The sequence below is a fragment of the Salvelinus fontinalis genome, chromosome 18 (assembly GCF_029448725.1).
Source record: "Salvelinus fontinalis isolate EN_2023a chromosome 18, ASM2944872v1, whole genome shotgun sequence".
NCBI lineage: Eukaryota > Metazoa > Chordata > Actinopteri > Salmoniformes > Salmonidae > Salvelinus > Salvelinus fontinalis.
In genome coordinates this window covers 31,649,993-31,722,081 of record NC_074682.1, presented here as the reverse complement: position 1 = coordinate 31,722,081, position 72,089 = coordinate 31,649,993, and the positions used below count along the sequence as shown (strand labels likewise).

Genomic DNA, 72,089 nt, shown 5'->3' with positions numbered 1-72,089 from the left:
ACTCCCTCAAATGGTTTGGGGAAAAATATCCTTTCTATTTTATTCAGCTCAATTGTATTGTTCTTACTATAAAATAATGCCACCGGAATTATAAGCAAATCTTGCTTGCTAAATAAACTAGTGTAGCCCACAGCCATATGGCATAGCCAGATCAGGGCCTAACAAAAGGATAACTCAGAATATGCTATTCTGTTCATCTGAAATAGGCTACATTTTCTTCATATCATGTTTCTTTAGACCTGCCTAAAATAAGTAATGGATTTATTGTGATGGTGCAGGCTATATTACATTTATTTATTACACTACATTTATTACACAAATGTAGATGTTCCAAAGTTTCACATCATCGGCTTGTAGGCTATGTATGGGAGCCTGAGATGCTAAACGTGTTTACGCTAATTAATGGTTAATTACCATGAAACGAGCAGTTATTTCAAATCAAAGTTTATTTGTCACGTGCGCAGAATACAACAGGTGTAGTAGACCTTACAGTGAAATGCTTACTTACAGGCTCTAACCAATAGTGCAAAAAAGGTATTAGGTGAACAATGGGTAGGTAAAGAAATAAAACAACAGTAAAAAGTCAGGCTATAAAAGTAGCAAGGCTACATACAGACACCGGTTAGTCAGGCTGATTGAGGTAGTATGTACATGTAGATATGGTTAAAGTGACTATGCATATATGATAAACAGAGTAGCAGCAGTGTAAAAAGAGGGGTTGGGGGGGCACACAATGCAAATAGTCCGGGTAGCTATTTGATTATCAATTCAGGAGTCTTATGGCGTGGGGGTAAAAACTGTTGAGAAGCCTTTTTGTCCTAGACTTGGCACTCCGGTACCGCTTGCCATGTGGTAGTAGAGAGAACAGTCTATGACTGGGTTGGCTGGGGTCTTTGACAATTTTTAGGGCCTTCCTTTTAGGGCCTGCCTGGTGGAGAGGTCCTGGATGGCAGGCAGGTTAGCCCCAGTGATGTACTGGGCCGTACGCAATACCCTCTGTAGTGCTTTGCGGTCAGAGGCCGAGCAATTGCCGTACCAGGTAGTGATGCAACCAGTCAGGATGCTCTCGATGTTGCAGCTATAGAACCTTTTGAGGATCTCAGGACCCATGCCAAATCTTTTTAGTTTCCTGAGGGGGAATAGGCATTGTCGTGCCCTCTTCACGACTGTCTTGGTGTGTTTGGACCATTCTAGTTTGTTGTTGATGTGGACACCGAGGAACTTGAAGCTCTCAACCTGCTCCACTACAGCCCAGTCGATGAGAATGGGGGCGTGCTTGGTCCTCCTTTTGCTGTAGTCCACAATCATCTCCTTAGTCTTGGTTACGTTGAGGGATAGGTTGTTATTCTGGCACCACACGGCCAGGTCTCTGACCTCCTCCCTATAGGCTGTCTCATCATTATCGGTGATCAGGCCTACCACTGTTGTGTTGTCTGCAAACTTAATGATGGTGTTGGAGTCGTGCCTGGCCATGCAGTCGTGGAGCTCCATTCTTGAGGATCAGCATGGCAAACGTGTTGCTGCCTACCCTCACCACCTGGGGGCGGCCCGTCAGGAAGTCCAGGATCCAGTTGCAGAGGGAGGTGTTTAGTCCCAGGATCCTTAGCTTTGAGGGTACTATGGTGTTGAACGCTGAGCTGTAGTCAATGAATAGCATTCTCACAAGTGTTCCTTTTGTCCAGGTGGGAAAGGGCAGTGTGGAGTGCAATAGATTGCATCATCTGTGGATCTGTTTGGGCGGTATGCAAATTGGAGTGGGTTTAGGGTTTCTGGGATAATGGTGTTGATGTGATGTGAGCCATTACCAACCTTTCAAAGCAGTTCATGGCTACGGACGTGAGTGCTACGGGTCTGTAGTCATTTAGGCAGGTTGCCTTTGTGTTCTTGGGCACAGGGACTATGGTGGTCTGCTTGAAACATGTTGGTATTACAGACTCAATCACGGACATGTTGAAAATGTCAGTGAAGACCCCTGCCAGTTGGTCAGCACATGCCCGGAGCACACGTCCTGGTATTCCGTCTGGCCCCGCAGCCTTGTGTATGTTGACCTGTTTAAAGGTCTTATACACGTCGGCTACGGAGAGCGTGATCACACAGTCGACCGGAACAGCTGATGCTCTCATGCATGCCTCAATGTTGCTTGCCTCGAAGTGAGCATAGAAGTGATTTAGCTCGTCTGGTATGCTTGTGACACTGGGCACCTATCGGCTGTGCTTCCCTTTGTAGTATGTAAAAGTTTGCAATCCCTGCCACATAAGACGAGCGTCGGAGCCGGTGTAGTATGATTCAATCTTAGCCCTGTATTGACGCTTTGCCTGTTTGATGGTTTGTCGCAGGGCATAGCAGGATTTCATGTAAGCTTCCGGGTTAGAGTTCCGCACCTTGAAAGCGGCAGCTCTACCCTTTAGCTCAGTGCGAATGTTGCCTGTAATCCATGGCTTCTGGTTGGGGTATGTACGTACAGCCACTGTGGGGACGACGTCCTCGATACACTTTTTGATAAAGCCAGTGACTGATGTGGTGTACTCCTCAATGCCATCGGAAGAATCCCGGAACATGTTCCAGTCTGTGATAGCAAAACAGTCCTGTATTTTAGCATCTGCTTCATCTGACCACTTTTTTATAGACCGAGTCACTGGTGCTTCCTGATTTAAATTTTTGCTTGTAATCAGGAATCAGCAGGATAGAGTTGTGGTTGGATTTACCAAATGGAGGGCGATGGAGAGCTTTGTACGCATCTCTGTGTGGAGTACAGGTGATCTAGAATTTTTTCCCCCTCTGGTTGCACATTTAACATTTAAATTTGGTAGAACTGATTTAAGTTTCCCTGCATTAAAGTCTCCGGCCACTAGGAGCACCGCCTCTGGGTGAGTGGTTTCCTGTTTGCTTATTTCCTTATACAGCTGACTGAGTGCAGTCTTAGTGCCAGCATCTGTCTCTGGTGGTAAATAAACAGCCACGAAAAGTATAGCTGAAAACTCTAGTAGTGTGGCCTGCAATTTATCACAACATACTCTACTTCTGGTGAGCAAAATCTAGAGACTTCCTTAGATTTCGTGCACCAGCTGCTTACAAATATGCACAGATCTCCCCCCCTCATCGGAGTGTGCTGTTCCATCTTGCTGGTGCAGTGTAATATCCCGCTAGCTGATTATCCATGTCGTCATTCAGCCACGATTCCGTGAAACATAGGATATTACAGTTTTTGATGTCCCGTTGGTAGGATATTCGTGATCGTACCTCGTCTAGTTTATTGTTCAATGATTGCACGTTGGCGAGTAGCACTGACGGTAATGGCAGCTTTCCCACCCGCCTTTTCCGGGTTCTGACCAGGCATCCGGCTCTTTGTCCTCTGTACCTGCGTTGCTTCCTCTTGCAAATAACGGGGATGTTGGCCCTGTCGGATGTTTGGAGAATATCTTGTGCGTTGAAGAAAAAAATATTTGTCTAATCCGAGGTGAGTGATCACTGTTCTGATATCCAGAAGCTATTTTTTTCCGTAAGATACGGTTGCAGAAACATTACGTACAAAATAATTTACAAATAACGTGAAAAAACACAATAGCACAATTGGTTGGGCGCCAGTAAAACTGCGGCCATTTCTTCCGGCGCCATTTTGTTTAATTTGAGTGACAATCACCATCTGCCAATGACACCCACAGCCCTAGCAACAATCAGATAAATACATAGCAAGATTCACTCTCCATTATCCCATACTGCCAGTGCCAGCACATAGCCAAATGTTTAGCTAGCTAGCAAGCTAATGTTAACATATTTGCTAGTTAGCACAACACAGCTAGCTAGTTAAGGACACTGCACTAACCAGGTTAACGTAAACTTACTCACTTTTGTACATCGCCTTGGTCCGTACAATTGACCTTATTTTAGCGCCCCAAAAACGTAATCCTTCCAGATCAACTGTAATGTCAATATCATTGTAAGCACAATTTCTCCCCTTTCCAACAGAATCAATTACATGACCCCCACGCTGCCTAATTCTGCATGATTCAAGAAGGCAATGAGCCCCGTCTGCTCTTTTTAAAAATGGCGGGTGGGGAAGCGAAACGAATGCATGATAGTGAGAAGGAGATTGGGAAAATTGCTTTTTTCTCACTCGATCTGTCCAACTTATCACCTTATCTCCTCTAAAATGTAAATAAAACACTATAAAGAGTTTATATAATGTGTGATTACATACCTATTTGAATCGGGTTTTTAGGGTGGTGCTAAAGTGATCTTAGAAGTAAACAGCGGCTTTGAGAATGATGATGGCATGCAGTGATGACGCAAAAAATGACTAGGTATCCCCCCTTACCCCCGTCACTGTCCATTTCTTGTTTTCAAATGATGAGGGAAGTGCTACAGCTGGTGGAGAGAGATTGTAAGACAGAAATAGTTGCTTTATGCGTGTTGTACGTTACGGTATGACACGTCATGATGTAATGGTTTTTTTCAACTTTTCTCCAATACTATAGAGCCATTACCATGTCGATCAACGCTTGAATAGAAACGTAGTTCACACCCCTAATTTTGAAGTCAACACAGTCGCTACAGTCTCATTTGTTTTCTTTGTAGCTTCGTTTGAATGTTGCGGTTGCACACATTTGTACGGAATGTGGTGATTTTACATTAGCTGTTTCATGGAAACTGATCCATTGTGATTTAATTATAGTGTCAATACTAGCTACAGTGGTTAGCTAGCTTGGAGGAAGTAGCCTAGTGTTGTGTGAATTGCATCTGTGCACTACCATCCCATAGCTTACATTCCATATGAAGTGTGACTGGCTCATGACATTTAACATAGATTTACTGGGAGAATGCCCTCTTTTTCCTTTTTGTTGTCACTCCTGTTGGCTCCCCCAAGTAGAGGCTCGTGCTCTCTGATTGGCTCAAAGTCAAGTTGTTGGCCACTGAGGAGCATTGCCATTCTACAAGTAGAAAGATCAGGTTCGTCGCTACCGGGTCGGCATGCAGCAGGTACTGCTTTTGTTCTAGCAAAAGAAGGAACGGTCTGCCACTATGATAAGTACCTATCGGCAGTGAGATTCTCGGTGTGTTTCATGCTAAGACTCCATAATGTAGGTGTTATTGAGCCGTAGTTGGTGTCATATTGTAACGGTGGTCCTCCTCCTCTTCAACCGAAAAGGAGGAGTAGTGATGGAACCAAGGCGCAGCGGGTTGTGAACACATAATTTATTTAAAGAAAACACGAAAACACGAACTTGACTATAAACTAACAAAACAACAAACGGTGTAGACAGACCTGGACGACGAACTCACATAAACACGAAGAACGCACGAACAGGGAAAAATAGACTACACAAAATGATGATGTACAAAACAAACCGAACAGTTCAGTATGGTGCGACAAACACTGACACAGGAGACAACCACCCACAACAAACACTGTGAAACAACCTACCTAAATATGACTCTCAATTAGAGGAACGCCAAACACCTGCCTCTAATTAAGAGCCATACCAGGCAACCCTAAACCAACATAGAAACAGAAAACATAGAATGCCCACCCAAACTCACGTCCTGACCAACTAACACATACAACAAACTAACAGAAATAGGTCAGGAACGTGACACATATGAAGCTTTACTTGCTCTGTAATATGAGTAGTATTTTGATTTCAATAGCCTAACACATTTCTTACAAACATTTATTAATATAAAAAAAACATGTTATTGAAATCAAAATACTACTCATATTTCAGAGAAAGCGGTAAAGCTTCATATGACACCAACTTTTGCTTTGTAGCACGTACAAATTAATTAATTACGTTGTCTTAAAGGAGGCCTGGGTAAGGCCAAAATGTCACAAATACTCTAACTTCAATGAATGATTTCTCAATTATACTTTAAGCTAAACATTTTAAATATATGTTGAAAATTATTTTTCCAAAAGACCTTTCTATGGATGAAATTTAGTGAAAATCCCCAAATTGTATTTTTTTAATCTAGTTTCGTGAGGAATCATCTGATACAATATAGGTATTAAACCAATTATTTAGAGTAGAGTAGCACTCTATAGCTGCTTTCAGTGAACACTAAAGTGATGACAACTTCAAATGGATTAAACAATGTGTCACTCTGAGGATTAAAACATATAAGAAATACATGATCAAATAAGAGTTTATCTAAACCTTGTAAGATGGCTTTGTCCCATCACAGTACACAGTGTTGGTTACATCCCAGTGGGTTTGGTGTGCCGAGTCATTTCCACCTGTCTATGTCACTGTTATAATTAACAACAACATAATGTTCCATCCAATAACTTGTGACTCTCTGCCAGACCAGGATTTGTTTACAGACAGCTTTCGTCAGTGGTGTAGTAGTGCCTGGAGAAGTGGATATACTCAAATTTTTCCAACAAATTTACAAACGCACCACCCAGCGAACGAAAGGTGCCCTGTGTGAAAAATGATATGACAGTCACATACACTCTGAATGACCAAAAATGATAAATCCCATATTGGTCTTTCACAGGCAGGCCAACCCAAGCTGTACTGTGGAAGTAGACTAATAGTAGGCCTACAGTTGAAACAGATAAACGTAAAAGAAATCACAGGTTTCACTTTTCCTCATTCTTCAGGAATTTATCCTCAAAGTCACACTTTATTAACAGAAAAACAACAAAAGTGTATGTTTTAAGTCCATAACAATGCTTAAACCACATCAGGAGACAACTTTTGAGGTCTGAGAAATATCTAAGACATTGTGATTTTTGAGTGTATTTACCTTTGATTTTAAGTGTGCAGGCATCTTTTTAGTTACAGTGGCTTGCGAAAGTATTCTCCCCCTTGGCATTTTTCCTATTTTGTTGCCTTACAACCTGGAATTAAAATAGATTTTTCGGGGGGGTTGTATCATTTGATTTACACAACATGCCGACCACTTTGAAGATGCAACATTTTTTATTGTGAAACAAACATGAAATTAGTCAAATTGAAAACTTGTGCTTTCATAACTATTCACCCCCCCCCCCCCCCCAAAGTCAATACTTGTAGAGCCACCTTTTGCAGCAATTACAGCTGCAAGTATCTTGGGGTATGTCTCTATAAGCTTGGCACATCTAGCCACTGGGATTTTTGCTCATTCTTCAAGGCAAAACTGCTCCAGCTCCTTCAAGTTGGATGGGTTCCGCTGGTGTACAGAAATATTTAAGTCCTACCACAGATTCTCAATTGGATTGAGGTCTGGGCTTTGACTAGGCCATTCCAAGACATTTAAATGTTTCCCTTAAACCACTCAAGTTTTGCTCTTAGCAGTATGCTTATGGTCATTGTCCTGCTGGAAGGTGAACCTCCGTCCCAGTCTCAAATCTCTGGAAGACTGAAACAGGTTTCTCACAAGAATTTCCCTGTATTTAGCGCCATCCATCATTCCTTCAATTCTGACCAGTTTCCCAGTCCCTGCCAATGAAAAACATCCCCACGGCATGATGCTGCCACCACCATGCTTCATTGTGGGGATGGTGTCCACGGGGTAATGAGAGTTGTTGGGTGTGCGCCAGACATAGCGTTTTCCTTGATGGCCAAAAAGCTCAAATTTATACTCATCTGACCAGAGTACCTTCTTCCATATGTTTGGGGAGTCTACCACATGCCAAACATGTTTGCTTATTTCTTTCTTTAAGCAATGGCTTTTTTTCTGCTCACTCTTCTATAATGCCCAGCTCTGTGGAGTGTATGGCTTAAAGTCGTCTATGAACAGATACTTCAGTCTCCACTGTGGAGCTTTGCAGCTCCTTCAGGGTTATCTTTGGTCTCTTTGTTGCCTCTCTAGTTAATGCCCTCCTTGCCTGGTCCATGAGTTTTGGTGGGCGGCCCTCTCTTGGCAGGTTTGTTGTGGTGCCATATTTTTTCCATTTTGTAATAATGGATTTAGTGGTGCTCCGTGGGATGTTCAAAGTTTCTGATATTTTTTTTTATATGTACTTCTCCACAACTTTGTCCCTGACCTGTTTGGAGAGCTCCTTGGTCTTCATGGTGCTGCTTGCTTGGTGGTGCCCCTTGCTTAGTGGTGTTACAGACTCTGGGGCCTTTCAGAACAGGTGTATATAAACTCAGCAAAAAAATAAACATCAATTTTTCAGGACCCTGTCTTTCAAAGATAATTCGTAAAATCCAAATAACTTCACAGATCTTCATTGTAAAGGGTTTAAACACTGTTTCCCATGCTTGTTCAATGAACCATAAACAATTAATGAACATGCACCTGTGGAACAGTCGTTAAGACATTAACAGCTTACAGACGGTAGGCAATTAAGGTCAGTTATGAAAACTTAGGACACTAAACAGGCCTTTCTCCTGACTCTGAAAAACACCAAAAGAAAGATGCCCTGGGTACCTGCTCATCTGCGTGAAAGTGCATGCTAAGGCATGCTGCAAGGAGGCATGAGGACTGCAGATGTGGCCAGGGCAATAAATTGCAATGTCCGTACTGTGAGACACCTAAGACAGCTCTACAGGGAGACAGGACGGACAGCTGATCGTCCTCACAGTGGACACTGGACTGAGGGCATGTAGGCCTGTTGTAAGGCAGGTCCTCACTAGACAGCACCGGCAACAACGTCGCCTATGGGCACAAACCCACCGTCGCTGGACCAGACAGGACTGGCAAAAAGTGCTCTTCACTGACGACTCGCGGTTTTGTCTCACCAGGTGTGATCGTCGGATTTGCGTTTATCGTCGAAGGAATGAGTGTTACACCGAGGCCTGTACTCTGGAGCGGGATCGATTTGGAGGTGGAGGGTCCGTCATGGTCTGGGGCGGTGTGCCACAGCATCATCGGACTGAGCTTGTTGTCATTGCAGGCAATCTCAATGCTGTGAGTTACAGGGAAGACATCCTCCTCCGACTTCATCTGTATATATTGAGATCATGTGACAGATCATGTGACCACTTAGATTGCACACAGGTGGACTTTATTTAACTAATTATGTGACTTCTGAAGGTAATTGGTTGCACCAGATCTTATTTAGTGGCTTCATAGCAAAGGGGGTGAATACACATGCACGCACCACTTTATTTTTTTGAATTTTTTGAAAGAAGTAGTTTTTTTCTTTTCACTTCACCAATTTGAACTATTTTGTGTCTGTCCATTACATGAAAACCAAATTAAAAATGATTTAAATTACAGGTTGTAATGCAACAAAATAGGAAAAACGCCAAGGGGGGTGAATACTTTTGCAAGGCACTGTAGCTTATATATTTTACATATATTTAGCCTTTATATTTCATCCATACTGAGGCTTAGGTCTATAAGGCCTAGGACATAGCCTAAAAGTATGTTATGTCCTAACCTCCAGTAGCCTTGTAAACATTTGCCAAATGTTGCCCAAATGATGAAGACCATTTCTATGTAGGGTTTTTTAACTAATGTTCAACATGGTATTGTTTTCTTATATCGTTATTGCATTGTTTGTCCCCTCTTTAGAAACACAATAAGTGAATCACAGCCATTTTGGTTGTTTTCCAATTATGTGTGCCCTGTTAAATATATTTATTGCTGATCACAATTGGCCTTTTTAAGGATGAGATCATTGTTTCAATTTGCCTAAATGCTGATAAGCAGGACTCTAGGGATCAACAAAATATTTGTCTAATATGGAAAAATTAGAATTAATCACTATGTTCCTCAAGTATTATAACAACATGTCTTAACCAATGTTTTATAAACAAATGTCTTATAGATGAATTGCCTTACACTGTCTTTTAGGAAAACCCACATAATAGAGCCCATTACCAGAGAGAACTCCAATACATTATTAGAAGTGAAATAAGTAGGCTGTTTGAGGAACTACAGAATGACCTGTGATTCAACTGTAACTGGCAGAGGACATTTGTTGCTGTTTATACTGCATGTATGTCATGTAGGTAAATTATAGTATATATCATGTCAGGTTTTCCTCAACTAGGCTATACAATCCAATTAAACATAAATAATTTCAGGTGTGATTTAAAGGTATATATCGCCTTAACTTCATAATTTGTGAATCTTGTCTTTCGGAGTTCAAAAAAATATGGTCCTGCCAATGTTTAGTGTCCAGTCCTTAGTGAAATAGGAAGTTGAGGATGTGTATATTGTCTAAGTATAGGATTCCAGTTGCTATAATCCACAGGCAGTTCTTGGTTTGCCTCAGGGCACTCTGAACAAGAACGTTTCCAATTGAATTCGGACCCGCAGCCTCCCTGAAAAAGAAACCGTTTCTGTGATGGTTTACAAAGGGAGGAAAATGGCACTATACTATGAATTGATATGGCTATAGCTAAATAACATACCTCCATGCTTTCAAGTAACAGTTGAACAACAATAGAAATCAAAACTGGATGGTGTTCAGAGATGTGGGAGGGGTTGTGTGAAGCTGAAGGATGGGACTTAAAACAAACAAAAGATAACTATTGTAAAATATACTGTGTCCATAAAATGTATATAGTATGTATAACCTGGAAGTAGAAGCCTAAGTGTTGTCCATTAGTTTACTCCAATTAGGGGAGGGGTGGCAGGGTTAGGGGTAAAATATATACTGTATATATTTCTTTAAAAAATGTTTTATTTTATTTTATTTATTTACTGTATATATTTACAAATAATATGTGGGGTATTGGAAATGATGCAGACAATTACATTGATGGAAGCCACAATCTTTTTGCAATATTAAAGGTGATCTTACCCCCTAAAAAAAAGTGTACATCACTTGAGAGGGAAATTCTTGCACGAGATAATGCTATATGGCCTCACACCCCTGACGTTGCCAAAGGTCAATGAGCTGCTATCCTGCTGCTTGGAGTTTAGCCTACATACACATCGCTTTCCCTATCAGATTCATGTCATGGGAATTTTATAAAATACAAAATAACACACAGTAATTCCCATACATGACATTGACCCTTTCATAAGAGTTTTGTTTCACTTTGTAACCATTGGCCTGTTAATCACATTACATTGTCATTTGAATATGACATAGTTACTGTGTTATTAGTGTTAATAGTACTATTTAGCATCAATACACAATTCAGCAATGCCTGTGTAATTTAGCTTAATTCTACACTGGTGGTGACGAAAGCCAGTCGAAAGCCAACAATTAAGGAATAGATGCTAATGGTAGGCCTAACCATCTCCTGGTAGATTGAAAGGCTTTCCCAAAAACATTCTCTATTAAATGTTAACTAAAGTAGCTACAAAGTGGCCTATGCCTTCCCGTCAGAATGATAACATGATTATTTGCATCAATCCAGTAGCCATTTATTTTTGCAAACTCCATCTCATGTTCTACAGAAACACTGCTAACCAAACAGTGCTAGAGAGGATGCTCCCGAGTGGCGCACTGGTCTAAGGCACTGCATCTCAGTGCTAGAGGCGTCACTACAGACACTCAGGTTCAAATCCAGGCTGTATCACAACTGGCTGTGATTGGGAGTCCCATAGGGCGGCGCACAATTGGCCCAGCGTCGTCTCGGTTTGGCTGGTGTAGGCCGTCATTGTAAATAAGAATTTACAGTGCCTTGCAAAAGTAACCTGTAATTTAAATGGATTTTAATTTGGATTCCATGTAATGGACATACACAAAATAGTCCAAATTGGTGATTTTTTTTTAAATAACGGAAAGGTAACGGCATATGTATTCACCCCCTTTGCTAAAAAGCTAAATAAGATCTGGTGCAACCAATTACCTTCAGAAGTCCCATAATTAGTTAGATTGCACACAGGAGGACTCTATTTAAGTGTCACATGATCTGTCACATGATCTCAATATATACAGATGAAGTCGGAAGTTTACATTCACTTAGGTGGGAGTCATTAAAACTCGTTTTTCAACCACTCCACAAATTTCTTGTTAACAAACTATAGTTTTGGCAAGTCTGTTAGGACATCTACTTTGTGCATGACACAAGTAATTTGTCCAACAATTGTTCACAGACAGATTATTTTACTTATAATTCACTGTATCACAATTCCAGTGGTTCAGAAGTTTACATACACTAAGTGCCATTAAACAGCTTGAAAAATTCTGGAAAATGTCATGGCTTTAGAAGCTTCTGATAGGCTAATTGACATAATTTGAGTCAATTGGAGGTGTACCTGTGGATGTATTTCAAGGCCTACCTTCAAACTCAGTGCCTCTTTGCTTGACATCATGGGAAAATCAAAAGAAATCAGCCAAGACCTCAGAAAAAAATTGTAGACCTCCACAAGTCTGGTTGATCCTTGGGAGCAATTTCCACATGCCTGAAGGTACCACGTTCATCTGTACCAACAATAGTACGCAAGTATAAACACCATGGGACCACGCAGCCGTCATACCGCTCAGGAAGGAGATCTTCTAGAGATTAATGTACTTTGGTGCGGAAAGTGAAAATCATTCCCAGAACAACAGCAAAGGACCTTGTGAAGATGCTGGAGGAAATAGGTACAAAAGTATCAATATCCACAGTAAAACGAGTCCTACATCGACAACCTGAAAGGCCGCTCAGCAAGGAAGAAGCCACTGCTCTAAAACCGCCATAAAAAAGCCAGACTACGGTTCGCAACTGCACATGGGGACAAAGATCTGACTTTTTGGAGAAATGTCCTCTGATGAAACTAAAATAGAACTGTCTGGTCATAATGACCATCGTTATGTTTGGAGGAAAAAGGGGGAGGCTTGCAAGCCGAAGAAAACCATCCCAACTGCGAAGCATGGGGGTGGCAGCATCATGTTGTGATGGTGCTTTGCTGCAGGAGGGACTGGTGCACTTCACAAAATAGATGGCATCATGAGGCAGGAAAATTGTGGATATATTAAAGCAACATATCAAGACATCAGTCAGAAAGTTAAAGCTTGGTTGCAAATGGGTCTTCCAAATGGACAATCACCCCAAGCATACTTCCAAAGTTGTGGCAAAATGGCTTAAGGACAACAAGGTCAAGGTATTGGAGTGGCCATCACAAAGCCCTGACCTCTATCCTATAGAACATTTGTGGGCAGAACTGAAAAAGCGTGTGCGAGCAAGGAGGCCGACAAACCTGACTCAGTTACACCAGCTCTGTCAGGAGGAATGGGCCAAAATTCACCTAACTTATTGTGGGAAGTTTGTGGAAAGCTACCCGACACGTTTGACCCAAGTTAAACAATTTAACGGCAATGTAAACTTCTGACCCACTGGGAATGTGATGAAAGAAATAAAAGCTGAAATAAATAATTCTCTCTACTATTATTCTGGCTCTACAAGTATTGACTTTGGGGGGGGGGGGGGGGGTGAATAGTTATGCACGCTCAAGTTTTATGTTTTTTTGTCTTATTTCTTGTTTCACAATAAGAAGTATTTTGCATCTTCAAAGTGGTAGGAATGTTAGGTAAATCAAATGATACAAACTCCCAAAAAATCAATTTTCATTCCGGGTTGTAAGGCAACAAAATATGACAAATGCCAATGGGGGTGAATACTTTCACAAGCCACTGTAAATACAGTGCATTCAGGAAAAGTAAATTGTGTTATGTTACAGCCTTATTGTAAAATGGATTAAATATATTTTTGTTCCTCATCAATCTACACACAATATGCCATAATGACAAAGCGAAAAGATGTTTGTAGAATTATTCTTTTTTTAATTAAAAATAAACAGAAATACCTTATTTACATACAGTACCAGTCAAAAGTTTGGACACCTACTCATTCAAGGGTTTTTCTTTATTTTTGCTATTTTATACATTGTAGAATAATAGTGAAGACATCAACTATAAAATAACAAATATGGAATCATGTAGTAACCAAAAACGTGTTCAACAAATCAAAATATATTTTATAATTTAGATCCTTCACAACAGTCACCCATTGCCTTGATGACAGCTTTGCACACTCTTGGCATTCTCTCAACCAGCTTTACCTGGTCTTGAAGGTGTTCCCACATATGCTGAGCACTTGTTGGCTGTTTACCCTTGTCTCTGCCATCCAACTCATCCCAAACCATCTCAATTGGGTTGAGGTCGGGTGATTGCGGACGCCAGGATATCTGATGCAGCACTCCATCACTCTCCTTCTTGGTCAAATAGCCCTCACACAGCCTGGAGGTGTGTTGAGTCATTGTCCTGTTGAAAAACAAATTATAGTCCCATTAAGCGCAAACCAGATGGGATTGCGTATTGCTCCAGAATGCTGTTGTAGCCATGCTGGTTAAGTGTGCCTTGAATTTGAAATAAATCACAGACAGCGTCACCAGCAAGGCCCCTCCACATCATTATACCTCCCTCCCATGCTTCACGGTGGGAATCACACATGCAGAGATCATCAGTTCACCTACTCTGCATCTCACAAAGACACTGCAGTTGAAACAAAAAATCTCAAATTTGGACTCATCATACCAAAGGACAGATTTCCACCGGTCTAATGTCCACTGCTTGTGTTTCTTGGCCCAAGCAAGTCTCTTCTTATTATTGGTGTCCTTTAGTACTGGTTTCTTTGCAGCAATTTGACCATGAAGGCCTGTTTCACGCAGTCTCCTCTGAACAGTTGATGTGTTGATGTGCAATCTGAGGTGCAGTTAACTCTAATGAACTTATCCTCTGCAGCAGAAGTAACTCTGGGTCTTCCTTTCCTGTAGCGGTCCTCATGGGAGCCAGTTTCATCATAGCGCTTGATGGTTTTTGCGACTGCAGTTGAAGAAACTTTCAAAGTTCTTAACATTTTCCAGATTGACTGACCTTCATGTCTTAAAGTAATGATGGACTGTCATTTCTCCTTGCTTATTTGAGTTGTTTTTGCCATAATATGGACTTGGTCTTTAACCAAATAGGGCTATCGTCTGTATACCACTTCTACCTTGTCACAACACAACTGACTGGCTCAAACGCATTAAGGAGGAAAGAAATTCCACAAATTAACTTTTAACAAGGCACACCTATCAAGGCACAAGGCGAGACCCAAATTCAGACACACGAGGCAGATGGTTGGAGTCTTACAATGTTTATTAATCCAAAGGGGTAGGCAAGAGAATGGTCATGGACAGGCAAAAAGGTCAAAACCAGATCGGAGTTGAGGAGGTACAGAGTGGCAGACAGGCTCGTGGTCAAGGCAGGCAGAATGGTCAGGCAGGCGGGTACAAAGTCAAGAAACTGGCAAGGGTCATAACCGGGAGGACTAGGAAAAGGAGAATGCAAAAAGCAGGAGAAAGGGAAAAACGCTGGTTGACTTGGAAACATACAAGACGAACTGGCACAAAGAGACAGGAAACACAGAGATAAATACACTGGGGGAAATAAGCGACACCAGGAGGGGGTGGAGACAATCACAAGGACAGGTGAAACAGATCAGGGCGTGACACCTGTTCATTAAAATGCATTCCAGGTGACTAACTCATGAAGCTGGTTGAGAGAATGCCTAAGGTGTGCCTAGGTGTCATCAAGGAAAAGGGTGGCTTCTTTGAAGAATCTCAAATATAAAATATATTTTGATTTGTTTAACACTTTGTTACTCCATGATTCCATATGTGCTATTTCATAGTTTTGATGTCTTCACTACTATTCTACAATGTAGAAAATAGTACAAAAAAAGCAAAACCCTTGAATGAGTAGATGTGTCCAAACTTTTGACTGGTACTGTAAGTATTCAGACCCTTTGCTATGAGTGTCAAAATTGAGCTCCGGTGCATCCTTTTTCCATTGATCACCCATGAGATGTTTCTACAACTTGATTGGAGTCCACCTGTGGTAAATTCAATTGATTGGACATGATTTGGAAAGACACACACCTGTCTAAGGTTCCACATTGTCATGTCACAGCATAAACCAATCCGTAAGGTCGAAGGAATTGTCCGTAGAGCTCTGAGACAGGATTGTGTCAAGGCATATATCTGGGGAAGGGTACCAAGACACTTCCTAGAGCTGTCTGCCCGGCCAAAGTGAGCAATCGCGGGACAAGGGCCTTGGTCAGGAAGGTGACCAAGAACCAGATGGCCACTCTGACAGATCTCCAGAGTTCCTCTGTGGAGATGGAAGAACCTTTCAGAAGGACAACCATCTCTGCAGCACTCCACCAATCAGGCCTTTATGGTAGAGTGGCCAGACGGAAGCCACTCCTTAGTAAAAGGCACATGACAGCCCGCTTGGAGTTTGCCAAAAGGCACGTATTCACTCTCAGACCATGAGAAACAAGATTCTCTGGTCTGATGAAACCAAGATGGAACTCTTTGGCCTGAATGCCAAGCGCCACGTCTGGAGAAAACCTGACACCATCCCTACAGTGAAGCATGGTGGTGGCAGCATCATGCTGTGGGGAGGTTTTTCAACTGCAAAAAATGGGAGACTAGTCAGGATCGAGGGAAAGATGAACAGAGAAAAGTACAGAGAGATCTTTGATGAAAACCTGCTCCAGATTGCTCAAGGCCTCCGACTGGGGCGAAGGTTCACCTTCCAACAGGACAACGACCCTAAGCACACAGCCAAGACAACGCAGGAGTGGCTTCAGGACAAGTCTCTGAATGTCCTTGAGTGGCCCAGCCAGAGCCTGGACTTAAACCTGATCGAACATCTCTTGAGAGATCTGAAAATGGCTGTGCATTCAACCTGACAGACATTGAGAGGATCTGCAGAGAAAAATGGGAGAAACTCCCCAAATACAGGTGTGCCAAGCTTGTAGCATCATACCCAAGAAGACTCAAAGCTGTAATCGCTGCCAACGGTGCTTCAACAAAGTACTGAGTAAATGGTTTGAATACTTATGTAAATGTGACATTTCAGGTTTGTATTTTTAATACATTTGCAAAAAAAATCTAAACCTGTTTTTGCTTTGTCATTATGGGGTATTGTGTGTAGATTGATGGGGGAAAATACTATTTAATCAATTTTAGAATAAGGCTGTACATAACAAAATGTGGAAAAAGCCAAGGTGTCTCTGTACTTTCTGAATGCACTGTGTAGGTTAAATCTCCCCAAGTATTGAAAGGTTGTTCACACAGGCCTACCTGAAATAGATACAATCTACTGCATGTAATTGAGTAGGTATTCATTGAAGAGAACCAAAGTTAATGTACACAACACAGGGAACACAGTGACATCTACTTTTCCAATTTCCAACTTGGCACTGATGAGGTACATGATGGAATATATCATAAACTAACATAACAGAATTGTCCTGCTCATTGAGGACTAGGCCTACTTCCAAAAACAGATGTATATGTCAGTCTCCTTGTACAACACAGAAGGAAGTGTAAATATAGATGTTATTCACACTCATGGCTGCTCAAGTGTAATAGCTTTAAGAACTTATGTTGTTGATAGTTAATTTGAAAAATAAAATGCCCATTAGAAGCATTTAATGCATTGCATGTAGTATGCATGTTTTACAATGTGTAATTGTATCCATTTCACAGGCTATTACAGTAGGCTTATACTACACGTAATCCTTACCGGTGATAACCTATAGGATTGGTGGTATGTTGTGACCTGAAAGCTTAAGTAACATACATCATGTCCCTGAGAGACCTATTGAGCCTGATTTGATAGCGTCAATGTGTATCCTGCACCAATTTGTAAGTCGCTCTGGATAAGAGCGTCTGCTAAATGACTTAAATGTAAATGTATCCTTGAAATATAAGGAAAACATCAACAACATACACTAGCATAAAGGCCTAGTTTTTAGCCTAGGGCCTATAACATATTGTGCATTAGGCTACACCACACTTGGTAAAACTGCCAATCTTGGTTTATGAAACAAAAATAGGACTATATGATTGGAGCACTGAGGTAAACTAACTAGAAATGTTATATATTATTCATATTTTGGTACATTTGATTGTTATTAGTCCAAAACATGGTCTACACAAAGGCCCTTGATTATGAGACCTAAATATGACTGGAATCTGCTTTGTAAAAAAAAAAGAAAAAAGAAATTAGTCTAAAAAGAAACCCCCCCAAATACATTTTCAATCTGTCAAATCTTATAATAAATGTCTCGTGCTTGATTAATCTAATTAATTGTGGCTGACAATCAATGCTCCAAATAGCCTGCTTGTTGTTATGATGATCAAGATGTGAAAATTACTATTTAAATATTATTCACCCCCCAAAATGATTTAATTTAGCCAACATAGCAAATTGAATGACATTTAATTCCACATCTCATTATTAACCTAGGCAGCCAGTATGTTACTTGATAAATTATTCCATTCAATATGACGTAGCTTAACTATCTGTCCTCCAGTAAAGCATTGAACACTTCTGAAACGCAAAGTTCATCTGTGTACTTACTGTTCCGTTTATTGGAGCTGAGCTGTTCTCGAGGACAGAGTGAGTACACTGCTGTACAGGCTGTTCCTGGTAATTGCGCTGCGCGAGCTGCGGCGGCGCTCGGAACAGAACGGGTTACAGGGTCAGGGTGTCTGCTAGAACAGTGTGTCCTCATCAGAGCGCAGCTACAGTACAGCCGGAACATTGTGTTACTTTGTGGCTACTTTCCAAGACCTGTTCGTATTTTTTACACTAAACCGCCCGCCCCCTCGCAGTTCCCCCCGCCTTCTTCCTAGTGTAATTTCAATTCTCCTCTCCTTAGGGCTCACACTCGCGTTTTGATCTTCACTAATGTCGGGGGTTTTGAGTGTAAAAAACTGCCGGCAGAACATTCAGTACCCTGTTTTGTTATGAGAGGGTGGGTTTGAAATCAGCAGCATAGCGTGCTTACTTGCGTTGCAGAGCTAGCGGTGATATACCGGCTGAAGTTAGCACGAAAGCAGCACACGAGCAATCAATAGAGAAAAGAGAAAAAATAAATAGGTAAGTTACAGCTTTATTTCTTAGTCTTGTATGGACATAGGATAACTGGTTTGCTGTCTTCTGAAAGGCTTTATTGGGCATGTTTCATCTAGCGAGACCAATGAGTATTGAGTTACATTGTATACAATTGTAGCCTAGTGTTGTATATACAATTGTAGCCTCAGAATAAGATGAAAAAGTAGATCATAAGCTATATGTTTTTAATAAGTCCAGTTTTTAAAACGTATGATTCCGGTAATTTGGCTAATGTGTAGAATCAGTGTTCAGTGCTATTAAGTTCTGCTCTATGGTTCTTTTCCAGATACATGTAGGCTAGATCTCATGTTCTATTCCTTCATTTATCACGTGTCAATGTTTTTAATGCGAGTGAGATGAATTTACATCCATTGAAGGCTGTAATTCAATGCTACTACAACCGATTTACTATTTTTATGATTTTTCTTTCTTTCTCATACTCTCTTCACACACACACACACACACACACACACACACACACACACACACACACACACACACACACACACACACACACACACACACACACACACACACACACACACACACACACACACACACAGCGAGAGAGAATAATATATTTAATGTCTCACTCACAATTACAATTTCTATTTAATTCAAGGAAAATCTATAATTTACCTAAAATGAATATGTAGCCCTATGTCTTAATACAGGCTTAATTCAGATAGTTTAAGAAATAGCAATATAGCAGATTTTGTATGCTAGATCTTTACATTTATTCAACATGTTTCTCCAGAACTGTTGCTTATGCAGTAAGCATAGTATAATAAGTGTGACTATTGTTAAAAACAGTGATTTTATCCAATCATTGTTTCAGTCTAATTACTGACTAGAAGACTGGGCAGAACAGTTAGAAAACTAGGACACTGTTAAAAATATGTTAATCTGTAATTTACTTTGCATTGCGATTGCTGGATTAAATTTCAGGTTGCAGGTTGAAAGCAACCAAAGCATTTATTGCAGCACACGTTCAAGGCTTGTTATGTGTGGGGGATTAGGTGTACATACTGTACCCTCTATTATCAGACCAAGGTTTCCTCCCAAAGTCTGCTTGGCCACACAATGGTTTACTGCATGTTTATATGTGGATTAGTGTGTAGCATTGACTTGTGATAGAGAGCTTGGAGGCACAGTATGCATCTGTGTAGTGACTGTGCTGCTGGAGCTCTCAGGACTGAATGTTCTCTGCTTTGTTGTGTTCCGTCCGTGCATTTATCCACAGGGTCTCTGTTCCACTCTCTCTCTGAATAACCTTTTACTGCAGTGTGCTAAATCGGGGTCACACAGAGTGTTTCTTGATAGTCTTAAACAAATCTACTTTGAAACAAAAGTATACACCTCACAGATGGTTATGGGCTTAAAAAAGAAGACATGTACCATGTCAGAGTTGAAATGCATTACATTTTGAGTTTGCATCCCAATATTACACTTTATATACATCACAGAAGACAGAAATATAACAACATTGTTTGACATAGAAACACTGGATAAAAAAAGAAAAAAATAGTTAATTATGAAAAAAATAACATTCCACCCATGAGGCCACTAGGTCATTTGACTGCAGGCAATGGCTACGAGACGAACTAACGCACTACCGGCTGTAACACAGCTGTAACTTATATTGATAATAACATACCGAGATGGTTTATATTTCTTCATCATAAATATGAATTTAAAGACAAATTCACAAGGATTTTGAATGAATGATGTTTGGATTAAATACTGTGGTACATAATTAATAACAGTTACATTATACATCCCGCTATTAATGTTCCGTAGCCTGTGTTACCAAACATTTTAACACCCTCCAAACTCAGATTTGACATTTCAGCAATTCAAATAATATATATTTTTTAGTACATCTGCGTCAATCCCTGCATTTCCCCCATTAAAAGAAGATGGAATGTGTGTTAGGCTCCCCGCAACACAAATAGAGACTATTTGGATATCGCCACCCGAAGCTGATGCTGTGCTGTGACTGAGTGGGTTTCAGAATGGTGAACACCATCAGATTGTGCCAGGAATTTGGAACGGAAGAGACATAGTGTCCCCCCCCCCCCCCCCCCCCCGCACACCCTTAAACCTGACCTTAACCCCTAACCCTGAACCTAACCTCTACCACTAACCTGAATTGTAACTCTAAACCTAACCCCTAAACCTAAAATAGCCTTTTTCCTTGTGGGTACTGGGGAAATATTCCCACTGTCACGCCCTGGCCTTAGTATTCTTTGTTTTCTTAATTATTTTTAGTTAGGTCAGGGTGTGACATGGGAATGTTTGTGTTTTGTCGGTTTTGGGTGGTTATATGGTAAAGGGGGTGTTGGGTGTAGTGTATGGGTTTGTGTTGAGTGAATGTGTCTAGCTGTGTCTATGGTTGAGTGTAGGTTCTAGGAAAGTCTATGGTTGCCTGAATTGGGTCTCAATTAGAGACAGCTGGTTATTGTTGTCTCTGATTGGGAGCCATATTTAAGGCAACCATAGGCTTTAGCTGTTTGTGGGGAATTGTCTATGTCGAAGTGTTTTGTGTCAGCACTGATGTTTGTATAGCTTCACGGTCGTCTGTTCTGTTTGTTGTTTTGTTTTTTCCTTCTTTAAAAATAAAGAAGATGTACTTTCCACGCGCTGCGCCTTGGTCCTCTCTCAGTCCCGTTGACGATCGTGACACCCACACATCGGAATTTTCCTTGTTTTACTAATTTCTGGTTCCCACAAGGATAGTAAAACCAAACACACACACACAAACAAACAAACAAACAAACTGCACAGACACATAGACAGACATACCCACACAGATGGAAACACACACTACTGCGCAGGTGGACACAAACAGAGATCGACAGAGGCAGACAGACAGAGGTGGACATAGTCAGACAGACTATTAGACAGGTTTATTTCATAATTATATTACTAGATCATTAAATCAACTAATTGTTCTTACATGTTAGTTGTGTGTATGTTTATGCATTTGGCTCTGTCAATGTGGAAACTACACATTTACAGCTCCCAGAACATGATGTTCCGTTCCAACATTTCTTAGAAGTGATATCCATATGAGGAAAGGCAGAGTCACAGAAAATAATAATAATTTGAAGATTTATTACTATGGTTATTGTTGTTTACGTTAACAATGGCAAGTGATCACAGGCTCCTTATATCATTCTGACATACTGTATGTGGGAAAAATGTGAGATTCTTACAGATCTAAATTAAGCATCAAATGTGTGTGTGAGTATGAGAGCGAGAGTGCGTGTCAGTGGAGGCAGGTGGAAGAAGCTATAGGAGGATGGGCTCATTGTAATGTCTGAAATGGAATAAATGGAACGTAGTCAAATGTGGTTTCCATATGTTTGATACCATTCCATGAATTCCATTCCAGACATTACAATGAGCCCGTCCTCCTTTAGCTCCTCCCACCAGCCTCCTGTGTGTGTGCGCTCACCAGCACCTCTGTACAATATGCACCAGTATACCAATAGGTACTCTCCACCTGAGCCATGGCCTATTTACCCCGCTACCATCTAGAAGGCGGAGACAGTACAGATTAGAGGTCAACCGATTATGATTTTTCAACGCCGATACCGATTATTGGAGGACCAAAAAAGCCGATACCGATTAATCGGACAATTTTTTTTGTTTGTTTGTTTGTTTGTGTTTGTTTGTTTTTTGTTTAGGAAAACCTGCAAAATCGGCAGTGTATCAAATACTTGTTCTCCCCACTGTATCATCATATCGCCCAGCCCTAGTTCACGGGCAAACTAAAGCTATAAATAGATATAGACATTCCAAAATCAACATTGACATAGTACACGTTAACTTGGCAAATATGACAGCAAAGCAGCATTTTAATACCATAGCGTTCTTTAGGTAGTCACATAGCGTCATGGTGGACTGAACTCAAATCTGGAGTTAAGATGAATGACGATGACTTTAACCCTGATTGCGTCTACCTAATTTTCTTATGTCCTAAGGTAGGGGACCAGGCCCTAATCTTATTGCCCTGAGGGGAAAATTAAGTTGTATCTTATCTCTAAAGATGCAACAGGCACTAGCGTAGCACACCCACCTGCAGCCCCCTGTCTTTTTTTGTGTGTGGAATTTTCATTAAATTAATGTGAGGAGTTTTTACAGTTAGTTCTAAACTATGTGCACTGCACAGTTGATGCTAGTATTATGGTATGACAGCAACTCCATGAGTTAACATGATGTATTGTGGTTTGAGAGATACAACTCATGAAGGCTCCCATTGAAAGACATCAGGATAATATTATGTTAGCTCATCATCAGAAAGCTCTTTTGGCTCTTCAACGGTGTCCCAAGAACGCACTGTGCAGCATCACAAACATTGACTGCACTGTTTTTTAACTTGTAGTGTATTTGAGGTTTAAAAAGGCATCTGGAGTTTGTAATTTCCACTTGAAATTTCAGACTTGATTTTCCCTTATGAAAAAAGGTATAATCCCCTACAATTAATTATAATCCACATAATAATTTTGCATTTCCTGTTGCTGCCGGATTATTTCCCTGATGTAGTAAACTGACTCAAATTGAGATGCTACATGTATACGTTTTCTGGTGTCTTGACATTAGTGTGATGGTATGACTGCAGCAAGTTAACACGATGTACCATGAGTTAACACGATGTACTGTGGGCTGGGAGATAAGGCAGCCATTGAGGCACTTTCTATAGCTCATCATCAGAAAACATGTTTGGCTCTTCAATGACAACAGTCTACCAAGAACGTCTACCAAGAACGTACTGTGCTGCATGCCTCACAAAGAGGGACGGCGCAGAGTTTATTTTTCGTTAGTCAGCACCTTTATATAAATTTTTGGGTGTGCGTCAGCTCATGCATTTTATCAGAATGAAGAAGAAACACAGTTGAGATGTTAGAAGCGCCATTCCCTGGCTCACATGATGTCAGAGATACTGTATAATATAGTTAACAATGTACCTACCTAAAGGTCATATGAATATCATTGATTACAGTTAAAGTGAGATTCAAGTGGTTCTGAAAGGCCTTTCTACTGGTGGCTTTGTGTGTTGGTGGGGTTTTGCGAGTGTGTTATTACATTGGTGCGTATCCCAGTTATAACAATGTTTGTGTGTGTGACTCTTTTGTGCAGGGTTAGAGTGGCATTCCCAGGTGCAGATATGACCACAGACAAGGACCAGTCCATGGATGACCAGTCTCCTGCTGTGGTCTTTGCCGTTAAGGGCATTGACGTCACTCCTAACAAAGACGAGGGAGTTCGCAAGGTAGGCTTTAACCTCATCCCACCATCCTCTGTAAAGGACCAACTCTGACTTGACATAAAATCAAATTATTATTAGGATTCAGCTCTACTTTTCATACTCTGCGTTGCTTATCATTCCATAGACATGCGTTGTTGGTTATGAAAGGGATCTATTCAGTGTTAGGATGTGTTCTACTGTTGACATCCTCTTTTAAGCCAGGCCTGAAGCACACACACAATGTGTTCCCTTTGGCATGTTATTCAGAGAGACTTCAGAGTTACTCTTCTTTCATATTTCTGCCACCACTCAAGTGTTCCTTTGTTTTGAGCACATCTTCGTGTCCAGGAGTTACCTCTAAACGTGGCAGGAAGAACAGAGCACGGCAACAAATGCATAACTGTTAGGGTTAAAAATACTAGTAGGGGTACATGAAATAAAGTCATATCGTATAAAAAAAAATCACTACAGCTGTGATGGAAACAGGACGTTTCGGTACAATTTTATGAATGCCAACAAATAATTTGTTAATTTGACATTGTGTGATCATTTTGTGTCTGTAAAATCAGTTATGCGAGAAATGGTGGTGGGAACGCTTTTATGCACAAATATTGATATAATAACAATCATATCGAAGTAAACTTGGAGTCACGCGATGCTATGGTGTGTGGTCCTCCCACTGCAACTCGGGACACCTTGCAGTTTATTAGGCTACAGATAAAATAAGTTATGATGAACTTCAGTGTGGTGAAAGTGCACAGTGATCTTGATGCTCCATTCCAATAAATATCAAGGGTCTTATTCTGGTGACATGATGATCGATGCTCGATGCCCTATTGGAAGGAGAAGCACTGAGACGGTTCAGAAAAATTCAGGGGCGTCACAATTTGACAAATAAAAATATTCTTGCTCTTATCCATAATAATCTCATCATGCAGCCTACCCGCTCTGTTGGCTAGAGAGCATGTGCCAAGACCAGAGCAACGTTAGGCACATTTGCTATTTAACGCAACAATTTTTATGACAAAACTATCGGTAGAGTTGAAAATGATATGGAAACACATTGAACTTTAGATTTGTATTCGGTACATGAAAACTAATGCAAAATGACGTAGTGTCCTCAAAATGACATCACACAGTGACTTTTATCCGCAACAAATCCAATTGGTGGAAACACACCACGTGAGAAAATGCACATATTTTCTTTATGCGGATTCTAGAATATATGCATGAAAATCTTTCGCCAATTGGATGTAAACCTAGCTACTGTCTAGCTATAGAAAACAAGTACTAACTAGCATGCTGAGCTGATCTTAGGGCTGACATCTGTTCTTTGTACAGGTGGTGAAAAAACAGGGAGAGGATGGGGACAGACCCATGATCGGGGACAAGGTAGCAGTGCACTACACTGGCAAACTACTCAATGGGAAGAAGTTTGACTCCAGTATGGACCGCAAGAAACCCTTCATCTTCAATCTGGGAAAAGGTATGTTCGAGTCTGCCTCTTGGTTCTGTACATCTCAGTACCTTTTAGCTGAAGATGACCGTTATCAGGATCTACAGATGTACATAGCTTTTACATCAGGTAATACTTTATATTAAGGTCCCTTAATAAACCATTTATAAACAGTTTGTAAAGTGTTTATTTGCCATTTATTAATCATTGTTCCTACATTTGTAAATGTCAATATGCAATCTCTAAATAGTCATTTACGCATTTATAAACACTATTTTTAATTATTTATTAAATTTTAATAAGATAATGAATAAGGTGTTTGATCACAGCATGTTCACAATTTGTTCATGATCAATAATGTACTACTAATGTACTTATAAACCAGTTATAAAGGCGTTATTGTGGCTCAGTTGGTTGAGCATGGCGCTTGCTACGCCAAGGTTTTTGGGCTTGATTCCCACGGGGGCCCTGTAAAAAAAAAAGAAAAAAAAATGATGCACTCTACTGTAAGTCGCTCTGGATAAGAGCGTCTGCTAAATTACTAAAATTAAAAAAATCTAATCTCTAACTCACAAGACTATTTATAAGGAATTTATTAATGATTGATTAATGTTTTTTAAAGACAAGATGGTGCCGACAGAGGGTCGCCTCGCTTCTAGTCCTTAGGAAACTATGCAGTATTTTGTTTTTTAAAATTTATTATTTCTTACATTGTTAGCCCAGAAAATCTTATTACATACAGCCGGGAAGAAATATTGGATATCAGATTGACATCAACTTACCAACATTACGACCAGGAATACGACTTTCATGAAGCGGATGCTTTTTTCGCACCACCACCCAGGACATTTGATCTGATTCCAGAGGCCGACCCAAAACAACATTGCCGCAGAAGAGGTAGATGGAGCGGCCTTCTGGTCAGACTTCAGAGGCGTGGACACCACCCACCGCTTCTGAGTATATAACAAGGTAGACTAAATTAGGGCAAGGGTTGCTTTCCAGAGAGACATCGGGGATTGTAACATACTCTGTTTCACGGAAACATGGCTTTCTCGGGATATGTTGTCGGAGTCGGAACAGCCACCGGAATTCTTTGTGTCGGCGCCAACAGAAATAAACATCTCTCTGGGAAGAAGGGCGGGGGTGTATGCTTCATGATTAACAAATCATGGTATAATCTTAAAAACATACAGGAACTCAAGTCCTTTTGTTCACCTGACCTCGAATAACTCTTGTTGGTTATTGTCACACCGTGTATATCCCCCCCTTAAGCCGATACCACGACGACCCTCAAGGAACTTTACTGGAAACCATATATCCTGAGGCTGCATTTATTGTAGCTGGGGATTTTAACTAAGCAAATTTGAGAACAAGGCTACCTAAATTCTAACAGCATATTGACTGTAGCACTTGTGCGGGCAATATACTGGATCACTGTTACTCTAACTTCTGCGATGCATACAAGTCTCTCCCCCGCCCTCCTTTCGGCAAATCTGACCACGACTCCATTTTACTTCTCCTGTCTATAGGCAGAAATTCAAACAGGATGTACCTGTGACAATAACTTTTCAATGCTGGTCTGACCAATCGGAATGCACACTTCAAGATTGTTTTGATCACGTGGACTGGGACATGATCCGGATAGCCTCAGAGAATAATATTGATTTGTATGCTGATTCGGTGAGTGAATTTATAAGGAAGTGCATTGGAGATGTGGATAGATGGCGGCACTTGCACAAAACTGAAAGCGTGAACCACCGCATTTAACCATGGAAAGATGACTGGGAATATGGCCGAATAAAAACAGTGTAGTTATTCCCTCCGCAAGGAAATCAAAGAAGCGAAATGTCGGTATAGAGACAAAGTGGAGTCGCAATTCAACGGCTCAGACACGACGTATGTGGCAGGGTCTACAGGCAATCACGGACTACAAAAAGGAAAAACCAGCCACGTCACGGACACTGACGTCTTGCTTCCAGACAAACTAAACACCTTCTTTACCTACTTTGAGGATAATACAGTGCAACTGACATGGCCCGCAACTGCGGCCTCTCCCTCTCCTTCTCCGTGGCCGATGTGAGTAAGACATTTAAAACCTGTTAACCCTCGCAAGGCTGCCGTCCCAGACGGCATCCCTAGCCGGGTCCTCAGAGCATGCGCAGACCAGCTGGCTGGTGTGTTTAAGGGCATATTCAATTTCTCCCTATCCCAGTCTGCTGTCCCCACATGCTTCAAGATGGCCACCATTGTTTCTGTACCCAAGAAGGCAAAGGTAAACTGATCTAAATGACTATCGCCCCGTAGCACTCATCATGAAGTGCTTTGAGAGGCTAGTCCAGGATCATATCACCTACACCTTACCTGCCACCCTAGACCAACTTCAATTTGCACCCACCCCAATAGGTCCACAGACGATGCAATCGCCATTACACTGCACACTGCACACTGCAGTCACACTGCCATCACACTGCACACTGCTATCCCATCTGGACAAGAGGAATACCTATGTAAGAATGCTGTTCATTGACTACAGCTCAGCATTCAACACCATAGTACCCTCCAAGCTCATCATTAAGCTTGAGGCCCTGGGTCTCAACGCCGCCTTGTGCAATTGGATCCTGGACTTCCTGACGGGCCACCCCCACTTCGCTGATCCTCAACACTAGGACCCCACAATGGTGCGTGCTCAGCCCCCTCCTGTACTCCCTGTTCATCCATGACTGCATGGTCATGCATGCCTCCAACTCAATCATCAAGTTTGCAGATGAAACAACAGTAGTGATCACCAACAACGAGACAGCCTATAGGGAGGAGGTGAGGGCACTCGGATTATGGTGTCAGCAAAACAACCTCTCACTCAACGTCAACAAAACAAAGGAGATGATCGTGGACTTCAGGAAACAGCAGAGGGAGCACCCCCCAATCTACATCGACGGGAGAGCAGTGGAGAGGATGGAAAGTTAAGTTCCTCAGCGTACACATCACTGACAAACTGAAATGGTCCACCCACACAGACAGTGTGGTGAAGAAGGCGCAACAGCCCTCCAGGACACCTACAGCACCCGTTGTCACAAGAAGGCCAAAAAGATCATCAAGGACAACAACCACCCGAGCCACTGCCTGTTCACCCCGCTTACCATCCAGAAGGTGAGGCCAGTACAGGTGCATCAAAGCTGGGCCCGAGAGATTGAAAAACAGCTTCTATCTCAAGGCCATCAGACTGTTAAACAGCCATCACTAACACAGAGAGGCTGCTGCCTACATACAGACTTGAAATCATTGGCCACTCTAATAAATAGATCACTAGTCACTTTAATAATGTTAACATATCTAGCATTACTCATCCCATATGTATATACACTGTATGTTTATACCATCTATTGCATCTTGCCTATGCCGCTCAGTCATCGCTCATCCATATATTTATATGTATATATTCTTATTCCATCCCTTTACTTAGATTTGTGTGTATTAGGTAGCTGTGGAATTGTTAGATTACTTGTTAGGTATTACTGCACTGTCAGGACTAGAAACACAAACATTTCGCTACACTCGCAATAACATCTGTGTATGTGACCAATAAAATTTGATTTGATGGTTTGTCTCCCCATTTATATACAGTGCATTCAGAAAGTATGCATACTCCTTGACTTATTCCACATTGTGTTGTGTTACAGCCTGAATTCAAAACCCATCTACACACAACATCCCAGAATGACAAAGTGAAAACGTGTTTTAAAAAAAAACATTTTTGCAAATTTATTGAAAATGAAATACAGAAGAAAAAAAATGAATTTACATATGTATTCTCACCCGAGACAAAACGTTGTAGAAGCGCCTGTGGTATCGATTGCAACTGTGAGTCTTTCTGGATTTGTCTCTAAGAGCTTTCCTCACCTGGATTTTGCAAAATTTGCAAAAAAATTAAATACATTTGTTGAACATTGCTCGACAACCATTTGCAGATCGAGCGTGGTATGGAGCGTGGTACGCAGTAATTTTTTCAATATTACTTTTGTGCCTTCTTGCAATCAGGATGCATGTTTTGAAAATATTTGTATTCTGTACAGGCTTCCTTTTTCATTCGGTCATTTAGGCGTTCTGGATTACTGCAACTCGCTGTTGGCTGGGCTCCCTGCCTGTGCCATTAAACCCCTACAACTCATCCAGAACGCCGCAGCCCGTCTGGTGTTCAACCTTCCCAAGTTCTCTCACGTCACCCCGCTCCTCCGCTCTCTCCACTGGCTTCCAGTTGAAGCTCGCATCCGCTACAAGACCATGGTGCTTGCCTACGGAGCTGTGAGGGGAACGGCACCTCAGTACCTTCAGGCTCTGATCCGGCCCTACACCCAAACAAGGGCACTGCGTTCATCCACCTCTGGCCTGCTCGCCTCCCTACCACTGAGGAAGTACAGTTCCCGCTCAGCCCAGTCAAAACTGTTCGCTGCTCTGGCACCCCAATGGTGGAACAAACTCCCTCACGACGCCAGGACAGCGGAGTCAATCACCACCTTCCGGAGACACCTGAAACCCCACCTCTTCAAGGAATACCTAGGATAGGATAAAGCAATCCTTCTGCCCCCCCCCCCCCCTAAAAGATTTAGATGCACTATTGTAAAGTGGCTGTTCCACTGGATGTCATAAGGTGAATGCACCAATTTGTAAGTCGCTCTGGATAAGAGCGTCTGCTAAATGACTTAAATGTAATGTAAATGTTAGTATTGTGTTGTAACTATAATGTTGTTGACCCGTCCTCAGTGTTCTATCACAGCCATTACATTATGTAACTGTTTTAAAGTCGCCTCATGGTAAAATCCTGCTCAAAGGGATATTCAATGTCTACTTTTTTATTTTACCCATTTACCAATAGGTGCCCTTCTTTGTGAGGCATTGGAAAACCTCCCTGGTCTTTGTGGTTGAATCTGTGTTTAAAATGTAATGTTCGACTGAGGGACCTTACAGATAATTGTATGTGTGGGTTACAGAGATGAGAAAGTCATTCAAAAATCATGTTTTAACACTAGTCCATGCAACTTATTATGTGTCTTGTTAAGTGAATTTCTACTCCTTAACTTATTTAGGCTTGCCATAACAAAGTGGGTTGAATACTTATTGACTCAAGACATTTCAGCTTTTCATTTTCTAACTGTGACAAAAAAGAAACTACATTTATTATATTTTAAATTCAGGCTGTAACACAACAAAATGTGGAAAAATTCAAGGGGCTGTGAATACTTTCTGAAGGCACTGTACATATTTATAAATGTATATGTCATGAATGGGACATTTCTTAATTGTTAATGATTGCATTTGAAGAGCATTTGAACTATAGTCCCATTTGGTATTCATGTAATAATAAGGAATTCCCCTCGACTATGCCCACAAATTGGGGAAAACAAGCATTCTTTCTCGTTGACCCCCACTGTGAAAGAGCCACCTTCGTCGTAGATTTTTGTTATACAGAAATAACAAAACATGCTGAAAGGCTGCTGTGTTGTTCCATGTACACGTAACCAGGTCAAAAATCCCAACTTGAGGTTCGCAATGCTCCCACGTAGGGAAGTCGAACCTGCGAGAAGAGCACTGTGGCTTCACGCTATTTGGTGTGGAAGAGTGGGAAATTGTGGGGACCCGTTGTCCAAGTAGGCTACACGTAGCGATGCGTGTGGAAAACATTTCATCACAGGTAAGACATGTAGTTTTGTAATTGACTAAAGCAAGCAGACAAGAAGAAAATTGGTTTGAAAAAGGTCAGGTTTTTGCTGTGAGCCAATGGGATAATTTAATTTCTAATTATAATTAATAACCAAGGTACCTTGGGTTGTTTTCCCCCACAGGCGGTTGGTGCCGCAATGTTCTATTTAATACCGTATGGTACTATATCCAACACATCTGTTTTTTGAAATCAGAAATTATATTAAAATTGTATTATTTTGTGCTATTTTATTGTGTTACTATTTCCTTTTTTTTTATACATTTTCTTACTTTTTAGCTGCATAGTTGGGAAAGGCTTAAGCAATTCTACACTTGTATTCGACGCATGCGACAAATACAATTTGATTAGATTGTGTAAGATATTACTGTTCTCAGATTTTTTATTCATAGATTTTAGATGTGAATTAAAATGTGTTTTTGCAAAACGTAATACATCCATTGTTTAGCTGGAATGGAATGTTCATATCCCGTATATTTTACTCTATGTGGTTGTCTCATCTAGCTATCCAGGTGAGACATAACAAAACATTTCTGAGATCTGGGACTTAAAAATAGTCATCATCTCAAAACGATACATTTTGCTGATAGAATCTTATAGTTCGAAGTAAATAAAAAATCAAGGACTTGGATCTTTTTTTGACCACTTTTTCAGAAGAATGGCCTTAATGTAAGCTCTTTATGGTAAAAACAAATAAATACAGGTGTGGTGGTCCTGAGCATGCTTCAGGCCCTTAGGAAAGGCATTGCTGTTTTTGTCTTGTTCTAGATCAATACGAAAACCTCCATGGAGGAGGTATTAAACAAAAATTACAAACTTACATTTTATTGATAAAGAGCAAGTAGATACTGACCTTGGGTGTCAGAGACCACAAAAATATTTCCGTTTACTTATCCAGAGCTAAGCTTTAGCAATGTTGTTAGTTACAGTACATTCGGAAAATGTTCAGAACCCTTGACTTTTGTTACATTACAGCCTTATACTAACATTTATATTAAAAAAAACTCAACCTACACACAAAAGCAAAAACTGTTTTTTAGACATTTTTGCAAATGTATTAAACATTTTAAACTGAAATATCACATTTACTCAGACCCTTTACTCAGTACTTTGTTAAAGCACTGACGCTACAAGCTTGGCACACCTGTATTTGGGGAGTTTCTCCCATTCTTCTCTGCAGCTCTGTCAGGTTGGATGGGGAGCGTCGCTGCACAGCTATTTTCAGGTCTATCCAGAGATGTTTGATCGGGTTCAAGTCCGGCCTCTGGCTGTGCCACTCAAGGACATTCAGAGACTTGTTCCGAAGCCACTCCTGCATTGTCTTGGCTGTGTGCTTAGGGTCGTTGTCCTATTGGAAAGTGAACCTTCACCCCAGTCTTAGGTCCTGAGCGCTCTGGAGCAGGTTTTGATCAAGGATCTCTCTGTACTTTGCTTCATTCATTATTCCCTCGATCCTGACTATATCCCCAAACATCCCCACAGCATTATTATTTATTTTTTACCTTTATTTAACTAGGCAAGACAGTTAAGAACAAATTCTTATTTTCAATGACGGCCAAGGAACAGTGGGTTAACTGCCTTGTTCAGGGGCAGAACAAAAGCTTGGGGATTCGATCTTGCAATCTTTCGGTTACTAGTCCAACGCTCTAACCACTTGTCTACCTTCCGCCACAGCATGATGCTGCCACCTCCATGCTTCACCGTAGGGATGGTGCCAGGTTTCCTCCAGACGTGACGCTTGGCATTCAGGCCAAAGAGTTCAATCTTGATATCATCAGACCAGAGAATCTTATTTCTCATGGTCTGAGAGTCATTAGGTGCCTTTTGGCAAACTCCAAGAGGGCTGTCATGTGCCCTTTACTGAGGTGTGGCTTCCCCCTGGCCACTCTACCATAAAGGCCTGATTGGTGGAGTGCTGCAGACATGGTTGTCCTTCTGGAACGTCCTCCCATCTCCACAGAGGAACTCTGGAGCTCTGTAGAGTGACCATCTGGTTCTTGGTAACCTCCCTGACCAAGGCCCTTCTCCCACGATTGCTCAGTTTGGCAGGGCGGCCATCTTTAGGAAGAGTCTTTATTCTGCCCTGGAATTGCGTTCCTGTAACGATCGTCTTTCGGTGAGAGAGTGGACCAAGGCGCAGCGGGTGATGAATACATAATGATTTATTTGACAAGACGAACACTGACACGAAATACACTTGATAATTACAAAATAACAAACGCACGTAGACAGACCTGAACTAACGAACTTACATATACACGAAGAACGCACGAACAGGAAAACTGACTACACAAAACGAACGAACGGACAAACAAACCGAAACAGTCCCGTGTGGCGCAACATAGACACAGACACAGGAGACAACCACCCACAACAAACAATGTGAAACAACCTACCTTAATATGGCTCTCATTCAGAGGAAACACCAAACACCTGCCTCTAATTGAGAGCCATACCAGGCAACCCATTAACCCAACATAGAAAACACATAACGTAGACTACCCACCCAAACTCACGCCCTGACCAATTAAACACATACCAAACAACAGAAAACAGGTCAGGAACGTGACAGTTCCCGTGCAGAATTAGACAGATAGCTAACAACTAAGTCTTCAATAAAACTCCCAAGGCGTGACTTTTCTTGAATGGATATATTGAAAACATTTATGTTGTGAAACTGCAAAATGCAGAAAACAATATACTCTAGTATTCAATTCACATTGACATACTGTAACTGTACATTATACTGTAATGAAACAGGTAGGGAGCAGGTCTCGAACCCTCGACCTTCTAGCCCAAAGTCCAGCACGCTATCCACTTTGCATTCTCCACAAGCATTCTCAAGCGGCAGAGTCAATATCCGCGCTTATAAACCCAGGGTTGTTACACTACTCCCTCCTTTCAAAGAGCGCGCCCTCGCGCTAGCTTGCGACTCTACGTCTTATAGGAACGCGCTCACCGGCCAAGCACACGCACTGTCGTGGATGCAAGGTCCGATCACTTCTGACACCAATGTAATGAAACAGGCAGGGAGCAGGTCTCGAACCCTCGACCTTCTAGCCCAAAGTCCAGCACGCTATCCACTGTGCCGCAAAAGCATGCTCAAGCGGCAGAGTCGATATCTGCACTTATAAACCCAGGGTCGTTACACTACATTTCAAGTTGAAGTTGCATAAATACAAAACAATTGCCAATGAACCATGTATCTGGCATGATGCCAAACTAGATAGCTAATTACAGTATGAGAAGCAACTAGCCAACTCTTTTCATTACTCTAATGATGTGCAACCACTTCTCTACAATAACAAAGCATATTACACTAGAAACAGTAACAAAACTACAGTATTGTATGTTTTACAATTCGTTTATATGACGCACGAGCAAACTAATACAGCTGACTGGCATACATGAAGTAAATGCAACCAACTAACATTGATAAGTAAGCAATTCTATCAATAACAATATTATCATTACTAGCAATATGCTTGAATTGAACTTACAAACAAATATTTTCAGTGGCTGAAGCGTGACAAGGAATAGCTGCACAGAAAGAACTGCACCATAGCGTTGTTTTTAGCTGCTTCTCTGCGTGCAGAATGACTACTCTACTCTGCTTTTTGTTTCTGTGCAGTCTTTCTAAGTACCAGAAAGCTCCACTAGGAGGCGATAAACACAATGGAACACAATGAAAGTTCATCTTAACCACTATAATAAAGTACTATGTTACCTTCTAACAGGATGGCAGCACAGTCTTGGTGGTTCCAAACTTCTTCCATTTAATAATGATGGAGGCCACTGTGTTCTTGGGGACCTTCAATGCTACAGAAATGTTTTGGTAGCCTTCCCCAGATCTGTGCCTCGACACAATCCTGTCTCGGCGCTCTACGGACAATTCCTTCGACTTCATGGCTTGGTTTTTGCTCTGACATGCAGTGTCAACTGTGGGACCTTATATAGACAGGTGTGTGCCTTACCAAATCATGTCCAAACTATTGAATTTACCACAGGTGGACTCCAATTTCGAGTCTCATAGCAAAGGTTCTGAATACTTGTGTAAATAAGTTATTTCTGTTTATATTTCTAATAATGCAAGCGTTTCTAAAAATCTGTTTTTGCTTTGTCATTATGGGGAAAAAAATAGATTTAATCCATTTTAGAATGAGGCTGTAACGTAACAAAATGTGGAAAAAGTCAAGGGGTCTGAATACTTTCTGAATGCACTGTAAATGGTGCATTCAATTCATTCATTTTTGACCTAGATAGTTTGTGTGTATGTATTGATATGTAGGCTACGTGTGCCTTTTGTTAAAAAAAAATGTTTATGTAGTTCTGTCCTTGAGCTGTTGTCTATTGATGTTCTGTATTATGTCATGTTTCATGTTTTATGTGGACCCCAGGAAGAGTAGCTGCTGCTTTTGCAACAGCTAATAGGGATCCTAATAATATACCAAAAATAATCAACCATTAACAAATGCCTTATAAATAATCTTATGAGTTCACAATAACTCCTTTAGAACTGGTTTATAAGTACATCAGTAACACATTATTAATAATTTACAAATTGTGAACATACAATGATGAAACAACTTACACATTTTCTTATAAATCATTAACACATTATTTAAAATAGTGTTTATGTATGGGTAAATTACTATTTAGAGATTTCTTATTGATATGAACAAATATAGGAATAATGATTAATACTTGATAAGTAAACTCTATACAAACTTAAAAATGGTTAATTAAGGGACTTTAATATAAATTGTTACCCTACCATCATACTTACATCTCAAAGTGTGGCATGTGTTTGACATCTGTGTGTGTTTGGGGGAGGGAGTGTAGATGGTGGGTTGTGGTAACACATCTTATTCACCTGCCGTATGTATCGCCTATATGTCACTGCATATGTAGCCTACATCTGTTCATCATGTCTCTTCTCATATATCACTCCACAGGTCAGGTGATTAAGGGCTTAGATATTGGTGTGTCGTCTATGCAGAGAGGAGAGGTGTGCATGCTCCTCTGCAAACCAGAATATGCTTATGGTTCAGCTGGATGCCCCCCCAAAATACCTCCCAATGCCATGCTACAGTTTGAGGTAGGTAAAGCAGAGTGGTTTCCAATGTGATGGTGGTATATGGGCCTTCATCTGCACATACAGTAGTTTCCCCTATACTTTATTCTGACTGTGGATTGTCCTAGATTCTCTCTCGGCATTGTGAACAAAACACATAAATAACACTGTCTCTGTCATAATTCTCATCATTATGGAATTTTATGGTTACTGTTGTGGTAAACTATGCCAACAAATGGACGTGATGTGATGTTTTTTCTGTTCTTACGTGTCTCTTCACTTCCTTTAGGTGGAGCTGCTGAGCTTCAAAGGGGAGGTGCTGACGGACGACGGCGGCATCACAAGGAGGATAAAGGTCAAAGGGGAGGGCTATAATAGTCCCAATGATGGATCAACTGTCCACGGTGAGGCAGACATGCCTTCTCTCCATTACATTAATTGTGATCTCATTAACTGTTTTAGTTGATTTTGGTACAAAGGCTTTGTCTCACATTGACTGTGATCAACATTTTATTGATTTTTGTACAGTCTCAAACAACACAAAAAAACAGTGAACATTTAAACCTACATTGTTTGTTATCTGAAGTAAAATAATAATTTTTTCCATAAAAAAAAATCGGTATATTTTCAATTGCATTCCTGTATTCCACAGTGCACCTGGAGGGTCGCTGTGGAGAGCGTCTGTTTGACTCCAGGAACGTGCACTTCGTTGTGGGCGAGTCAGAGGACATGGGTGTTCCTCTGGGTGTAGACAGGGCCATGGAGAAGATGCAGAAAGGAGAATGCTGCATGCTCTACTTAAAACCCAAGTAAGGGCCTTTACTCTACTCTACTCCCTGTCGCTGAAGTGGACCTGTTGCAACACAAAGTAGATATGCATACTCAGTCATCATCAGCAATGATTTGTAACCTTGAACAAGCATCTCTATAGAAAAGTTTCGAAATAATGTACGCCTTTCATGGAACAGGTGTGTGTCAGAAATAATGAGCCATACAATACTCTCGCTCTTGTTTTTTGTAGGTATGGCTTTGGGAAAGATGGTAGAGCAAAGCATAAGATTGGACCAAACTCAGACCTGATGTATGAAGTGACTCTAAATGACTTTGAGAAGGTGAGTTCTACTTGCTGGATTAGATAGGGTAAAAGAACATGTTGAAGTATCCTATTAGTGTCCCTGGAAGATACCAACAGATTGCTTTTATTTGAGCTGGTGGAGTTTAGACAATGAGGGTCTCAGTTAGATATTGCATGACGGCAGAGTGACCATGGAGAAAATAATGGGAAGAAACAGGCATAATCTCATTGAAAGTCACCTTCAAATCTCCATCTCTGAAACTGATAACAGTATGTTTTCTTTTCAAGGCCAAAGAATCCTGGGAATTGGATCTAAAGGAGAAACTGGATTTGTCTGCGAGAGCCAAACAGAAAGGGACCCAATATTTCAAGGTATAGTGCACCATCTCTGTTTTTCAGACAATAGACAAAATGTAATGACCATTGGATGCATCTGTGTATGAATATTTTAGCTAGTGATGCACCGATATGACATTTTTGGCCGATACCGATATCCGATATTTTCCTTGCCAAAAGAAACCGATACTGATAACCAATATTTAAAATTTTAGCGGCCTTTTAAACATTCTAGTACAGTTAAATAGTGAAAACACACACACATGGACGCAGCGGTCTAAGGCACTGCATCTCAGTGCAAGAGGCATCACTACAGTCCCTGGTTTGAATCCAGGCGTTATCACATCCGGCCGTGATTGGTAGTCCCATAGTGCGGTGTACAATTGGCCCAGCGTCGTCCGGGTTTGGCCGGGGTAGGCTGTCATTGTAAATAAGAATTTTTTTCTTAACTGACTTGCCTAGTTAAATAAAGGTTACACACACACACACACACACACACCACACTGACCAAAACGTTATTTTCTTGGCATTTACGTATGTCCCCTTTACCAGTAAAACATAATCAAAACCTATTTCTGTCACTTACTTGCTTTGATGTTTCGTTGTTCATTTGTTCAGTCGTTTCATTCTCAACCAGGATTTCTATGGAACGCCGTTTGGTTCTTTGCATGTTATTTGACGTGTCAAAAAAGCTTGTTGACCAATCAGGACATGAATATGACTGCACGTCACATAATAATATAACGCGTTCATTGTTTTTTTTTACGTAGTAATCAATTACACATTGATTACACTATCACTCGTATTTAAATGTCACACCGATTCATCGATAGGTATGCTATGATGCTGGTAAAGTTGTCTTGCACACCTACAGTGCTGGTCATAAAAAAAGCCATCTAGCTCATGGATGCAAACAATGTTCTTCCTCAAAAACATAGCAAAACAACATCTGTTTCACTAGCTATAGTTAGCTAGCTATCTATATAGCTAGGTTTCATCTAAAATAACCCTAATTTATAAGACAGTTCTTATTTGATTAATGGTGGTCGTACCCATCTATGTGAAGGTAGCCACAATAAGGATTAGCCACAATAGTGGACGGTTAGCCTTCAAAATAAAAGAATGTAACTGACAGTGATGCAAATGCATACAAATAGTAGAATTATGCCATAATTTAATAGATCATGCCAAACAAGGTTGGAATGTTGTTATAAAAAATCAACAAAAGACAATAATTTGTTAATTTGACAAAAATCGGTTGAAATCACACTGAATGTATTACACTTTATGGGGAATATTATTGGGGGAATATTATTTCACTGTACAGCCTTAGCTATGGATTGTGGATCAATTACATGGGGTATCAGTCTACTCAGTGACACCCAGAGAACATTAGCATCATAGCCCTTATTGTAGGACTCTGAAACAACTGTGAATTGAGCCACATTTGTTGTCAAAATATTCCCGAGGAATATTCCCGAAGAAAAACAATACTGTGTTGATGTTTTGGAGTCTGATAACTCTGAGGAGGACTGTCACGTTCTGACCTTAGTTCCTTTTTTATGTCTTTATTTTAGTTTGGTCAGGGCGTGAGTTGGGGTGGGCATTCTATGTTGTTTTTCTATGTTTTGTTCTGTTGGTAGATTTCAATGTGTTGGGCCTAATATGGTTCTCAATCAGAGGCAGGTGTCAGTCGTTGTCTCTGATTGGTAGCCATATTTAGGTAGCCTGTTTTTCCTTGTGTGTTGTGGGTGATTGTTACCTGTTGTAGTGTTTGTTTTCACATTTCAGGACCGTTTCGGTTTTCAGTATTATTCACTTTGTTATTTTGTATTTTTTCAGTGTTCAGTTTTAATAGATTAAAATGGACACTTACCACGCTGCGTATTGGTCCGATCCTAGCTACTCCTCAGAGAAAGAGGACGAGAACCGTTACAAGGGCATTGGGAAAAAATATAAATAGGGTATTGAGTAGACTGTTAAACCATTTCATTGATCCCCAATCCTTAGGTAAAGCTGTACAGTGCAATATGAATGTCAATACACACAGTAGGCTGACTGGGGAGGTGATGTCACAGTCCCACGATAACGCAAATATTTGTGTAAACTCTTCACAGTTGTGTTCTGTGGGTGTCACCGAGTAGACTGACAACCCATTTCATTGCTTCACATTCCAACCTTGTTTAACATTATCTAGTCTAAATATGATTCCACCAATTGTAACCTTCTGCATCACTTTCAAAGAGGTACTTTTTTTTAAGGCAAACTGAAAATTCCACTATTGTGCCGAATCCTTATTGTGGCTAGCTTCACAACACATAACCCAGTCTGGTCGAGCCTTGCTAGCCAGATGAAGCTAGCTGGCTGCTTATAACGTTAGCTTTGGACAACAGGGTTAAGTAGCTGGCTAGATATTTATTTTCATGAACTGAAGTTCAATTTCAATAGGCGAAGAACAAGTGGCTACCTAGCTAATACTTACACACAAGGATTCCCAAATCATTGCTAATAATGAAAATGACTGTAGTTTCTACTGGTCATTGTTTTCAGGCTGGTTGTATTGGTGCTAGCTAGGTACCAAGCTAAAGCTAGCTAGCTACCCCAGAATTTGCTGTCAAACAAATAATGCTTTATTACCAATACGGTATTGTAAACACGCCGTTCGTGGCCGGTGTTTGCTTGTTTGCAGATTTTTTTGTACAGCTACTGATAGTAGTGGTGGCGCTTGGCTTGCATGTGCAAATTCAGAACACACAACATTCTATAATAGAACTGTGTTATTTGACTTGTCAAATTAAAAGCTTATTTAACACATCAAATAGTGTTATTGCCAAATATTGTTATTTGACATGTATTTCTTTTGACGCGCAAAGACCCAAACGGCGTGTCGTGTAGCTAATAGCAGTTACGCTATTACTGTGTAACTCTGGTAGGGCAACATCTGAACAATAGTGCACTTGGTAACGTTAGTGTGTACCGGTGCTCGACCAGTCACGAAAGCCAACATCACCCACGACAGAGTGGAACAGTGGCAATGAATTCCATTATCTTGGTGTTAATGGATTTCGCCTTTGAGTTGTCTCACTGAAATTTTCTTACTCTTTCAAATGACTGCTCGACTTGACTGCTCGATCCACACAGCAGACATTGTGAGCTAGGTTAGGAATGCAATGTTGTAGCTGTAATTCCAAAATGTATCTACATTATATAGGTATGCACGTCAGCTTTGACATTGGTTTTTCACATTGGCGTTAAACTAGACATCAGGCCGATACCGATGTTTGCATTTTTAGCTAATATCGTCCGATTCCGATATGTTCACCGATTTATATCGTGCATCCCTAATTTTAGCCAGGTCACCCGTGATACAAGTCAGTATTCAATGTCCATCCATGTCTGAGGACATCCGGAGATGACGTGGAAACCGGCCACTTGGGGCAACAGTGAGCGCTGTTACCTTCAACTAGGTTTCGGGTTTTGCTAGGACATGGATGAGCATAAGCATCTGCCTCTGATTCCAAAGGATGCAAGTTCAAATCGAGTGATAAAAAGTCATTTTTGAGATTTTTGTTTTTAGCCATCCCAAACCTTAACCCTTACCTTAACCATTCGGAGTTAATACCTAAACTTAACTCTAACCTTTAAATGAGTTAATGCCTAAACTTAACCTAAACTGAGAGATTGTAATAATGCTTACTGTATTTGTTGTACTTTTCACAAGGGTTGTGTACAAAACATTTTGGTCGGTAGGTTTTTATTTATTTAACTAGGCAAGTCAGTTAAGAACAAATTCTTATTTACAATGACGGCCTAGGAACAGTGGGTTAACTGCCTTGTTCAGCGGCAGAATGACAGATTTTTACCTTGTCAGCTCAGGGATTCAATTCTTCTGGTTACTGGCCCAACGCTCTAACCACCAGGCTACCTGCCACCCCAGGTGCTCAAACTATAAAAAGGGAGCCCCCGTAAAAAGAAATTCTGCAACCGCGGTCACAGACTCATTGAGTAATTATGACTTTGATTATTTAGTTACATAAAAACAATAGATGGCCGCATCTTAATGGCTATTTAAATGACACATTTAACGATGGTGGGTTCAGAACAACAACGACAAAACTGTATACAGTTAACAGTTCGTTTTTTGTATAATTTTTTTCCTGAAATATTGTAACAAAATATGCAAATGAGACCATATATAATGAGTGTACAAAACATTAAAAACACCTTCTTAATGTTGAGTTGCATCTGGGCATGGACTCTACAAGGTGTTAAAAGCATTCCACAGGGCTACTGGCCCATGTTGACTCCAATGCTTCCCACAGTTGTGTCAAGTTGGCTGGATGTCCTTTGGGTGGTGGACCGTTCTTGATACACACGGGAAACTGTTGAGCGTGAAAAACCCAGCAGTTTTGCAGTTCTTGACACAAACCTGCGCGCCTGGCACCTACTACCATACCCCATTCAAAGGCACTTCAATCTTTTGTATTCACCCTCTGAATGGCACACATACACACTCCATTTATGGCTCCTGAGTGGCGCTGCGGTCTAAGGCACTGCATCTCAATACACGAGGCATCACTGCAGTCCCTGATTCGAATCTAGACTGCATCACATCCAGCTGTGATTGGGAGTCTCATAGGGTGGTGTACAATTGGCCCAGTGTCGCTGGGGTAGGCTGTCATTTTAAATATGTTTTTTCTTAACTAACTTACCTAGTTAAATAAAGGTAAAAAAATAAATAATAATAATAAATGTCTCAACTGGCTTAAAAATCCCTCTTTAACCTGCCTCCTCCCCTTCATCTACACTTAGTGAAGTGGATTTAATAAGTGACATCAATAAGGGATCATTGCTTTCTTTCACCTGGATTCACCTTGTCAGTTTATGTCATGGAAAGAGCAGGTGTTCATAATGTTTTGTACAGTCACTGTGTGTATATATATATATTGTCGTGTCTTTGGCTATGCCGGATTAAGTGATATGACATGCTATTCTATAAAATAATTTCTATGTAATTCATATTACCTGATTCAGCCAATCAGGTGAATGTAATTAACTAGAAAGTCGGGGCACCACAAAATAATGTTTATAGAGCTGTTATCTTCCGAATAAACTCTTAAAGACCTAGTAATCTTTTACATCAATAGCAGTCTATATTTAATCGTCACCTTGTTTAGTCTCATCTGAAAGTTGTAAATTCTTGGTTATCTTCACGAACCCTGGATAACAAGTTGAATCAGCAATACACAATTTGGTTTAATTATTTATTTACTAAATACCTAAATAATCACATAGAATTACATATACACAGAATGTATCATACATTGATTACAAATTATGTCATAAAGGAAAACGTCCCTAGCGGACGGAACACATATGATAGCTGGTTACACAAAGAAAGGGGGTGGGATTTTGAATGAAAGAACGGGAAGACTGAGGAACAAAGGGAGATGCTATGTCTCTATCGGGCCGTAGGCAGCTACTCTATCGTATATATAGTATCTTATGCATTCTAAATTACCGCCCATTTGAAAAAGGAAAATGCAATAAATATTTACTCTGAGCTGCGCTTCGATCGGTTGGTCGTAGATGGGAGGCTGGGTTGTCCTTTGAAGAATGTCTGATGGTAGAATGAATACTTGGTAGTACTGTCGTCTTGTGGTAGAACAAATACTCTGTCCGTCCTCTCCTAGCCCACGTCTACAGTTGCTGCGCTAACGCGACGGCTAGAAGGTATCACTTTTTTAGTGAATAAGAGTTCAAAATTCATACCAAGTTGCTATGCTAATATGCTCATGCTATATTCTGGCTGGTATAGTCAAAATTCATCCTTCCGGCGTGTAGGTCGTCACCTTCACATTGAAATTCAACGCTAATTTCGTTAGGTTCTCTAAGGTTGGCTTAGTTCTGCAGGTGGTTGTCCTTTCAACGTGGGGACCTCAAGTCCACAAGTCCTTGGAACAGGAAGTTACATTTTCGTCAAGGGGCTTATATAGGATTGGGAGAGAGGACCGTGTTTCATAGTTTACAACCACTGTCTGTTCACATGGGCGGGTTTACTCTATGACAAACCGTTCTCTCATTAAGAAGCTAAATTACATTTCATTTTTTCATATTTAAACATTTAAATTGCACAACAATTCCATGTGAATCTGATAACTATAATGTGTAGACTTTCCAAGATACAGTTTATGTCATCCTATCATTAGTAATAATGTCTCAGATGACAACTGATCTGGCATCATATTCTTTAAGTACCAACGCATATTTTCAGCTGGTTGGATTACCAAAATATGGTTCCTTTCCCCACCCTTTTGATGTTATAAGACTCTATCTATGTTAACAAAGGACATTCCAAGAGTCACTCTGTAGAGTAGGGAGAGAGAAAAGGGGAAAGGTATTTATGGGGGTCATAAACCTCCCACCATCAGGCCAACGTCATGACTATATACATTGGGGAGAACAAGTATTTGATACACTGCCGATTTTGCAGGTTTTCCTACTTACAAAGCATGTAGAGGTCTGTAATTTTTTATCATAGGTACACTTCGACGGTGAGAGACGGAATCTAAAACAACAATCCAGAAAATCACATTGTATGATTTTTAAGTAATTCATTTGCATTTGAGGAACTTTCAAGTTTTTTACATTTTCCGGATTGACTGATCTTCATGTTTTAAAGTAATAAGGTAAGGATGGACTGTCGTTTCTCTTTGCTTTTTGAGCTGTTCGTGCCATAAAATGGACTTGGTATTTTACCATATAGGGTTATCTTCTGTATACAACCCCTAACTTGTCACAACACAACAGACTGGCTCAAACGCATTAAGAAGGAAAGAAATTCCACAAATTAACTTTTAACAAGGCACACCTGTTGATTGAAATGCAGTCCAGGTGACTACCTCATGAGGCTGGCTGAGAGAATGCCAAAATTGTGAAAAGCTGTCATCAAGGCAAAGGGTGGCTACTTTGAAGAATCTCAAATCTCAAATATATTTTGATTTGTTTAAACACTTTTTCGGTTACTACATGATTCCATATGTGTTATGTCATAGTTTTGTTGTCTTCACTGTTATTCTACAATGTAGAAAATAGTAAAAAATTAAGAAAAACCCTTGAATGAGTAGGTGTGTCCAAACATTTGACTGGTACTGTATACTTTTTTTTATAACCCAATACAAAAGGGAACATTAGAGATTGGAAGGGCAAAGGGGCATGTGCTCTGCATTGGTAGAGCCCTATCTGTGTACGTGCCTGCTTTGCACATTTTTTGCGCTATTAAATGTTGCTTATAATCTTTTTTGCATGAGAGACCTGCAAAACCTACTCCATGTGTTGTCCCTGGTTCTAGGCAGGCTGTTTCCTGCAGGCGGTGGTCCAATACCAGCGTATTGTGTCGTTGCTCGAGATGGAGTTTGGTGTAGGGAAGGAACAGCAGCAGACGATCCAGGACTTCCTACTGGTCGCCCAGCTCAACCTGGCAATGTGCTACCTGAGGCTGAGAGAGTATGCACTGGTTGTGGAGAACTGCAACAAGGTACAATCTCAATGCATACCTGGCTGCACGTATGGGATCCCCACACACATATACACGTATACCATATTCTGAAGCCGAACAGAGCATGCAGCTAGCGCCTGTGCATGGAATAGCATACAGTTGTGTGTGTCTTTAACTCTTTGCTCTGGGTCAGTGGGGTTGTATACCTATGTACATTTTATATACACTGCTCAAAAAAATAAAGGGAACACTTAAACAAAACAATGTAACTCCAAGTCAATCACACTTCTGTGAAATCAAACTGTCCACTTACACTGATTGACAATAAATTTCACATGCTGTTGTGCAAATGGAATAGACAACAGGTGGAAATTATAGGCAATTAGCAAGACACCCCCAAAAAAGGAATGGTTCTGCAAGTGGTGACCACAGACCACTTCTCAGTTCCTATGCTTCCTGGCTGATGTTTTGGTCACTTTTGAATGCTGGCGGTGCTTTCACTCTAGTGGTAGCATGAGACGGAGTCTACAACCCACACAAGTGGCTCAGGTAGTGCAGCTCATCCAGGATGGCACATCAATGCGAGCTGTGGCAAGAAGGTTTGCTGTGTCTGTCAGCGTAGTGTCCAGAGCATGGAGGCGCTACCAGGAGACAGGCCAGTACATCAGGAGACGTGGAGGAGGCCGTAGGAGGGCAACAACCTAGCAACAGGACCGCTACCTCCGCCTTTGTGCAAGGAGGAGCAGGAGGAGCACTGCCAGAGCCCTGCAAAATGACCTCCAGCAGGCCACAAATATGCATGTGTCTGCTCAAACGGTCAGAAACAGACTCCATGAGGGTGGTATGAGGGCCCGACGTCCACAGGTGGGGGTTGTGCTTACAGACCAACACCGTGCAGGACGTTTGGCTTTTGTCAGAGAACACCAAGATTGGCAAATTCGCCACTGGCACCCTGTGCTCTTCACAGATGAAAGCAGGTTCACACTGAGCACATGTGACAGACGTGACAGAGTCTGGAGACGCCGTGGAGAACATTCTGCTGCCTGCGACATCCTCCAGCATGACCGGTTTGGCGGTGGGTCAGTCATGGTGTGGGGTGGCATTTCTTTGGGGGGCCGCACAGCCCTCCATGTGCTCGCCAGAGGTAGCCTGACTGCCATTAGGTACCGAGATGAGATCCTCAGACCCCTTGTGAGACCATATGCTGGTGCGGTTGGCCCTGGGTTCCTCCTAATGCAAGACAATGCTAGACCTCATGTGGCTGGAGTGTGTCAGCAGTTCCTGCAAGAGGAAGGCATTGATGCTATGGACTGGCCCGCCCGTTCCCCAGACCTGAATCCAATTGAGCACATCTTGGACATCATGTCTCGCTCCATCCACCAACGCCACGTTGCACCACAGACTGTCCAGGAGTTGGCGGATGCTTTAGTCCAGGTCTGGGAGGAGATCCCTCAGGAGACCATCCGCCACCTAATCAGGAGCATGCCCAGGCGTTGTAGGGAGGTCATACAGGCACGTGGAGGCCACACACACTACTGAGCCTAATTTTGACTTGTTTTAAGGACATTACATCAAAGTTGGATCAGCCTGTAGTGTGGTTTTCCACTTTAATTTTGAGTTTGACTCCAAATCCAGACCTCCTTGGGTTGATACATTTGATTTCCATTGATCATTTTTGTGTGATTTTGTTGTCAGCACATTCAACTATGTAAAGAAAAAAGTATTTAATAAGAATATTTCATTCATTCAGATCTAGGATGTGTTATTTTAGTGTTCCCTATATTTTTTTGAGCAGTGTGTATATATATATATATATATATATATATATATATATATATATATATATATATATATATATATATATATATATATATATATATACATATATATATATATACATATACATATACATATATATATATATATATACATACACATATATACATACATATATATATATGTATGAAATGGCTAGCTAGTTAGCGGTAGTGCGCGCTAATAGCCTTTCAATCGGTTACGTCACTCGCTTTGAGACCTTGAAGTAGTGGTTCCCCTTGCTCTGTAAGAGCCACGGCTTTTGTGGAGCGATGTGTAACGATGCTTCGTGGGTGATTGTTGTTGATGTGTGCAGAGGGTCCCTGGTTCGCGCCCGGGTATGGGCGAGGGGACGGACGTAAAGTTGAAATGTTACATGTATGTATGTATGTATATATATATATATATATATATATATATATATATATATACTATATATGCACTATATATACACTATATTTACACAAATATCTGGACACTACTTGAAATTAGTGGATTCAGCTATTTCAGCCACACCTGTGGCTGACAAGTATATAAAATCGAGCACACAGCCATGCAGTCTCCATAGACAAACATTGGCAGTAGAATGGCCATACTGAAGAGCTCAGTGACTTTCAACATGGCACAATCATAGGATGCCACTTTTCCAACAAGTCAGTTTGTAAAATGTCTTCCTTGCTAGAGCTGTCCCGGTCATCTGTATGTCTAGGAGCAACGACGGCTCAGCCGCGAAGTGGTAGGCCACATAAGCTCACAGAACAGGACTGCCGAGTGCTGTAGCGCATATTGTGTAAAAAGTATCTATACTCGGTTGCATCACTCACTACCGAGTTCCAAACTGCTTCTGGATGCAACTTCAGCAAAATAACTGTTCGTCGGGAGCTTCATGAAATGGGTTTCCATTGCTGAGCAGCCGCACACAAGCCTAAGATCACCATGCATAATGTCAAGCGTCGCCTGGAGTTGTGTAAAGCTCACCGCCATTGGACTCTGGGGCAGTTGACATGCGTTCTCTGGAGTGACAGACGAATCTGGGTTTAGCGGAGGCCAGGAGAATGCTACCTGCCCCAATGCATAGTGCCAACTAAAGTTTGATGGAGGAAGAATAATGGTCTGGGGCTGTATTTCATGGTTCGGGCTAGACCCCTTAGTTCCAGTGAAGTGAAATCTTAACGCTACAGCATACAATGACATTCTTGACGATTCTGTGCTTCCAACTTTGTGGCAACAGTTTGGGGAAGGCCCATTCATGTTTCAGCATGACAATGCCCCCGTGCACAAAGCGAGGTCCATACATAAATGGTTTGTCGAGATCGGTGTGGATGAACTTGACTGACCTGCACAGAGCCCTGACCTCAACCCCATCGAACACCTTTGGGTTGAATTGGAATGCCGACTGCGAGCCAGGCTTAATTGTCCAACATCAGTGCCCGACCTCACTAATGTTCTAGTGGCTGAATGGAAGCAAGTGGAAAGCCTTCCCAGAATAGTGGAGGCTGTTGCAGCAAAGGGGGGACCAGCTCCATATTAATGTCCATAATTCTTGAATGAGACGTTCGAGGAGAAGGTGTCCACATACTTTTGTTCATGTAGTGTATGTATTAATCTGTTCAGCAAGCGTTTAAAAAATAATCACACAATTTCAACCATTCTGTTATTATTTTTTTAACAGCTTTATAAACTAATAATTTGCTTTTTAAAACTATTTATAAAGCCCTTTATAAATCCCTGTAGGTATACCTTAATGTAAAATGTTACCAATGTAGTTGTGTGTCTGTGTGTATCACGCAGGTGATAGAATTGGATGGGAAGAATGAGAAGGCTCTGTACCGGCGTGGGGAGGCTCGTCTCTTCCGTAACGAGTTCAGCCTGGCCATGTCTGACTTTAAACTGGTGCTGCAGGACAACCCCTCCAACCGGGCGGCACACGGTCAAGTCTCTATCTGTCAACGCAAAATCCGGGAACACCATGAAAGGGACAAGAAGATCTATGCCAACATGTTCCAGAAGTTTGCTGAACATGACGTCAAGGTCTGAAACAACATCTTTCACAGTCTGGATGGGGTGCATCCCAAACTGCAACTTATTCCCTATATAGTGCACTACTTTTGAACAGAGCGCAATCGGCCCTCGTCAAAAGTAGTGAACTATATTGGGAATAGGGTACCATTTGGGATGCAATATGGATGTGTAATCAGTTTTACAATCTGACCTTGTTCACTGTTTGAGTAATTTGATACATGTGATATGAGATGTTTATCTATTTCAATAATCTGTGCTGTGCTGCTGACTGACTGTGGTCCATCGTTCATGATTTAGAGCAGTGGTTCTCAACTGTGTTTTTAGTTTCATCCCAGGTTTTTTTTACAATCTTATTGTTGTTTTATATGACAAGGGAACACATTTCCCACATCTTGCATTATTAATTATTCCATATTGATCATGTTTTTCATGACAAATGTTGGCAAGCTTACTGGTTCGACCACACAATTAACGAAATCCAATAGCGCTGCTATTGAAATCTCTGTGATTCAAGAAAAATAGTTTAGATCAAATGATTGGTCCATTATCATTTCTACACACTTTCTATCTGGTTTTAGTTATTTAAGTTCAGACTGGAGTATTTATTTCAGGGGGAAAGAATCCATATTTTTAAAATATTTTTTTGACAATTAAAAGTGATAGTTTTTTACTCAGGCATGCTAATTTGGGTTGTGACCCACCAGTAGAGAATCGCTGGTTTATAGTTTCACGTTTAGTGGTAGTAGGCTGACATCTAGTGGTAGTACTGAATAGCTACTTTATTTGAACTTTTGTTCTCTGTTTATAATATATGCTTCCTTTTTACTCCATAATCTAATATAATTAATATTATACTCATTAATATTGCAAAACAAAACGTATAAAAAGTGATTTATTTTTGCACAATGGAAGAAATCTAAACATTTAAAAGTCCCTCTCCTTTGTATTTTTGTGCTCAACAGGCGGGGAAGGGGAAGAGGAGGAGGGGGGAGGACAATGGAGCGATGAACGAGAACCATCAAGTGGCCATTAAGAGACGCCGCAGGAGTCAGGAACACGGCCAGGACTGTCCTTGATGCTCCAGAGGAGGCCAGGGGGGCAGGTCTCCCCTTGCTACGCACACAGAGGCAGGGACCAGACGGGGCCGGACCACACCCCTCCACCCTGACCTCATCATCCCCTACCTACCCCCCACCATATGTGCTGTCCCCTGCACGACAGACAGGGGGCGCGAGTGAGTGGGGAAGGCTGCAGGCCAAACAGCATTCCTTCTTTCAGTCCATAACATGGAATCCAGTCCAGGTCTAGTCCTGAACCTTTGCATTGCACAATGCCTCCAAATGCACACCTCAACTTAACTCAAACCCACAGTCTGCATTCTGATGTTGATAATCAAATATAATTTTGCCTTTGCATCTTCTCGTTTTGCACAATACAGATGAGCAACAGGTATCATTCTATTTTGGTAGCTTCAATCTATTGGTTGAGTTGGCTGGGGTTGCCTTGCACCTTGTGCTTAGTCACAATTGTAATCCTCAATATACATCATTTGGCAATGTGGAAGTGGTGACACTGCCACTATAACAGACAAAACAGCTGGCGTCATCGTCACTTAATTGTCATAACACCCACAGTCCCAGAAGACTACTTATGTTAAGACAATGAGTCATACAGTATATTTGCAGTGGCTGAAGAACCCCCCACTCTTTACTCTTGAACATGGAGAATAAACAAGTACAGACTCCTCCCAGATAGACCCTTGCATGCTACAGATGCTACATACTGTTCTGTGTGTGCTACTGTCTTTGACTGCCCAAATCAATGCAAGTCCAATAATGAAGCTTTAAGTCTCAGCTTTCCAAGCTGCTGTCCAGTCTTCTCTGACTTCAATCTTGCATTCTCTCCTGGACAAATGCTTTTTTCACAGTACACTGTTTGAATTTAAATTATGTGACTGATAACTAGGGCAGGTTTTTATTTAACCTTTATTTTGACAGGGAGTCATGCTGGGACCAAAGTCTCCCCGTAATTACAAAAAAGGTTCTAGTCTCGTAGTTCTCTTCCTCCTGGAATGGGTGACTGTACTGTCTGACTCGTCTTATTTCCTTTTAATAAAAGAGTGTTAAATTATGGACAAGGATGCACCTCGATCTTCAGCTAAGATTGTAAAATCACCGATGTTGTCTTTTTATGAACAATAACGCCTTGGATAAAATCTGGGTTTTCGTTTTTTTGCATTCATTGGACATCTGCCCTTGGGTTGTCTTAATGATTTTATAATTGTTAAAGAAAATAAGGGAGGCTTATGCTCTCAATATAAAAAGAAGCCATTGACTCATTGTGTGTGTGTTTCTTTTATTGAAACGTATGTTTCATTTAAAATGTATCTCTGTACCCAACACTATTTATTGGAGGGTAGTTACCTTAACCCACAAGGTTAGGATTTAAGTGTAGTGTTGCCAGGACTAGATATCACAGCATATAAACCTTATCAAGAGTTTCTATGCTAATAATGTTTGTTCACCAAAGCTCTGGATACTAATGACCTGCTTCTATTCATACTGACCCAACTAATTAGCATTAGTCAGTGCGCTAACGCTATTTAGCACTGGCTTGCGAAACTAGCTCTATCTTCCTTCATACTGTTCACAGAGAGATACAAATGGTATCCATGAGTTCATGACTCTGGGGAACTAGATAAAGGTCCTCACTGCCAAAATCTCAAAGTATCCCTTTAAGTATTCACTCTCTCTGGTAAATGTGCAAATGCAGGCATTAGAGATTACATTTTTAGTTTACATTGGCCTGCCCAACCCCAACTGGACTTTTAGTGATGCATATTCTTTATCTACCACGGGACATTAGTGAAACAAGTGACTGGATCTCCATGGTGATTTTCAGTCAGAGGATCATGATGTCCTATGTGTAAACATAAAATAGACCTCCTGCATTTAAAGACTTGAAAAGGAACAAAGGAAACCCCAGTCATAAAGCCCCAATATCAAATTGCTGTAAACATAACTTGAAATAGTTATTTCGTACCCTCATTTCAACAAAATTCTGTATGAGTTAAGTAATATCATGATTTTAAACAATAAAACATAAAAAATTATATTACTTGAGGTGTCAAACAAGGGGAAGTAGTAGTTGCACTCTTATTCGTCTCAGCTCTCTTCTCGCCTGAAATATATACAGAAAGGGGGCATTGACATTTGACACATGAATGCAGTAGGAAATAGTATAAAGTACAACTTCTCACTCATAACAGGCACACTCTCACTGAAAGTCTAACAGAGTGATCTCATTTTTCCGCATAGGCATGTTGTACAACCTGATAACTGGCACACTTTAAATAGACATTGTCTTATCTTGCAACAACAAACTTGTCAATTTCATATTTGAAATGGGTCACACTTTATTTGGATAGTCCATCTGTAGATGCTCTACAGATAGTTTGTTGATAGAATGACCATCTGTCAATAAGCAATTGCTTGCTACGGTTAGGTATAGAATAAGAGTAAAGGTTAAGTTTAGACTTAGAGCTAGGTTTAGTATAAGGGTTAAGTTCAGTGTTAGGAAAGTAAGGGTTAGGGTTAGTAGATAGTTGAAATGTTGATTAAAACTTCCCACCCTCTCCACTACTGTCCCGTCAATGTAGATAGGGGCTGCTCCCTCTGCTGTTTCCTGAAGACCACGATCATCTCTTTTGTTTTGTTGACATTGAGTGTGAGGTTATTTTCCTGACACCACGCTCCGAGGGCCCTCACCTCCTCCCTGTAGGCCGTCTCGTCGTTGTTGGTAATCAAGCCTACCACTGTAGTGTCGTCTGCAAACTTGATGATTGAGTTGGAGGCGTGCATGGCCACGCAGTCGTGGGTGAACAGGGAGTACAGGAGAGGGCTCAGAACGCACGCTTGTGGGGCCCCAGTGTTGAGGATCAGCGGGGTGGAGATGTTGTTACCTACCCTCACCACCTGGGGGCGGCCCGTCAGGATGTCCAGTACCCAGTTCCACAGGGCGGGGTCGAGACCCAGGGTCTCGAGCTTGATGACGAGTTTGGAGGGTACTATGGTGTTAAATGCTGAGCTGTAGTCGATGAACAGCATTCTCACATAGGTATTCCTCTTGTCCAGATGGGTTAGGGCAGTGTGCAGTGTGATGGCGATTGCGTCGTCTGTGGACCTATTGGGGCGGTAAGCAAATTGGAGTGGGTCTGTGGTGTCAGGTAGGGTGGAGGTGATATGGTCCTTGACTAGTCTCTCAAAGCACTTCATGATGACGGAAGTGAGTGCTACAGGGCGGTAGTCATTTAGCTCAGTTACCTTAGCTTTCTTGGCAACAGGAACAATTGTGGCCCCCTTGAAGCATGTATGAACAGCAGACTGGGATAGGGATTGATTGAATATGCCCGTAAACACAACAGCCAGCTGGTCTGCGCATGCTCTGAGGATGCGGCGGGGGATGCCGTCTGGGCCTGCAGCCTTGCGAGGGTTAACACGTTTAAATGTTTTACTCCGGTTGGCTACAGTGAAGGAGAGCCCGCAGCCTTTGGTAGTGGGCCGTGTCAGTGGCACTGTATTGTCCTCAAAGCGAGCAAAAAAGTTGTTTAGTCTGTCTGGCAGCAAGGCATCGTGGTCCATGACGGGGCTGGTTTTTCTTTTGTAGTCCGTGATTGACTGTAGACCCTGCCACATACCTCTCGTGCCTGAGCCGTTGAATTGCCACTCCACTTTGTCTCTATACTGAACCTTAGCTTGTTTGATTGTGTTACGGAGGGAATAGCTACACTGTTTGTATTCGGTCATGTTTCCGGTCACCTTGCCCTGATTAAAAGCAGTGGTTCGCACTTTCAGTTTTGCGCGAATGCTGCCATCAATCCACGGTTTCTGGTTGGGGAATCTTTTAATAGACGCTGTGGGTACAACATCACCGATGCACTTGCTAATAAACTTGCTCACCGGATCAGCGTATTCGCCAATGTTATTGTTTGCCGCAATGCGGAACATGTCCCAGTCCATGTGATCGAAGCCAACTTGAAGCGTGGAATCCAATTGGTCGGACCAGCGTTGAACAGACCTGATCCCGGCTGCTTCCTGTTTTAGTTTCTTTCTATAGGCTGGGAGGAACATAATAGAGTCGTATTCAGCTTTTCCGAAGGGAGGGCGGGGGAGGGCCTTATATGCATCATGGAAGTTAGAATAACAGTGATCTAGGGTTTTGCCAGCACAATCGATATGCTGACAGAATTTGGGGAGCCTTGTTTTCAGATTAGCCTTGTTAAAATCCCCAGCTACAATAAATGCAGCCTCAGGATGTGTGGTTTCCAGTTTACATAGAGTCGAATGAAGTTCTTTCAGGGCTGTCGATATGTCTGCTTGGGGGGGGATATACATGACTGTGATTATGATCGAAGAGAATTATCTTGGTAGATAATGCGGTCGGCATTGGATTGTGAGGAATTCTAAGTCAGGTGAACAAAAGGACTTAAGTTCCTGTATGTTGTTATGATCACACCATGTCTCGTTAATCATAAGGCATCAGAGAGATGCTTGTTTCTGTCGGCGCAATGCGTGAAGAAACCAGGTGGCTGTACCGACTCAGATGGCGTCTCGAGTGAGCCAGGTTTCCGTGAAACAAAGAACGTTACCGTCTCTGATGTCTCTCTGGAATGCTACCCTTGCTTGGATTTCGTCTACCTTGTTGTCAAGAGACTGGACATTGGCGAGTAGTATGCTCGGGAGCGGTGCGCCCGTCTATGGAGCCTGACCAGAAGACCGCTCCGTCTGCCCCTTCTACGGAGCCGTTGTTTTGGGTCGCCGGCTGGGATCCGATCCATTGGTAGAGGATCCGCTTCGGGAAAGTCATATTCCTGGTCGTAATGATGGTGAGTCCTCCCGACTGTATGTAATAAAACCTAAGATTTCCTGGGGTAACATTGTAAGAAATAACACATAAAAAAACTAAATAATGCATAGTTTCCTAGGAACGCGAAGCGAGGCGGCCATCTCTGTCTGCACCATCACGGACAAACTGAAATGGTCCACCCACACAAACAGTCTGGTGAACAAGGCGGCAGGTAGCCTAGTGATTAGAGCGTTGGACTAGTAACCAAAAGGTTGCAAGATCGAATCCCCAAGCTGACAAGGTAAGCTTGAGGATTGGGGACAAATTAATAATGTCCTTCTGCCCCTGAACAAGGCAGTTAACCCACTGTTCCTAGGCGGTCAGTGAAAATAAGAATTTGTTCTTAACTGACTTGCCTAGTTAAATAAAGGTAAAACAAAAAAAAATCAACCTCAGGAGGCTGAAGAAATGTGGCTTGTCACCTAAAACCCTCAAATTTTTACAGATGCACAATTGAGAACATCCTGTTGGGCTGTATCACCGCCTGGTACGGCAACTGCACTGCCACAACCGCAAGGCTCTCCAGAGGGTGGTGCGGTCTGCACAACGCATCACCGGGGGCAAACTACATGCCCTCCAGGACACCTACAGCACCCGATGTCACAGGAAGGCCAAAAAGATCATCAAGGACAACAACCACCCGAGCCACTGCCTGTTCACCCCGCTACCATCCAGAAGGCGAGGTCAGTACAGGTGCATCAAAGCTGGGACAGAGAGACTGAAAAACAGCTTCCGTCTCAAGGCCATCAGACTGTTAAACAGCCATCACTAACACAGAGAGGCTGCTGCCAACATACAGACTTGAAATCATTGGCCACTTCAATAAATGGATCACTAGTCACTTTAATAATGACACTTTAATAATGTTAACATATCTTGCATTACTCATCTCATATGTATATACTGTATTTTATACCACCTATTACATCTTGCCTATGCCTCTGTCATTGCTCGTCCATATATTTATATATTCTTATTCCATTCCTTACTTAGATGTGTGTATTAGGTAGTTGTTGTGGAATTGTTAGATATTGCTGCACTGACGGAACTAGAAGCACAAGCATTTCACTACACTCGCAATAACATCCGCTAACCATGTGTATGTGACCAATAAAATTTGATTTGGTTCACCACCCCGTTCACGTTAATTGGTTAGCTCTTACAGACAGTGGGTCACGTGGGCTGCTATATAAAACAGGCAGACATGCATGAGGCATTCAGTTACTGTTCGATCAAACGTTAGAATGGGCAAAACGAGGGACCTAAGCGACTTTGAGTGTGGTATGATCGTGGGCCACAAACAGGTGGGCCACAAACAGGCAAATAACGGCGCAGTACAACAGTGGTTTGCAGAATGGCATCTCAGAATATACAAATCATCGGTCCTTGTCATGGATGCATGGATTGCAGCAGACGACCACACAGGGTTCCCCTCCTGTCAGCTAAAAACAAGAAGCGTCTCCAGTGGGCACTCAAACACCAATACTGGACAATTGAGGAGTGGAAAAACATTGTCTGGTCCGTCAAATCCTGGTTTTGAAAATCCTGGTTTCTGCGACATGCTGATGACAGAGTCAGAATGGGGAATAAACATGGTCCCATCCTACCTGGTGTCAACAGTACTGGCTGGTGACGTAATGATGTGGGGAATGTTTACCAGGTGAATGTTAGGTCCCTTGAGAAATTGACAAACTTTTCCATGTCCCGAAGAATTCAGGCTGTTCTGGAGGCAAAGGGGGGTCCAACCCAGTACTAGATGGGTGCACCCAATAAACTGGCCACAGTGTATATACACACACATGCACAATCCCTTCGTCAACTATGGATATTATCACAAATGCCATACTTAACTAAGTACTAGTAAAAAAAACTGTCTGATTTTTAAACCTACACAAATCAAATATTACCATTCTTTATTAAAAAGAGTTTGATCAGATGTATATACAGAATCATTTAACCAACTGAGACCAAGAGCATGATCATCATATGCCTTTGTTTCCACTATGTTCGGTGACAGAAAGTCATCAATTTCGATGAAATACTGTGTCCTACATGACCAAAGTCCTGGTTAAAGCACAACTTCAAAGGTCCATCTTTTGTGCTGGACCTTTCTCACTCTCATTTCAGTGTGTTCTGGTCCAAACTATTTCCACATCAAGACTTTCCCAGAACCAGTGCTGCTACGTCTCCTTAATGCTACACACAGGAAGTAGTGTGTGTTTTGGAAGAACTTGCCCACAACGCTCTCCCAAGAAAAAGGCCTGTGGTGGATGATATATACTTTCTTAACCCACTCAGACCAAACAGTGTCACACAGTCTCTGTTACACAATGGAAAGTATTTGTATTGTTTAGATCAGGACCTTTAGGAGAGTGAGTGACTGGCTGGACCTGCTTGTCTCCAGGCCTGTAGGGATGGTGGGTGAGCGAGAGAGTGTCTCTGAGATTGTGGCCCCAGGCTGGTATCTCCATGTCCCCCAGAGGTCTGTCCTGCTCAGACTGCTTGGCCAGGAGGGCCTTTTTCTGGGCCTTGGTAATAGGGAGATCCTCTGAGGGCGTGGTGAGGATAGACAGTCTCTGAGGAAGGAGAGACAATAACTGGTGATGTTTGGAGAGCATGGAATTTTTCACTTATTTTTTTGGTAAAATAAACAACAGTGGAGGCTCGGGAGGACCATCCTCCTCAGTGAATTTAATAAAATGTTTAGAGCTCTTGCAGTATGAACTGACATATTGTCCATCCAATCAAAGGATCAGAGAATGAATCTAGTACTGAAAGCATAATGTAGAATAATTTTGGCTACAGCGAGCTAGCACTGCAGTGCTTAAACTTTGGTGAGGAGTTGACTCAGAGAGAAAGACAATAATTGAACAAATACATTCTTTCAAAAATTACAGAAAAGCAGTAGTATTGAGAGTTTCTTTCACTTACTTAGCAAATCCAGCTAATTTAGCCTACTCAAACAGAGAGGAATACTATTTATGTTAGCTAGCTGGCTAAGGCTATTCAACACTGACTCTTCCAAGGCAGGGTAAGCGTTCGGTTTTATTAATTTATTCGGGGCGGCAGTTAGTTGTGGTTAGAGCGTTGGGCCAGTAACTGAAAGGTTGCTGGATCAAATCCCCAAGCTGACAATTTAAAAATCTGTTGTTCTGCCCCTGAACAAGGCAGTTAAACCCACTGTTCCCTAGTAGGCTGTCATTGTAAATAAGAATTTGTTCTTAACTGACTTGCCTAGTTAAATAAATATAAATCCCACCAGGGCTTAACTGTGTAACTGCTAAACTGATTGTACACATTAACTGTGGGTTTAGCTCTAGTTTGTTGACAAATATGTAGGTTGTGTAGCAGTTATGGTATGAAGGTTTGGCTTGGAGAGGTTATTGGTCAGACAGCTGTTGTGTTGTGCAATGAAGTCCACAAGCGAAGGAGAGAGGATGCGAGAAGGAATTATACAACGAGCAAAGTGATGAGCTGGGTGAATGGAATATGAATATGCTGTATATAAATATACATAATATACATACAAATATACATACATATATATAAATATATATAAATATATTAGTATATCATTGTATTTACAGAGAAACACAACTAGCGATCTCTATCAATTGACCTACCTAGCTAGGCTTCCTATGATATATTACTTGTTTTTGTTGCTTTGAGATGTTTTTCTGTTATGAAAAAATGCTATAGAAGTTTAACAAAGTAACTATTTACCTGTCGCAGTGTACCAGGAGTGACGCTCACAATGTACACCATCCACAGAGGAACTATGAGTGTGGAGGAGAGGGTGAACCACCAGCCAATGGCGTAACCCCACCAAGTATACTCAAATGTGTTGTTGAACTTTAGCGGGGTAAACCTAATCAAGGAGAAGACAAACATAGCCTAGAACAAAAATATACGGAGGGAGGTTTTTAAAAAAACACAATGTAGAGCATTGTACTAATTATAATATAGTAGAGTAACAGTGAGGCTTGAGTGAGGACAGAGAGAACAAGGTTACCGTTTCAGTACTTTTAGGTCAGGTTTATGGTGAAACATTTATATTGAACGTAAAGGAAGGATTCTCTACTTTACATAGGTTACACAGACATCCATTTGATTTCTATTTCTATGTATTGTCAACTTATTAACTTTTGTTTGTCTGTAAATCACTTGTATTACTGTGACATCAACGTCATGTTTACTACAGATATAGGATCTTAATTTGATCAACCTGTTGCAGGAGAACTTTCCTGCAATGCAAGAAATACAAAACTTGTAGTGTATTTAAGGTTTACAAAAAGGCTTCTGAAGCTGTTTAATTTCCACGTTGACATTTCCGACTTGATTTTCTCTTACGAAAAATGTATCAACCTCTACAAAAATGGCCATTAATTATAATCCACATAATAATTACACATATAATGTTGCTGCACGATTATTCCTCTGCTGTAGCAAATTTGTTCAAATGAAGATCCTACATCTGTATAACAATAGTCTGAAAAATAACTAATGAATTTGCTGTTGAGAGTAGGGTGTTAAGTAATACTTACAGTGCAGATGACTGGAGTGATATACTTCAAACAGTACTTAATGAGGGGTAATGGTCGATAACCGATCATGTCCTCTATATTATCGTACAGACGATCTGCACCTGTGGAGTAAACACAAGAGGCTCAATCACAGCAGTCAAGGAAAGGATTTGGTCAGTTGGTCAGTCAAGTACCCTCCAGGTAAACCTTTTCAAACCACCAAGTGACAAACAGGTTCAAGCAATTGCAGATTGGGAAACCCGGACGACAGGTTCACGTTTTTGATACTGTTTTAGACAGGTGTCGTTTCTCATCGATGTCCAAAATGCGAATGTCTGCAAGAGGAAAAGCTTGGATAACGCCATTAACACCGCTAAGAGAAACCTCCTGAGGGAACCTGATCTGTGAATGATAATTTTTTTACATTTTAAATGTAACCTTTATTTAACTAGGCAAGTCAGTTAAGAACAAATTCTTATTTACAATGATGGTCCACCCCGGCCAAGCCTGGACGATGCTGGGCCAATTGTGCGCTGCCCTATGGGACTCCCAATCACGTCCGGTTGTGATACAGCCTGGAATCGAACCAGGGTCTGTAATGACTCCTCTTGCACTGAGATGCTGTGCCACTATCTGTGATTGATGGAATGGGGCCATGCAGGGTCTTTTAACATGATGTTTTCATAAGACCTACAAGGATAGCGGTAACACTTTACAATAACTTACATGGAAATGCCTTCATAAATGTTTGTATATATATATATATATATATATATATATATATATATATATATATATATATATAAATGTTTATAAATGGTTTATAAAGTAATATAAAGGCACGACACTAAAGGTGTCCGCATGCTTCCTATCCAAAACAGTTCAGAACAGTTTGTGCATATTACGATGACATTTTGTGACGTTTTTGTTCATTTTGGTCTTCGGCAAAGGTTTTTTCGGCTGTTCATGCACACAAATTTTTATCTCAAGGCTAGCCGAAGTCTACGCCCCTTTGCCAGTGATTGGTCAACAGTAGTGATTCTTCAAGTGTTTGTTGTCATTCAACGAGAGACTAATCGTTTATGCAAATTTTCGCACTTGACAAATACTGCACTAAACATCTTAGTTGGATGTAAAATTGCGCGACTAAGATCTCCTCTGCAAAAACGTCAAAACGAATGATAGATTTCTTAAGCTATCTTAGATTAATTAGTGCTATGTTGATGAAGTGTATACTGGCTACGGCGATGGACAAACAGAACTATTGCTGCTTTATCGTTTTTCATCAAGCAAAGGCGTTTTAAGTATTAGTATACGAGCACACTCGCTCAGTTGAACCGAAGCATGCCTTAAGAGCTACAGAAGCAGGCAGGACTAACTCACCATAAACCCTGCTGACAAACACTGACTGTAGTACAGCGAAGAGAAGGAGAGTCATCCCACTGCAGGCATAGTAATCAAACAGCTGGAAGATATACAGGCCTCCCTGCATACAGAGGAGCGTGTGGAGAGAAATAATTTATAAAGTACATTCTTAATGAGAACAACAAGACTCTATAATCTACCTCAAGAGTGTACAAAAAAAAACCTCAGACAATGATCTTAGGTGTGTACAGTGGCCCAAGTCCTTATGGAATAAGTAGAATCTGCCAACAATTCTGCAGAACGAGTTATGTCCCCCAAAGTGTGGTAAGCTGAAACACAGGGATATGCTGAAACACAGGGATATGTTGAAACACAGGGATATGTTGAAACAGAGGGGTATGCTGAAACACAGGGATATGTTGAAACACTTGGGAGGTAGATTATCAATCATATACCTGGTTACTGTCATGATTGATCTAATAACGATGCCTTTGAAATTCCTTATATAATAATGACTTCAGATGACCTCTCACCTCTGTGACCATGACCAGGCCGATGAAGAAGCTGCCCACACTGATGATGAGAATTTTACGCCGATGACCAACCAGGAAGAAGGAGGGATACATGTCATCAGAGCCTCCAGACCTACGAACTGAAGCAGAGATGATCAAATCAAAATGTATTTGTCACATGCGTCGAATACAACAAGTCGAGACCATACTGTGACATGCTTACTTACAAGCCCTTAACCAGCATTGCAGTTCAAGAAGAGTTAAGAAAATATTTACCAAATAAACAAAAGGGAAAAAAAGGAAAAAAAGCACAATAAAATAAAAATAACAAGGCTATATACAGGGGGTACCGTTACCGAGTCAGTGTGCGGGGGTACAGGTTAGTTGAGGTAATTTTGTACATGTAGGTAGGTGTAACAGCTGTTGGAAGGAGAGGACCAAGGTGCAGAGTGGTACGTGTCCATATTTATTTAATGAACACTGAAATAACAAAAATAACAAAGAGAACGACCGAAACAGTTCTGGCTGGTGCAGACACACAACAGAAAAACAACTACCCACAAACACAGGTGGGAACAGGCTACCTAAGTATGGTTCTCAATCACAGACAACTGCCTCTGAGAACCACACCCGGCCAAACACTTAGAAAATTACTTTTTGGTCTAAACTCCACTCGCCATGTTTGGAGGAAGAAGAAGGATGACTACAACCCCAAGAACACCATCCCAACCGTGAAGCATGGAGGTGAAAACATCATTCTTTGGGGATGCTTTTCTGCAAAGGGGACAGGACGACTGCACCGTATTGAGGGGAGGATGGATGGGGCCATGTATCGCGAGATCTTGGTCTTTGAAAAGGGAGTTGGAAAATTGTTTTTTTGTCTTAAAGGGGCAGTGTTACGGTCTTAAATAAGCTAAGTAGCCAATAGGCAGAAGGTATCATCATTTGTCTGATTCTTTATAATAATGGTATGGGAATAATAATGTATTTTATTTTGTAAAGTGTTATTTTTTTGCATCAAACAACAACATTTTCAGTAATTTCCTTGTCTGAAGGACAAGTGGATGAACAGGTTAATGTCAAACCGTGCATGTTTTTTTCAAAAGTCTCATGGAGTCTCAGTAGTCCTATATTGAACACCACACATTGGCTTCTACTGTAGGCTGAATGATAGAACAGATATTTCCATGTTAAAATGTTATGGGATGCATTTTCTCCATTGTTTTTGATGATATGCCACTCTGGTAGGCCTACATTATGATCAAATAGCCACAGTAGCCTAATTGATCACTGTCTGTAACTTAAAGCGGACACAGCCTCAGTGTTCACAGTAAACGCAAGCTGGAAGGTGCACAGAATTTTCACAATGTTCAAGTTTGCAGACAGCAGACTTGAAATTTGCTCAGTGACTAAGATCTTTTGAGGGAACATTGAGTCCTGCACATGTGTCTCTCCTCAATTGGAAAGCCTGCTCACTGATGTCAATACCAAAGCTGATCAAAGCTGATCAAGCTGATTATTGAATTGGAATGATGTGAGTTAAAGTAATAATGATGATAGTGAGAGGCCAGTATACTCTAACAATTTAATCATAGGCTAATGTCACTTTGTGTCTTTAAACTCACAATGTTTCCATTTCTATAGTCATGTGACAAAGTATTTTATATTTGAAACGTCCAAATGTCGGCCTTTTGCCAGATAATTTTTTTCAGCATGAAATGTTCTATTTTCATAACTGATCAAAATTCGGTATGCTATACTGCCCTACCAAGCAAAAAGGCAGTAACTGCTCATTTGGTTGAAAATAAGTTAGTCATTAGTCAATAAATACATGCTCATGTATACATTGAGTGTGCGAGGGGGTCTTTGCGCTGCGTAGTACCTTCCACAAAAAGTTTTTCCTCGACAAAAAGACAAAATTCCGAAAAATTGTGGTGTCGTTCAAGTAAATCTTCCAAGTTGGAAAATCGTATTTACATGAATTCTGACAGTATGTAAACCCACCATACAACATGAATGCATTAAAGTGTTTTTGAAGCAGAACCACTCTTTAACTAATGAGATTGTAGCTAGATGGCTAAGCTAGCTAGCCTTTCTAATAATACATTTAGCTAAGTATCAAACCAGTGCATTCAGAAAGCATTCAGACCCCTTGACTTTTTCCACATTTTGTTACGTTACAGCCTTATTAAAACATTGATTAAATTGTTTTTTTTTTCCACAATTTATACACAATTCCCCATAATGACAAAAACAGCATTTATAATATATATATATTTTCAGGTCTCTCAAGAGATGTTTGATAAGGTTCAAGTCCGGGCTCTGGCTGGGCCACTCAAGAACATTCAGAGACTTGTCCCGAAGCCACTCCTGCGTTGTCTTAGCTGTGTGCTTAGGGTCGTTGTCCTGTTGGGCCGTAAACCTCTGGAGCAGGTTTTCATCAAGGATCTCGCTGTAAATTGCTCCGTTCATCTTTCCTTTGATCCTGACATATCCCAGTCGCTGCCGCTGAAAAACATCCCCACAGCATGATGCTGCCACCACGATGCTTCACCATAGGGATGGTGACGTGACGCTTGGCATTCAGGCCAAAGAGTTCAATCTTGGTTTTATCAGACCAGAGAATCTTGTTTCTGAGAGTCCTTTAGATGCCTTTTGGCAAACTCCAAGTGAGCTGTCTTGTGCCTTGTGGCTTCCATCTGGCCATTCTACCAAAAAGGGCTGATTGATGGAATGCTGCAGAGATGGTTGTCCTTCTGGAAGGTTCTCTCATTTCCACAGAGGAACTCTGGAGCTCTGTCAGAGTGACCATCGGGTTCTGGGTCACCTCCCTGACCATGGCCCTTCTCCCTTGATTGCTCAGTTTGGCCAGGCAGCCAGCTCTAGGAAGTCTTGGTGGTTCCAAACTTCTTCGATTTAAGAATGATGGATGCCACTTTGTTCTTGGGGATGTTCAATGCTGCAGAATTCTGTTGGTACCCTTCCCCAGATCTGTGCCTCGATACAATGCTGTCTCGGAGCTCTATGGACAATTTCTTCGACCTCATAGCTTTGTTTTTGCTCTGACATGCACTGTCAACTGTGGGGCCTTATATAGACAAGTGTGTGCCTTTCGAAATCATGTCCAATCAATTGAATTGACCACATGTGGACCAATCAAGTTGTAGAAACATCAAGGATGATCAATGGAAACAGGATGCACCTTAGCTCAATTTCGAGTTTCATAGCAAAGAGTCTGAATGCTTATGTAAATTAGGTATTTTTTTATTATACATTTACAAAAAAATCGAAACTTGTTTTCGCTTTGTCATTATGGGGTATGATGTGTAGATTGACGAGGAAAATATTTATTTAATCCATTTTAGAATAAAGCTGTAACGTAACAAAATGTGGAAAAAGTCGAAGGATCTGTATACTTTTGGAATGCACTGTATATGGGTCAAACTGCTCCATTTCCATATTATTTATGAATCTATGAGCCTTTTGACAGACCTGTGGGTCAAACTAAGTAACATAATAAAACAATCCCCATCAAAATCTGACACTTTAAGGTAGACATATGTTTTTTGCATGGGCTGCATCTCAAGCCACTGCATCCGCCTCTGTCTGCCTTCCGCATCTGCAGTGGAAATGGCCGAGCTACAGCGATGTTTGTCAGACCATGAGACATCCCAAAAATCGGTCTTCTCACAAAAACTGCTCCATACTCCACATTATTTATGAAGGTTGTAAATGGGTTTGTTTTACCATATTTTGGTGGAAGAATTGAAAGGTCTGTGATGAAACGTCACAACCTGTTAACTTTGGTATCGTCATTCTGATTATTCAAGTTTCCCACTTGGAACTCCTTCTTGGAAGGCCGTTCTAGTGTTTTTTTCCCCCCAACTCGGGAACTCGGATCTCCATTCGAAGGCACCATTATTTTCAACAGTTTGCCTGTCAATCAATCACTGTAGGTGGGGTTGTTAGGGAAGGGGACAGGATGTTTGTGAGTCACAGTTGGTTGGGTTTCAGACTTATCAATCACTGTTGGTGGGATTTTCAGTGAAGGGGCATGTTTGTGAGAGGTTTTGTTGACAGGTAAAACAGTTCGAACTAGTAGGGTTTACTGAAACCAGGATGGCCACAATGGCAGTTGAGATTTAACCTGAACAACACCTGCATCAAAATATTTTGAGATATATGTTTACGCTATGCAAACCAGGAAATTCAGACGGGACCAATTTGCAAACGTTTTAACGCTATCCCAACAAACCAATAGCATTCTCAGGACATTAGCCCTACATTCCAAGTAGGTTCTAGCTAGAGTTAGAATGACAACAGCCCAAAAACATTATTTGAATGTTTCTAAGAAAATGTTTGAGATTAAATATCGGGGGAACGTTCTGACATTCACGAAAATGTAACAACTACCACGGAACATAAGTTTCTTAATTTTTGAAAAATGAATGACAGGTCGCCCTGAATGACAGGTCGCCAAAGGAGGCTATGCTTGGTATTTAATCAAACAAAATGGGGAAAAACATTAGTGTTTTTAATTGCAAAGTATACAGGCACAAAAAGCACATCTTGTTGCATGTAGATAGCGTGAATCAAGGCTGGGTAGGCTGCATTTCTGCTGTCCAAATTCATGAATGACCAACTGCGTTACCGCTAAAACCAGCTTTTGGTTGGTCCTACCAGTGCTACCTGAAATTAGCACTTTGGATCATGTTTTTAAGGATACACCTAAAAGATTACCATGCCTCTCATCTGAGCACAATCATGATAAATGTTAGACAGGTAAATTGATGAACCTGGCGTTTGGGCTGGAAAATACCACTGTGACAGTTTTTACATGACGAAATTGCAAACTAACGTGCGTTTGACACTAGTCAAAAATAGAGCCCTAAATGCATAAACAATTTAGTATTTATGTTAGTCTCATCCCCGTGGTGCTTTGGATTAATTTCAGCGATAAACCTCCAAAAGGTCCCCATTTCGATTCCCCCTTGCGGCTATCAACAAAAAAGGTAAAACTATGTTTGCAGAATATTAATCTAATAAAATGTAATGAGATTACTTTTTTTTTTGTGTATTTCTACATCAACTGTTGTACAACAAACTTCCTCAACAGAAAGATGGCAATATACATAAAAGAAACCTCAATGGACTCTTATTTGTATCATTATATGAACATAGGACTAACTTTCTAACAACATTGAGGGAATGGTTGTAAAATCTACATATAATATGTCGGGAACCTATAAAGCAGAGGTGTCAAACTCATTCCATGGAGGGCCTAGTGTCTGCAGGTTTTTGTTTTTTCCTTTCAATGAAGCCATCGCAAACCAGGTGTGGGGAGTTCCTTACTAATTAGTGACCTCTATTCATTAATTAAGTGGCAGCTGCCACTTCATTAAAGCCGTTAGATGCCGTTTTCATAGTATACTGTGTTTTTAAGGGTGACAGTTTTAGTACTCATCACTGCATTGTCTACCAGAAAGTCGGTTGGCCCTCTTCGATTTCAAGTTGGTTATTACATTACTAGGTTTTCATTTATAAAGCCCTTTTATAAAAAGTCCTACTGTACCTAACTTCACCCAGACAGGGATGGCTAACTGTAAATTCCTTTGGTCTCTGAGTTAACTAAAAGCTGATGTACCTTTCTTGCTCCTTAATTGTGGAACAAGTTTCAACATGTCCTTACATTTGATATTCTGGTGCCTCGAGGGCAATTCAGAAATTCGATTGAGGACCTTATTACTGTTGAATGTGTTTGTTTATTATGACAGTATTTTTCTTTCTGCTTGCATTTTGTATTTATGTTTTGTGTGAATTGTCTGTAATTCGTGTAATTCAGGTATCATCTGTAAAAGAGACATTGGTCTCAGTATGACTCTGATAAAATAAAGGTTAAAAAAGTGGAAGTACAAGGGAGGAGCGAAAACCCTCCCTCCTTGGAATGAGTTTGACAACTGTGCTTTAAAGAATACATAAAATGTATTTGAACATTCTTGCAACAGAAGGGCAATGTTTTGTGCACCTTGATAGAAACATTGTATGAATGTCAGCACAACAGGACAGATGTTGTGTTTCGGGAACCTCTCGTGTAATATCCCCACATGGTTCTCACAACCTAATAAAATGTTTTGGGAACTTTTAAGAACACAAATATGGTTGTGTTCTGTTAACATTCTTGCCACATCAGAGGAATGTTTTGTATACCCGAATACAAAAATGGTTTCATCATCAGCACAACTGGACACATTGTGTTATTAGAACCTTGGGGGAATGTTTTTACACCTTTCCCACAACTAAAGGAAATGTTTTGGGAACATTCACAGAACCAGTTTTGGTTGGCTGGGTGGGCTTTTTAAATCCATTGTATTCTTCACAAAATGAAAACAATGTAAGAGTACATTTCCTCAGAAATTTGTCACCTGAACATGCAGAGCTGATGTGGTGGGTCAGTAACCCTGTGATCGTAATAATCTCCTTAGGCCCACAACATGCTACACAACAATGTTACCGAGGAACAATATACAAGTGTGTGTGTTGGCGGCCGGCTGCTATCTTATTTCATGACCTCAATAAAAGCACCACCACCTCTCTCAACACATCCATCTAGCTCACTTGATCTCCTGCTCGCTCTCACTTACTAACTCAAGTTGTATTGGAAGCAAACAGCATAGTCCAAGGATTTGAGAAATCTTCAAAACAGACACTTGACGGTTTACTGATCTGCTGCATGAGGTACAGTATGTGCTTTTACATTGACATTTTGAAATGTGCAGTTTCTCATCAGTCAAACTGTCATCTGTGAGATAAATAGGATGGCAGTATTAAAGGCTTTATTTTAAAGATGTAATGATATCATCAGATTAATTAAACATTTTAAATTGGATGAACTCTAATAGGTGTTTGCTAAAATATGGAATTTCGGGTTATTGGCAGATGGCTGTTATATTTTTTTATTTGGTGGAAACAAGTATATTCATATTTTACCTAGAGTTCCGCTTGACTCCTTCCAGTTTCAGTCACGATCCAATGAATGGACAAGTTAGTGGATTCTTTCAAATCTGCTATGACATACTGACTAACTATAGACCAGTTAAACAGGTAAAACAATCTCACTAATGGTTAGAACAAATCAACTTACTGTTTTGCTAGATCTGGTTTAATGCATCATTTTTCAGCTTCTGAAATAAATGTTTTAGTTGTAAACTGCTCCCTGACATGTAAATGGACTAAAATAAAGTCAAAACTATTTTCCGAAAAGGCACACAGGGTAGTATGTTAAGTTGCACTATAAGCTAAATAAACCTCTTGGCGCACAGATCCCTTTAGCGGGATCATTTTCGTAAACATCCGCCTAATTGCAGAGCGCCAAATTCCCCAAAAATTACAAAAAATATTTAATTTCATGAAATCACAAGTGCAATATACCAAAACACAGCTTAGCTTGTTGTTAATCGACCTGTCGTGTCAGATTTGGAAAATATGCTTTACAGCGAAAGCAATCCAAGCGTTTGTGAGTTTATCGATCACTAGACAAAACATTACGAACAGCTAGCAGCAATGTAGATTGGTCACGAAAGTCAGAAAAGCAATCAAATTAATCGCTTACCTTTGATGAACTTCGGATGTTTGCACTCACGAGACTCCCAGTTACACAATAAATGTTCCTTTTGTTCGATAAAGATTATTTTTATATACAAAAACTCCATTTGGTTGGCGCGTTATGTTCAGAAATCCACAGGCTCGAGCGGTCATGAAGGGCAGACGAAAATTCCAAATAGTATCCGTAAAGTTCGTAGAAACATGTCAAACGTTTTTTATAATCAATCCTCAGGTTGTTTTTAACATAAATAATCAATAATATTTCAACCGGATGGTAAACTATTCAAAACAAGAGATAAAGAAAATGTCGAGCTAATACTTTCGCGCGCAGGAACTAATTAAAGGACATCTGGCAGTCCACTGACGCGGTTTGATATATCTCGCTAATTTTTCAGAATAAAAGCTTGAAACTATGTCTAAAGACTGTTCACAACCTGTGGAAGCCATTGGAAAAGGAATCTGGTTTATATCCCTTTAAATGGAGGTAAGGCAGGCAACGGAACAGGGATTTTTTCAAAATAAGAGGCACTTCCGGGTTGGATTTCCTCAGGTTTTCGCCTGCAAAGTCAGTTCTGTTATACTCACAGACAACATTTTGACAGTTTTGGAAACTTTAGTGTTTTCTATCCTAATCTGTCAATTATATGCATATTCTAGCATCTGGGCCTGAGAAATAGGCAGCTTACATTGGGAACGTTATTTTTCCAAACATAAAAATACTGCCCTCTAGCTTCAAGAGGTTTTAACAAAGCAAACTTAAGTTTACTCAATATTGCTTTTCAAATTCAAGTACAGACGGGGAAAAAAAAACGTTGGGTTAGCGGAGAGTTCCAGGTCAACATTTTCCCAATTTTAAGTCCAGCCAACTTGGATATTTAAGCAACATATTTTTATTTACAGTGTAGTAATCATGCTTTAGATATTCACCACAATGTTAAGACATTAAAACAAAAGCCTTATTTTCAACATAATATATTACTTACATTTTCAAAAGTAGTGCTTCAAAACAATAACTTTGGTATGGTATGCAACATTTCAGGACACTGTAATAGACTTTCAAAGGCTGAAATGGAGAGTACAAATGAGACAGAGGTGAAGCTGAAGTTGATGAGTTCAGGAGCCAAGGCGAACGTGGAACTCCCTGATCCCAAGCCCCAGGACAGGGGCAAGTGGGGCAGCAAAACGGAGTTCTTATTGGCAGTAGCTGGACACATTGTCGGTCTGGGAAATGTATGGAGGTTCCCATACTTGTGCTATAAAAATGGAGGAGGTGAGCATCACACCACATCTTTATGTGGTCATATACATTTTAACACGCATAATGAAATTGCTCCTATATAAAAGTGTTTTACTTTGATTTTTTCAGATAAGGCTAAACTCTTAAATAATGAAACTTATTCCGCTGTAAATTAAAACGTTATTTACTTAAAGGGGCAATCTGGGATTGGTATATACAGATGAAGTCGGAAGTTTACATACACTTATGTTGGAGTCATTAAAACTCATTTTTCAACCACTCCACAAATTTCTTGTTAACAAACTATAGTTTTGGCAAGTCGGTTCGGACATCTACTTCGTGCATGACACAAGTACATTTTCCAAAAATTGTTTACAGACAGATTATTTCACTTATAATTCACTGTATCACAATTCCAGTGGGTCAAAAGTTTACATACACTAAGTTGACTGTGCCTATAAACAGCTTGGAAAATTCCAGAAAATTATGTCATGGCTTTAGAAGCTTCTGATTTTCTTAAATTGACATAATTTAAGTCACTTGGGGGTGTACCTGTGGATGTATTTCAAGGCCGACCTTCAAACTCAGTGCCTCTTTGCTTGACATCATAGGAAAATCAAAAGAAATCAGCCAGACCTCAGATAAAAAATTGTAGACCTCCACAAGTCTGGTTCATCCTTGGGAGCAATTTCCAAATGCCTGAAGGTACCACGTTCATCTGTACAAACAATAGTACGCAAGTATAAACGCCATGGGACCACGCAGGCATCATACCGAAATACATCCACAGGTACACCTCCAATTGACACAAATGATGTCAATTAGCCTATCAGAAGCCTCTAAAGCCATGACATTTTCTGGAATTTTCCAAGCTGTTTAAAGGCACAGTCAACTTAGTGTATGGTAACTTCTGACCCACTGGAATTGTGATACAGTGAATTATAAGTGAAATAATCTGTCTAAACAATTGTTGGAAAAATTACTTTTGTCATGCATAAAGTAGATGTCCTAAACGACTTGCCAAAACTATAGTTTGTTGACAAGAAATTTGTGGAGTGGTTGAAAAATGAGTCTCCAACCTAAGTGTATGTAAACTTCTGACATCAATTGTATTTTAAACTTTTAATTTAAGATATATATCCATTGATTCTTGAAGAATATAACGTAAGTGCTCATAAGCTTAGTTAAACTGTCTGTACCCCATCAACTCTAACCACAGCTGCTTTACTAGCATGTGACTTATGTGGTGCTGTGTGATAGAAGACTAAGTATAAATGTACAATTTCCCTGACTTTGACAGTGGTTCAAAATGCATAGTCAATTTCAGTGTTTCATGCTTATTAACACTTATTAATCATTACTCCAAAAAGGGGTTTTCTTTGTCCCCTATATTTTGTTCCTGTTCACCTGCGGTATTCCCCTCTTCTTCCTGGAGATATCATTGGGCCAGTACACTAGTCAGGGTGGAATCACTTGCTGGAGGAAAATCTGCCCACTCTTTGAAGGTAAGTCAAACCTTGTTTCAAAAAACAGATAAAGCAACACCTCACGGCACAACGACGCTCCCCTATTTGACCTAGATAGTTTGTGTGTATGCATTGATATGCTGGCTACGTGTGCCTTTTTTTTTTTTTTACGTAGTTCTGTCCTTGAGCTGTTCTTGTCTATTGATGTTCTGTATTATGTCATGTTTCATGTTTTGTGTGGACCCTAGGAAGAGTAGCTGCTGCTTTTGCAACAGCTAATGGGGCTCCTGATAAAATACCAAATACCAAGTCTTAAGGATTACCTAAATTGTATCTTTATCATTGACTATATGAAGCTGTCAATTAACATTTGTATGAAGTAGCCCGTTTATTGATGCCAACGAGATAGTGCTAATATGGATATACTGATAATATGAACCGTTTGTCAAGGTTGAGGACATTTCC

At 40.9% G+C, this 72,089-nt stretch overlaps 2 protein-coding genes across 2 annotated transcripts in view; both read left to right on the top strand.

Annotated features, from left to right (window-relative positions):
* Window positions 1-18,534: 18,534 nt before the first annotated feature.
* Window positions 18,535-51,353, top strand: LOC129815291 (peptidyl-prolyl cis-trans isomerase FKBP5-like). Its single transcript, XM_055868962.1, has 11 exons — window positions 18,535-18,757; window positions 23,918-24,050; window positions 25,368-25,512; window positions 36,151-36,293; window positions 36,559-36,673; window positions 36,922-37,078; window positions 37,291-37,381; window positions 37,633-37,716; window positions 45,032-45,217; window positions 48,785-49,024; window positions 49,978-51,353. Exons 2-11 carry the CDS (start codon window positions 23,946-23,948, stop codon window positions 50,089-50,091), a joined length of 1,380 nt encoding a protein of 459 aa, XP_055724937.1. The 5' UTR covers window positions 18,535-18,757; window positions 23,918-23,945; the 3' UTR covers window positions 50,092-51,353.
* An 18,546-nt stretch (window positions 51,354-69,899) lies between these two features.
* slc6a22.2 (solute carrier family 6 member 22, tandem duplicate 2) overlaps window positions 69,900-72,089 on the top strand; it is a 14,175-nt gene continuing 11,985 nt past the window's right edge. Inside the window, exons 1-2 of the mRNA XM_055868958.1 lie at window positions 69,900-70,191; window positions 71,529-71,663. Of these exons, the coding sequence (XP_055724933.1) occupies window positions 69,942-70,191; window positions 71,529-71,663 (385 nt within the window). The 5' untranslated portion in view covers window positions 69,900-69,941. The remainder of the gene's footprint in view (window positions 70,192-71,528; window positions 71,664-72,089) is intronic.

Coding starts and splice junctions, on each gene's coding strand:
- LOC129815291 (XM_055868962.1), top strand. CDS start 23,946: ATGACCACAGACAAGGACCAGTCCATGGATGACCAGTCTCCTGCTGTG. Junction 24,051..25,367: donor AAGACGAGGGAGTTCGCAAG/GTAGGCTTTAAC, acceptor TTCTTTGTACAG/GTGGTGAAAAAACAGGGAGA. Junction 49,025..49,977: donor TTGCTGAACATGACGTCAAG/GTCTGAAACAAC, acceptor TGTGCTCAACAG/GCGGGGAAGGGGAAGAGGAG.